General features: G+C 47.0%; 2 protein-coding genes across 6 annotated transcripts in view; one reads left to right on the top strand and one right to left on the bottom strand.

Annotated features, from left to right (window-relative positions):
- Positions 1-812: 812 nt before the first annotated feature.
- TRPM4 (transient receptor potential cation channel subfamily M member 4) lies at positions 813-44,070 on the top strand. 5 transcript variants are annotated; one of them, XM_043436722.1, is made up of 25 exons: positions 813-955; positions 1,262-1,329; positions 6,482-6,656; positions 7,263-7,443; positions 7,624-7,787; positions 7,951-8,134; positions 16,429-16,490; positions 16,625-16,816; positions 17,152-17,251; positions 20,353-20,465; positions 20,760-21,092; positions 21,273-21,404; positions 26,410-26,539; positions 26,715-26,860; positions 28,403-28,515; positions 28,868-28,945; positions 33,174-33,605; positions 38,907-39,039; positions 39,217-39,391; positions 39,614-39,791; positions 42,380-42,573; positions 42,859-42,991; positions 43,208-43,280; positions 43,373-43,478; positions 43,713-44,070. In XM_043436722.1, exons 1-25 carry the CDS (start codon positions 932-934, stop codon positions 43,715-43,717), a joined length of 3,624 nt encoding a protein of 1,207 aa, XP_043292657.1. In that variant the 5' UTR covers positions 813-931; the 3' UTR covers positions 43,718-44,070. The 5 variants fall into 5 exon arrangements, 4 of the variants coding, with proteins under 4 accessions (XP_043292657.1, XP_043292658.1, XP_043292660.1 ...); XR_006263426.1 differs by lacking the exon at positions 43,713-44,070 and having other exon boundaries at positions 42,380-42,640; positions 43,373-43,440; XM_043436723.1 differs by lacking the exons at positions 7,263-7,443; positions 7,624-7,787.
- Positions 44,071-61,661: 17,591 nt separating this feature from the next.
- The window catches only part of LOC122421260 (orphan sodium- and chloride-dependent neurotransmitter transporter NTT5-like), an 8,930-nt gene continuing 50 nt past the window's right edge, over positions 61,662-70,541 (bottom strand). Inside the window, exons 1-11 of the mRNA XM_043437131.1 lie at positions 70,369-70,541; positions 70,056-70,213; positions 69,822-69,948; positions 69,495-69,673; positions 67,983-68,093; positions 67,545-67,783; positions 63,931-64,117; positions 63,322-63,523; positions 63,019-63,178; positions 62,367-62,532; positions 61,662-62,159 (exon numbers count right to left, since the gene is read on the bottom strand). The exon at positions 70,369-70,541 is cut by the window's right edge and continues 50 nt beyond it. Of these exons, the coding sequence (XP_043293066.1) occupies positions 61,662-62,159; positions 62,367-62,532; positions 63,019-63,178; positions 63,322-63,523; positions 63,931-64,117; positions 67,545-67,783; positions 67,983-68,093; positions 69,495-69,673; positions 69,822-69,948; positions 70,056-70,213; positions 70,369-70,541 (2,200 nt within the window). The remainder of the gene's footprint in view (positions 62,160-62,366; positions 62,533-63,018; positions 63,179-63,321; positions 63,524-63,930; positions 64,118-67,544; positions 67,784-67,982; positions 68,094-69,494; positions 69,674-69,821; positions 69,949-70,055; positions 70,214-70,368) is intronic.

A 70,541-nucleotide genomic window follows, 5' to 3' on the forward strand; every position in this document is an offset into this window, starting at 1 on the left:
TGCTCATCCCAGCACTGCCGCTCCAGCTCTTTGGGGTCCCATCCTTCTTCACGGGTCTCCCTCTCTCCACCGTTGTTTCTTCACCTGCTCTCTCAGGATCCCTGTCCCCCATCCTGAGGGTTCTGTCCCCTTCTGCTCACTCTTGAGTGTGTCTGCGTGCCCCCACCCTATCCAAGCCTTTCTCACTGTCTCTGTGGGTCATGTAGCCCGCCACCCATCCAATTCTCTGCCCCCACCTAAGTCTTTGTGTCCCCCCAACACTTTGTCAGTGTTGTCAGCGGACCCTCTGCCTCATCGCTGCCATTTCCTCTCTGGGTCTTCATCCTCCCTCTCTCTGGACTCTGTCTCTCACTCTCTGGTCCCCGTCCCCCTCTCCCTGGTCCCCGTCCCCTTCTCTGGGTCCCCGTCCCCCTCTCCCTGGGTCCCCGTCCCCCTCTCCCTGGGTCTCTGTCCCCCTCTCCCTGGGTCTCCGTCCCCTTCTCTCTGGGTCTCCGTCCCCCTCTCTCTGGGTCCCTGTCCCCCTCTCCCTGGGTCTCTGTCCCCCTCTCCCTGGGTCCCCGTCCCCCTCTCCCTGGATCTCCGTCCCCTTCTCTCTGGGTCCCTGTCCCCCTCTCTCTGGGTCCCTGTCCCCCTCTCCCTGGGTCTCTGTCCCCCTCTCTCGGGTCCCCGTCCCCCTCTCTCTGGGTCCCCGTCCCCTTCTCTGGGTCCCCGTCCCCCTCTCTCTGGTCCCTGACCCCTTTTCCCGAGTTCTGTTCCATCCTCCGCCCCGCCTCTCGCTCTACGCATCTCCTTTGCTCCCCGCCCCACAGACCTGGTCCCGCCCCGGGCTGGGCGGGGAGGCGGCGGATCCGGTGTGTCCCGGGCACTTCTGGAGCTCCGGGTTGGTGGAGGGGGTGCTTGATGTCAGATAGGTCGCTGTGGCCGCGGCAGCATGGTGGGTGCGGAGAAGGAGCAGGTACAGCGCCGGACCCGGGTCTGAGGAAACAGGGAGCCTGGGCCGGGCCTCCTTGCTCGCAGGGAGGAGGGCGCTTGAGACCTAGATTCTCGGGTCAGACAAAGGAGGGGGGTTGCTGGAGGCCGGGACTCCTGGGTCCCTGGGGACGGATAGAAGGGGGGAGGCTGGGGTGGGGTCGAGTCTCCGGAGTCCGGGAGACGATGACGCTGGGGTCTCGGACCCGGATCTCCCGCTAGGGCGCGGGCGGGGCACTCCGTGTCCGCAGGACTGAGCTGGATCCCCTAACCCCTTGTTCCTGCCCCCCAGAGCTGGATTCCCAAGATCTTCAAGAAGAAGACGTGCACGACTTTCGTCGCTGACCCCACAGATTCGGGGTGAGGAGCTCGCCCAGGGGACAGACCCTCGAGCGTCCGGGGCCCGCTGACCCCCGCACACCGCAGACCCCGCCCTTCGGGTCCTTTCAGTCCCGGGTCCTGTCACTGCGGACACTCCCAAGGGCGTTCCCCGGTGGCTCTGTATCTTGGGGAGGCCTTGGGTCAGTCTACAAACACTTGCAGTGTTAAAGCCCCAGGGCAGGCTTCTGTTTCTTTCCTTCCTGGTATCCCTTCTGGGTGTCTGCCTCCTGGTGTCACTTTCTCTTGTCTTTCTTTCTTGGCTGTCCCTGTCTCATTCATTCATCCCTTCCTTCATTCCTACAAGAAACTCTCACTCAGCACTTCCAAGGGGGAGCATTGTGTTCAAGAGTACAGGCCCCGGCCAGGGTTCACATTTCAACTGAGACACAAATTTTAACTGAGGCGCTAGGTGGCTTCTGGCAAATCATTTTACTTTTCTGGGCATTGTACTCATCTATTCTCTGGGCATAAAAACAGGCTCTATTTCCTGAAGCTATTGTGAGAGTTAAACAAGTTAATGCTTGCGGTATTTTGAAACAGCACCCAGCGCTTAATAAGCCCTGGCAAGTATGTCTGACTCCTACCGGAAGGTCGCAGTTATTAACTAGTGTGCGTAGACCCTGTGCTTGCGCAGGGTGACCTGGGGTGCAGAGTGGCCGCTCTTAGGAGCTCCCGGTCTTCAGTGATGGTCTCTCAAGGGGGCTCTGGCTTTCTGGTGTCCGTAAGACCATCCTTGGGGTATGGGAAATGTCAGTGTTCCTAATTTAGTGTGTGTTCTGTTATGAATATATTATATCAGTGCAGGATGGCTTGAATGATGTGTAAATATAAATACTATTTGGGGGTGAGTGCTCAGAAACTTTTACTGACGGGAAGGGTGGTCAAGGAGGTTTAGAAACCTTTGGTCTGGTGGGAAGAAGATGATTCTAAGGCAAGGAAGTGAGAGTTGCAGAGGACACACCGCTGGTCCCCGGGGGAGCATCTGGTTAAGGCTGGGAGGGGACACAGGAAGAGGGACCAGTGAGGGGGCATTTGAAGGTGATGGAGTTTGACAGCTGAAGGTGGGCTGGATTCCAGGAGTGGGAGCAGCAAGTATGAATCACCCCCTGTTGACATTGTGCATTGAAGAGAGGGCAGAGTTCAGGATGCCAGGGCCATCGGAGAGAGGAGACCAAGGAAGAGGGTGGGACCAGAAGTCACTGGGCCTCAAATGCCACCCTGAGGGGCTGGGGGCCGGGTCTGGGTGTTCCAGGGAGCCCTGGGAGGGGCGGGTCAGCTCTGGGTGTGGAACTCCCTGGGGGCCACGTGAGGATGACTGGGAGTTTGGGAAGCTGGCGAAAAGGCTGGGCAAGGGTCAAGTGGGAGGAGAAGAGGCCTGAGGCGGGCCAGGGCTGTGAGAAGGAGAGGAGGGGTCAGGGCAAAGATTCACGGAGCAGGAGCTTGGGGGCCGATGGATTTGTGGAATGAGGGGCAAGGGGAGGATGGGTCCAGACATCTGGTCTGGGGCTTAGGAACCCCAGAGATGGGAACCCAGGAGCAGGAGTAGGTTTGGGAAAAGATACCAAACTCAGAGTGGGGCTTCATGAGTGGAAGGGACCTGGGGGAACCAAAGGCATGGCAGACCTGGGTCAGGGACTCAGGACAGCTCTGCGACTTCCATCTTAGATTTGAGAAGGGTTTGAGAAGTCCTAGCTGTAGATGGTAATGGCACTGTGGAAGTAGGATGGGGGTGGGAAGAAAGCATAAAATCAGAGGCTGTTGCAAATGGGTAATTCTGTGGCCCACCCCTCCACCTCCCACCCACTGCCATGGAAGAGGGTTCCTTAAAAACTTGTCTCTGAAAGCTTCAAGATAGACACGCTACCTCAAGTCAGGACAGTGTCCAGCACACCCACTTATAATCTTCCACCTGATGCTTCTTTCTCTTCCCTGCCTGGCCCTCGGGAACACTGAGCTTGAGACCCATGTCGGGCAAGGGTCAAGTGGGAGGAGAAGAGGCCTGAGGCGGGCCGGGGCTGTGGGACGCAGAGAGGAGGGGTCAGGGCAAAGATTCACGGGGCAGGAGCCTGGGGGCTGATGGATTTGTGGAATGAGGGGCAAGGGGAGGATGGGCCCAGATGTCTGGTCTGGGGCTTGGGAGCCCCGGACATGGGAACCCAGGAGCAAGAGTAGGTTTGGGAAAAGGCATCAAGCTCAGAATGGGGCTTCACGAGTGGAAGGGACCTGGGGGAACCAAAGGCATGGCAGACCTGGGTCAGGGACTCAGGACAGGTCTGCGACTCCCATCCTAGATTTGAGAAGTCCTAGCTGTAGATGGTCGGGGAAGGCAATGGCACCCCACTCCAGTACTCTTGCCTGGAAAATCCCATGGACGGAGGAGCCTGGTAGGCTGCAGTCCATGGGGTCTCTAAGAGTCGGACACGACTGAGCGACTTCCCTTTCACTTTTCACTTTCATGCATTGGAGAAGGAAATGGCGACCCACTCCAGTGTTCTTGCCTGGAGGATCCCAGGGACGGGGGAACCTGGTGGGCTTCTGTCTATGGGGTCGCACAGAGTCGGACACGACTGAAGCGACTTAGCAGCAGCAGCTGTAGATGGTAATGGACACTGTGGAAGTAGGATGGGGGTGGGAAGAAAGCGTAAAATTGGAGGATGTTGCGAATGGTTAATTCTGCGGCCCATCTCTCCACCCCTCCACCTCCCACCCACTGCCATGGAAGAGAGTTTCTTAAAAACTTGTCTCTGAAAGCTTCAAGACAGACATGCTACCTCAAGTCAGGACAGTATTTGGCACACCCACTTATAATCTTCCACCTGATGCTTCTTTCTCTTCCCTGCCTGGCCCTCGGGGACACGGAGCTTCAGGCCCATGTTGGGAAGGCACGTGGCCCTGGCTCTGGGGAACACCTAGACTCAGGGGAGGCACAGAGGAAGGGAAGGCCGCAGATGAGGCCGGACGGGGCAGTCAGGGGAACGGGTGTGCTCTGCCAAGGAAAAGGTTTTCTAAAATCAGAGCCTTTTAGCCATGACTGGTGCTGTTTCGTCAGTCAGATGAGACCTGAATAGAAACCATTGTATTTGGGGACGTGCAGGTAACGGCTGATTTTATCGCGGACAATTTCGGTTTCGGTGGCCACGCAGAGAAAGGGGTGGGTAGGAGATGAGACAGGCAGACGGGGTGTCCTGGTCCACCAGAGTTTTCTGCAATGATGAAAATGTTCTATAGTCACATCCAATATGGCACCCACTGGCCATACATGTGTGGCTCCTGATTACTTGAAATGTGACCAGAGCAACTGTGGAACTGAATTTTTAATTGTATTTAATTTTATTTGACTACAAGGAGCACTGATTAGAGGCTATTGTACTGGATAGTTCAGGTTCTGGAACGTTCCTTGACGAAATTTTGCCAGGAAGGGCTCACGGGAAGTAGATGGACAGGAACGAGTGATGGGGGGCCCAGGGACAGGGTTGAGATGGGTGAAAGGGTCAGGTGGGTAAACTGAGGCATGCCAAGACCTTGAACGTTGACTCAGAAAGGAGGAGGGATATGTCCTATAGTTCTCACTCTGCCAGGAGCTGGTGTATTCAGTGTGGTTGCTTGATTCTTTTTATTGTCTTTGCGTGTGTGCGCGTGTGCTAAGTTGCTTCAAGCGTATCTGACTCTTTGCAGCCCTGTGGACTGTAGCCCGCTAGGTTCCTCTGTCCATGGGATTCTCCAGGCAAGTATACTGGAACAGGTTGCCATGCTCTCCTTCAGGGGATCTTCCCGACCCAGGGATTGAACCCTAGTCTCAATTTTTGTCTCCTCCCTTGGCTAGCAAGTTCTTTACCACTAGCACCACCTGGGAAGCCCCTATTGTCTTTACAACTTTTGCTAAATCCATGGACCACTTGTGCTATTCCTTTTAGAAAATTAGTCTAAGTTGTAGCTTACTCTGTTTATACTCCAGTATTCCTGCCTGGAGAATTCCGTAGACAGAAAAGCCTGGCAGGCTACAGTCCCTGGGGTAGCAAAGAGTCGGACACGACTGAGCGACTATCACTCACTCACTGTTTACATAAATGCCAGTCTCCCCTGATATCTGAATCCCTTCTGGCATTAGGGACCAAAGAAGTTTTGGTCCAAAACAAATCCCTCATCTCTCAACCCTCGGTGTTTGCTCTTTTAAAACTCGGGTGCCAATCCCATTAAGTCACTATGGATAATTGTATATTTATTTAGGGGGAAAATGACTTATATATGATCACCATAAATGGAAAATCCATTCCACTTGCCACAAAGAGAAAGAAACAAGCCATAAAAGACAATTACAATAAAAACTAAGCTGAAGTATTTACCTTCTAAATGGACGCTGTTGCCAGCCTTTTTCTAAGCCCGAGGCCAACTTTTCTCTGTTATAAAAAAAGTAATACAGAGTTAGGCATGACAAGTATTCTAGCACTCAGCTGAGCCTCTCTTCTTGACAGTAATCAGGAGAGCTCAAAAAGGAATGACTTTCTCACTGTGCTATTTAAGGTTATTTAAAGCTCTGTGTGGAGTTCACAGAGACTGGATCTGGTATGCAGCCCCCACTGGAGGAAATGTTGTTATTCCACTGGCTCCTCACAGCTCTCTGAAGTAGGCTGTGCTATTATTGTCTTTTCATTTGAGGGGGAAATTGAGGCTGAGAGGTGAAGCTACTTGGTCAAAGTCACACGGCTGCCTTGGCCTCTAGAACGCGCATGCTCTCTGAATCACTCTCTTGGTTTCCCTTTTCATGTGAATATCATCTTTCTGGACTGGGGGCAGCAAGCCCCCCCCCCGCCATGACCGGCCCCCCTGCACTTTACTTTCTCACTTCAGGCCCTGAAGGCAACAGTGAGGATGGGGCCCTGTACACAGACCTCCCTGCCCAGGCTTGCTTAGCCACCGTGGCTTCCTGCTGGTGGGCAAGGTGACTGCGGCTGTTCTGCCCCAATCTCTCCCTCAGACTGGTCAGAACCAAGGAGGGGCAGTGCCAGGGTCAGCATGGACTGTGAGCGCCTCTGGGGGGGACACACAGAAGTAGGGACATTTCTGCAGGCTGCTTGGGGTTGGTCGGACACTCCTGGGGTTCATCCTCTTCTTTCCTCCTCCCCCCACCCAGGGGGACTTTGTGCCAGTGTGGGCATCCCCGGGGCGCCCACCCCTCTGTGGCTGTGGAGGATGCATTCGGGGCAGCCGTGGTGACCGTATGGGACAGTGACTTGCACACCACGGAGAAGCCCACAGATGCCTTCGGGGACCTGGACTTCCTGGGCGCCGGCCGCAAGATCAGCAATGTGAGGCCAGCATGTCTGGGCAAAGCCGGTGGGACTGCATGCCTCAGCGTCCCAGCTGAACACTGCGTCTCCCCATTTGCCCATCCTTGTCTTCACCTCTCCTGGGTCTCTGTCCCCTCCACCCCTCTGTCTTTTGTAAGTCTTTCCTTCTCTCTCTGAGTCTCTGTCCCAATCTCTGGGTCGCTGTCCCCCCTCTTGGGGTCTCTGTCCCCCCTCTCTGGGTCTCTGTCCCCCTCTCAGGGTCTCTGTCCCCCCTCTCTGGATCTCTGTCCCCCTCTCAGGGTCTCTGTCCCCTGTCTTTGGGTCTCTGGGTCTCTGTCCTCCTCTCTCTGGGTCTCTGTCCCCCCTCTTGGGGTCTCTGTCCCCCCCCTCTGGGTCTCTGTCCCCCTCTCTGGGTCTCTGTCCCCCCTCTCTGGGTCTCTGTCCCCCTCTCAGGGTCTCTGTCCCCCCTCAGGGTCTCTGTCCCCTGTCTTTGGGTTTCTGGGTCTCTGTCCCCCTCTCGGGGTCTCTGTCCTCCTCTCTCTGGGTCTCTGTCCCCCATCTCTGTGTCCTCTCTCTGCATCTCTGTCCCCTCTCCCCGTGTCCCTTCCTCTCGTGTGTCCACAGTTCCTCCGGCTCTCGGACCGCACGGACCCAGCTACAGTTTACACTCTGGTCACCAAAGTGTGGGGCTTCCGGGCCCCGAACCTGGTGGTGTCAGTTCTGGGGGGGTCAGGGGGCCCCACCCTCCAGACCTGGCTGCAGGACCTGCTGCGACGCGGGCTGGTGCGGGCTGCCCAGAGCACAGGTGACTGAGGTGGGGGGGCTGTGCCTCCTGGCCCCCCATCTCCCCCCACTTCCCTGGAATGCCTGTCTTCTCCCCTGCCGTCTCTGTGTGGCTTTTGTCTCACTCTCCGGTCTCTTTCTGTGTCTCTGCACCAGCCTGCGTTGTCTCTGGACCTCACCACTACTCTGTGTCCCTGTGTAGGGGCCTGGATTGTCACTGGGGGGCTGCACAAAGGCATCGGCCGGCACGTCGGTGCGGCCGTGCGGGACCACCAGACGGCCAGCACTGGGGGCAGCAAGGTGGTGGCCATGGGCGTGGCCCCCTGGGGCGTGGTGCGGAATAGATACACTCTCACCAACCCCAAGGTGGGATTTGGGGTCTTGGAAGAGGGGGGCGCTGGGGGCCTGGAGTCCTGGGTCTGAGTGGGGAGGGGTCTGGGGCTTAGGGCTAGGGGAAGGGTGAGCGCCTAGTGTCTGTCCCCTTGGCCCTGATGGAAAGACCCCCTGGTCTGGCCATTTGTCCCCCCAGGGCTCGTTCCCTGCAAGGTACCGGTGGCGCGGAGACCCGGAGGATGGGGTCCAGTTCCCTCTCGACTACAACTACTCGGCCTTCTTCCTGGTGGACGACGGCACACACGGCCGCCTGGGCGGCGAGAACCGCTTCCGCCTGGGCTTCGAGTCCTACCTGGCCCAACAGAAGACGGGCGTGGGAGGTGAGTGCCTTCCTCCACTGCGGATTCACTTCCCGAGGCTCAGGATCCCAGTGGTCCCCTCTGGTTGGAATTTGGGGACTGCAGCCAGGGGGAGTTTCTTATGGTCAAGGGCCTTCCCCCATCACTTGCTGTGTTTAAAAAAGTCCTTTATCTTGAAATCTACAATACACAAAGGTGGACAGCTTGATAAGTTTTTAACAAACTGAACCCACTTAGGCAACCAGGACCCAGATCAAGAAACACAATAATACCAGCCCTCAGAAGCCTTCTCCTAACCACACTCAAAGGCCACCTCATCGTGTCGGTCGCAGGGTCAAGTAGTTCTGAACCTGTTTCTTATGACTGGAATCATAGCATCCTCATGTCTTAAATTCCGGCTTCTCATAGTCAATGTTACTTCTGTGAGATTCATCCATATCATTGCATGAATTGCAGTTTGTGATTAACCCATGGATCAAAGAAGGGAAAAAAAAGAAGCTAGGTAATATTTTGAAGTGAGTGATGGTTATGTCATGACATACCAACATGTTTGGGGGTGCAGCTAATGCTTGGGTTTCCCTGGTAGCTCAGCTGGTAAAGAATCCACCTGCGATGCAGGAGACCCAGATTCGATTCCTGGGTCGGGAAGATCCCCTGGAGAAGGGATAGGCTACCCACACCAGTATTGTTGGGCTTCCCCGGTGGCTCAGACCGCAGAGACCTCCTGCAATGCGGGAGACCTGGGTTCGATCCCTGGGTCGGGAAGATACCCTGGAGGAGGGCATGGCAACCCACTCCAGTATTCTTGCCTGGAGAATCCCCACGGACAGAGGAGCCTGGCGGGCTAACAGTCCACTGGGTCACAGAGAGTCGGACACGACTGAGCGACCTAGCACAGCACAGCACAATGCAGTACCTAGGGGGAAATCTGTAGACTTAAATGCGCATATAATAAAGAAAAGGAAAGGAAGGTCGAAAATCAATGATTTCTCTCCAATTTAAAAAAATCCTAAACAGAAGAGCAAGACAAATCTAGAGGAAGTAGAAGCAATGAAATCATACAGACAAGAGCATAATCACTAAAACAGGAACAAATGTCCAACGTACAAAATCAACTGAACAGAAAGCTGCTTCTTTATAAATGTTCCTTATATTTTAAAAGGTGTCCACCTAATTCTTGAAATTTAATTAGTTTCGGGGGCAATTTTAATCTTATTTTTATCATTTTATTTTTGGTTAATAAGCCATTTTATTTTTCTTCCCACTCATAGAACACACCCTCCCAGAAGAGACAACTCAAAGCTCCTTCCAGCCACTACTCCTTGATCAAAGTCAAAGTATCCAGGGCATACACACTAGTCTATCGGGCCCAGTGGTTCCAGAGTCCGACTCACACATGCAGAGATTTTTTTTTTATATATAATTAATTTTTACTGGAATATAGTTGATTTACGATGTGTTACTTCCTGCTGTACACCAAGGTGACTCAGATATCCATGATTTTTTATATTCTATTCCCATATAGGTCATTACAGAGTGTTGAGTAGAGTTCTTATTAGTTATCTACTTTATACATAGTGGGCTTTATACATAATGGGCTTTGCTGGTGCCTCAGATGGCAAAGAATCTGCCTGCAATGCAGGAGACCTGGTTCAACCCCTGGGTTGGGAAGAGCCCTCTGGAGAGGGGAATGGCTACCTATTCCAGTATTCTTGCCTGGAGAATTCCATGGACAGAGAAGCCTGGCAGGCTACAGTCTATGGGGTCTCAAAGAGTCGGCTATGCTGAGCGACTAACACTTTCACTCTTTGTACCTAATGTGACATGTCAATCCCAGTCTCCCAACTTATTCCTCCTGCCCTGCTTTCCCCCTTGGTAACCATAAGTGTGTTTTCCACATCTGTGACTCTGTTTTATAAACAGTTTCTTTCTTTTTTTATAAACAGTTTCATTTGTACCATTTTTAAAAATTCCACATACAAGCAATTATCATATGGTATTTGTCTTTTTCTGTCTGATGTCACTCAGGATGACAATCTCAAGGTCCATCCATGTTGCTGCAAATCACATTATTTCATTCTTTCTTATGGCTGAGTAATGTTCCATTATATATAATATATTATATATATAATTATAATTATATATACACACACATCACATCTTATATACGTATACACATATATTTATACATATGTGCTGTGCTTAGTCACTCAGTCGTGTCTGATTCTTTGCAGCCCCATTGACTGCAGCCCGCCAGGCTCCTCTGTCCATGGGGATTCTCCAGGCAAGAACACTGGAGTGGGTTGCCATGCCCTCCTCCAGGGTATTGTCCGAACCCAGGGATCGAACCCTGGTCTCTGGCATCGCAAGTGGAGTCTTTGCCACTGAGCCACCAGCGAAGCCCATTTATTCATATACACGTATATAAACATATACACATCACATCTTCTTTATCAGTTCTCCATCGACAAACATTGAGGATGTTTCCATGTCTTGGCTATTGTAAATAGTGCGCAATAGACATTGGGGAACATGTATCTTTTCGCATCATGGTTTTCTCCAAATATATGCCCAGGAGTGGGATTGTTGGATCATATGGTAGCTCTATTTTTAGTTTTTTAAGGGACCTCCTTACTGTTCTCCATAGTGGCTACACCAACAGTGTAGAAGGTTTCCCTTAATCTTATTTTTAAAATTATCTTTTTGGGGTGTAAACTGACTTTTTGGGGTATATAATTCGTGAGTTTAGGCATATGTACAGAGATTCATGTGGCAATTCCCACAATCAGGATACACCAGTTCTGTTCCCATGAAGGCATTTCTTTGGTACCCAGCCCTTGGCAGTCACTGATCTGTTTACTATCATGCTGGGCCTCTCTCTTCCAGAAGATATATAAATGGAATATAATATATGACCTTTTGAAATTGCCTCCTTTCACTGAACATAATATTTTAATGTTAATTTAATATTTTAACTAATTTTTAAAAAATCAATATGTGTTTAATATGTGGCAACTTTAATATGTGTTTATTGGAGCTAATCAAACCATGCGAAGGTATGTAAGGAAATTCTTATCATTGCCGTGAGTTGTAGTTTGTAAATAATCCACAGGTCAAAGATGAAGAAGAAAAAAAACGAAGTTAGAAAATTCCCTTCCCAGCTCCAGCCCCCTCTATTGGGGTAATCAGTGTAATATGGTTTGGGATTTATCCTTTTATACCTTCCTCTACATTTATAAAATCTTATGCAGTTATATTTCCACCTCTATGGTCTTTCTTTCTTTTTTACTATACATATACATATCACTTTCTTATAACCATCCTTTTAGGTCTAAACTTCACTATCTTGCATCTCCTTTTAATGGTTGCATGACATTCCTTTATAATGTTTGTTTCATCTGTTATTTAAGTTTTTCTCAGTTGGTGGATACTTAACCTGCTATCAGTGTTTGGCACTACAAACAATGCTGAAAAAATATCTTTGTATAAATGTCCATAATTACATCCCAGTGTTTTATTTTAATTTTTTTAATTAAAAATTTATTTTTCCTGGCTGTGCACCACCACTTGTGGGATCTTAGTTCCCCGACCAGCGAGGCAATGCAGGGCTAATCACTGGACCGCCAGGGAACTCCCAACATCCAGGTGTTTAAAATTCTATACAGTAGATCTTGAAAGTGAGATTGCTGTGTGTGTACTAATAGTACTAGGGCACTTTCTCAAAATGTGTAGCAGTTTTCACTCACTCTCTCATCAAGAATATGTGAGTTTCCTTTTCCATTCAGTCTTAACCAACTCTGGATATTCTTGCTTTAATTTTTCTCTTTTTTTGCCAACTTGATGGGCAGAGAGTGATGTATCACTTTAAAAAATTTTTAAATTTATTTTATTTTTGGCTGTTGCTGGGTCTTCATTGCTGCGCTTGACCTTTCTCCGGTTGCTGCGAGTGGGGTCTACTCTCCAGTTGCAATGTGTAGGCTTCTCATTGCAGTGGCTTCTCTCGTTGCAAAGCTTGGGCTCTAGAACTCAGGTTCAGTAGTTATGGCACATGGACTTAGTTGCCCGCAGCATGTGGAATCTTCCTAGACCAGGGATTGAACCCGTGTCTCCTGCATTGGCAAGCAGATTCTTAACCACTGGACCACCAGGGAAGTCCTGATTTCGCACTTTTAATCTATCTAACCATTGTTAAAAGATATAAACATATTTTGTTGGCTGATCAGATTTCTATTCAATATGAATTGAATATGAGAAGTCTATTCATATTCTTTGCTCTTTTTGAATTAGATTCTTTTTTAATCTTTTTATAAGAATTCTTTGTATCCTGTTGATAGGAAAGCTTCAACTGTTAGATGTATTGTAAAATTTTTAAAAGATACTTTAATTCTGATGTCTGCTTTCATAAAAATTTGATCATTTTAATGTGGTTAGGTATATTTGCTGTTCCTTTCATAGCCCCTTGGTTTCCCTTGGTTTTTTAGAAAAGTCCATTCCACTCCAATGCTATACAAATATTCTAAGTTTTCTTTTTTAATATCTTATACTTCTATATTTAAATCTTAATCCATCTGGAAATGATTTTTACATATTTTGAGGTAAAGTCTACATTTCTTTCTTCCAAATGGGAAGCTGTATTTTCTTCATGACCATTTAATAAATAAACTATCTTTTCCTAGCTAAATTGAAATGCCACTTCAGTTATATATTCAGTTCCTTTATTTTTTTATTTATTTATTTATTTTTTTTTATTGAGAATTGAGCATATCTGACATGTTTATTTTTGCTTCTGAATCTGTTACAGGTGATAGAGGAAATGACATTGAACATGGAGTCAGGGACCCCATATTCTAATCACAGTTCTACCATTGATTTCCTATAAGACCTTTAGCAAGTCACTCAACTTTTCTGCATTTTGGTTTAATTCTTTTTTTTTTTTTTAATTTTTTTATTAGTTGGAGGCTAATTACTTCACAACATTTCAGTGGGTTTTGTCATACATTGATATGAATCAGCCATAGATTTACACTTATTCCCCATCCCGATCCCCCCTCCCATCTCCCTCTCCACCCGATTCCTCTGGGTCTTCCCAGTGCACCAGGCCGGAGCACTTGTCTCATGCATCCCACCTGGACTGGTGATCTGTTTCACCATAGATAGTATACATGCTGTTCTTTTGAAACATCCCACCCTCACCTTCTCCCACAGAGTTCAAAAGTCTGTTCTGTACTTCTGTGTCTATTTTTCTGTTTTGCATATAGGGTTATCGTTACCATCTTTCTAAATTCCATATATATGTGTTAGTATGCTGTAATGTTCTTTATCTTTCTGGCTTACTTCACTCTGTATAAGGGGCTCCAGTTTCATCCATCTCATTAGGACTGGTTCAAATGAATTATTTTTGACGGCTGAGTAATATTCCATGGTGTATATGTACCACAGCTTCCTTATCCATTCATCTGCTGATGGGCATCTAGGTTGCTTCCATGTCCTGGCTATTATAAACAGTGCTGCGATGAACATTGGGGTGCACGTGTCTCTTTCAGATCTGGTTTCCTCAGTGTGTATGTCCAGAAGTGGGATTGCTGGGTCATATGGCAGTTCTATTTCCAGTTTTTTAAGAAATCTCCACACTGTTTTCCATAGCGGCTGTACTAATTTGCATTCCCACCAACAGTGTAAGAGGGTTCCCTTTTCTCCACACCCTCTCCAGCATTTATTGCTTGTAGACTTTTGGATAGCAGCCATCCTGACTGGCGTGTAATGGTACCTCATTGTGGTTTTGATTTGCATTTCTCTAATAATGAGTGATGTTGAGCACATTTTCATGTGTTTGTTAGCCATCTGTATGTCTTCTTTGGAGAAATGTCTGTTTAGTTCTTTGGCCCATTTTTTGATTGGGTCATTTATTTTTCTGAAATTGAGCTGCAGGAGTTGCTTGTATATTTTTGAGATTAATCCTTTGTCTGTTGCTTCATTTGCTATTATTTTCTCCCAATCTGAGGGCTGTCTTTTCACCTTACTTATAGTTTCCTTTGTAGTGCAAAAGCTTTTAAGTTTCATTAGGTCCCATTTGTTTAGTTTTGCTTTTATTTCCAATATTCTGGGAGGTGGGTCATAGAGAATCTTGCTGTGATTTATGTCGGAGAGTGTTTTGCCTATGTTCTCCTCTAGGAGTTTTATAGTTTCTGGTCTTACATTTAGATCTTTAATCCATTTTGAGTTTATTTTTGTGTATGGTGTTAGAAAGTGTTCTAGTTTCATTCTTTTACAAGTGGTTGACCAGTTTTCCCAGCACCACTTGTTAAAGAGGTTGTCTTTTTTCCATTGTATATCCTTGCCTCCTTTGTCGAAGATAAGGTGTCCATAGGTGCGTGGATTTATCTCTGGGCTTTCTCTTCTGTTCCATTGATCTATATTTCTGTCTTTGTGCCAGTACCATACTGTCTTGATGACTGTGGCTTTGTAGTATAGTCTGAAGTCAGGCAGGTTGATTCCTCTAGTTCCATTCTTCTTTCTCAAGATTACTTTGGCTATTCGAGGTTTTTTTGTATTTCCATACAAATTGTGAAATTATTTGTTCTAGTTCTGTGAAAAATACCATTGGTAGCTTGATAGGGATTGCATTGAATCTATAGATTGCTTTGGGTAGAATAGCCATTTTGACAATATTGATTCTTCCAATCCATGAACACGGTATGTTTCTCCATCTGTTTGTGTCCTCTTTGATTTCTTTCATCAGTGTTTTATAGTTTTCTATGTATAGGTCTTTTGTTTCTTTAGGTAGATATATTCCTAAGTATTTTATTCTTTTTGTTGCAATGGTGAATGGTATTGTTTCCTTAATTTCTCTTTCTGTTTTTTCATTGTTAGTATATAGGAATGCAAGGGATTTCTGTGTGTTAATTTTATATCCTGCAACTTTACTATATTCATTGATTAGTTCTAGTAATTTTCTGGTAGAGTCTTTAGGGTTTTCTATGTAGAGGATCATGTCATCTGCAAACAGTGAGAGTTTCACTTCTTCTTTTCCTATCTGGATTCCTTTTACTTCTTTTTCTGCTCTGATTGCTGTGGCCAAAACTTCCAACACTATGTTGAACAGTAGTGGTGAGAGTGGGCACCCTTGTCTTGTTCCTGATTTCAGGGGAAATGCTTTCAATTTTTCTATTCAGTTCCTTTATACACCAAACTATTTCTGAACCTTTTCCTCTTCTACTTCTCTATGTATTTATTCCTGTGCCAAAAATACATTTTGTTTACAGCAATTTAAAGATGTTTAAATATATATACCAGAGAAAGTTCCTCCTCACTGTCCTCTTTCAACAATTTTTTAACTCTTCAATATTTATTCTTTCATATTAATTTTAAAATTATTTTGTTCCATTAAAAAAGAAAAGAGGAAAAACATTGCCAACCTCCTTCAACTTCCCTCATTCCCCAAACTGCACTGAATTTATGTTACATTGTGACAGGTTAACATGGTATTTACTTTTCCATTTATTCATACCTTGTCCTTAAATAAGGTTTTATCAATCTTATAAAAATATTACACCTTTCTATACAAATTAATCTCTGGGTATTTTATCATTTTTGTGGAAATGTGGATAAGATACATATTCTTACTAGCTGGAAAAAAAGTTTTTGATTCTTGTGTATTTTTCTTGTATTAATCCACTTAACCAAATTATCTTATTAGTATTTAGTTATTTTGAGTGGAGTCTCTCCAATTTTCTGAGAACGTAAATCATCTTTTCTTCAAATAAATCTTTGTCTCTTCCAGCTTAAAAAAAATACAAGTTTTCACTCCAGTTATTTCATTTTCTTGCATTATTGCATTAGTTCAAGACACCCAGATAAGTGTGACTGGTAGTAATGTTGTCTCATTCCTTATTTTAATGAGACTAGAGTTAATAGAAAACTTTTATGAGTTTGCTATTGGGCTTTGATAAATATCTTTATTGTATTTGAATAGTCCTTTCTATTCTTTATTTCCTTCATTTTCTGTTTGAACTTTCATCCTCTCCTGGCTCCAGGTCAGTTAATCAGTCACAGGATTGACTCATGCCTCATTCGGGAACCCAGGAGTCCAGGTTCCCAGCCCTGTCCTCCCTTGAGAAGTTCAACACTACTGTCTTCGAGTTCCGGCCCCTCCCAACATCATCAAAGGCATGACAGTTTCCATGATGAGCCTCAGAACTGAGGATTAAGCAGAAGCCAGTGTTTGCCCCAGGGACTCCTGGGAAATGTGATTCTCTGCCATTCCCAGCAGAGGCTGATGGGAGCTGACCAAGCCTTCTGCTCCGTTTTCCCTGCAGGGACTGGCATTGACATCCCTGTCCTCCTCCTCCTGATTGACGGTGATGAGAAGATGTTGAAGGTATAGGAGCCCGGGAGGCCTGGGGGCTGTACTCCTGGGTCCCAAGTCCTGGAGGAGAAGAGGGCTGGGAATCTAGGCTCCAGGAAGGGTGGATGCTTTCCTTCCCTAACCTGCCTCCCCCTTTTATTCTGTAGCGGATAGAGAACGCCACCCAGGCTCAGCTCCCCTGCCTCCTGGTGGCCGGATCTGGGGGAGCTGCAGACTGCCTGGCAGAGATCCTGGAAGACACTCTGGCTCCAGGGAGTGGAGGGGGCAGGCGACGTGAACCCCTAGATCTGATTAAGCGTTTCTTCCCCAAAGGGGACCCTGAGGTCCTGCAGGCCCAGGTAGGACACTGAGGGACCAACTCTGGAACCTGAGATGGGCGAGAGCTGGGGACCTGGATTCCTGGGTCTTGAGATGTGAGGATGCTGAAGATTTGGAGTCCTGGATCCAAGGGAAGGGGAATGGGGGCCCAGTCTCCTGGAGATGAGGAAAGCCTGGGAACCTGGACTCTTGGGTCTGAGGGAGAAGAAACCTGGGGGCCTGGACACCCCTAGGTTCTGGGAGTAAAGGGTCCTGGGCACCTAGACTATGGGGTCCTGCAGGGGAATGTTCTCTTTTGTCTCTGTGGCCAGGACCAGGGAATTGGGTGGGGGTGGCAGAATTTGGTATTCTACAGGTGGAGAGGATCATGACTCGGAAGGAGCTGCTGACAGTCTATTCAACTGATGATGGCCCTGAGGAATTTGAGACCATCGTTTTAAGGGCCCTTGTCAAGGGTAAGACTTGGAATCCCCCAACCTCTGCTTCTGTCAGCTCAACTTCGGACACCTCTCAGTCTTTGGCACTTTACCTATCCTCTCTAATCTACATTGTGCCCCTTTTATCTCTTTCCTTTTGTCAGTACCTTTTGGGGCTTTGCATTGTGCTATTCGACAGTTTTCCCAAGATACTTTCATTATGTTCCAACATTGCTTTCTTTCTGTTGCATCCATCCACCCATCCTTTCATCCATCTAGCCAGCCATATGTACACTGATCTATCTACCCATTATTCCCTTCATCCTTCCATTCCACCATCTGTTCAACCATTCATCCATCTTGCCATTCACCCATTCTTCTATCAATCTATTCACTCATCTGTTAACAATTCCATCCACTCATCATTCTTCCATCCATTCAGCTTTCATTTACCCATCCATGTTTTCATCCATCCATCCATCTTTCATCTATCCGTCCTTTCATCCATCCATCCTTTCATCCATCTATCCATCCATCCTTTCATCCATCTATCCATCCATCCTTTCATCCATCCATCTTTTCATCCATCCATCTTTTCATCCATCCATCTTATCCATCCATCCATCTTATCCATCCATTCTTCCATCTATCCACCCAGGCTCACCCTTTCTACCTTTCCTACATGCCTCCAATATGTTTTTAGCCCTGAGGCATGGTGGCGTCAGAGAGGAACCAGAGTGCCATCTCCCTGTGAGGGACTTCTGATATTTCACTAGGGGAATGAATGATGAAAACCAAGATAGGGAGCGCAATGGCCACGTGGTAGAGGCTGATGTTGGAGCTCATTATTCATTCAGCCAAGACTATCTTAGGCTTCAGAGATAAAAGCAGTTCCTACCTGGGCTATTTGGACACATCTTAAGTAAAACTCAAGACAAAAACATGGGTGAGGAATTGCTGTCAGAAAGGCGAGAAAAATTCATTTGGGAGGTGGTATTTGAGTTGGGCCTTGAAGAGCCAGTAGAACCTGGAGTTAGTAAGATGGGGTGGTGGGATAAATAAAGGTGGATCCCCAGGGCTCTGTGGGGATGTGGGTGAGGAGGGTCATTTTTGGTGTCAGAAGAGTTTTACATGGGAAGTAGTCACCTAGATAAAAAGAACTCCCAAGAGGCATACTGTCAATTTTTAATGTGTTCTGAGCCCCAGGTCCCCACCCCAATTGCATGTACCATATTCTGCGATGAGGTAGTTATTTTTGACTTTGGAATCAGATAAAACTAAAATTTGAATACCAGTGTGGCCCCCCCTCTCTGCTGTGTGACTTTGAGGAAGAGACCTTCCCTCTCTGAGCTCTAGTTTCTGTCTTTGAGAAAATTGAGATAATACCTGGCAGGAGTGTTTTGAGCCTCAGCAGTTCCTGCCCCAGGGGAAGTCTGATAAATGGGATCTCTCCTTAATATGATTCCATTTCTTGTGGGGACACATCCTTTAATAGAGGATGGCAATCAGTGAGCAAATGTGATTCATTTCACAGAAGTTAACTCACCAGCCTCCTGGGAGAAAACAAAGCCGCTCTCTAAGATGTGGTTTGAGGGGGTGGTGGTATAAGTCCGTGGCTTGCAGAAGGGCAAGTGATCACACTCTGCTGGGGAAACTGGAGATGGCTGGACAGGCTCAGCATTGGCAGAGTTGAAGGGATGGAGTTTCAGCAGGTGAGGAAGGAATGGGGGAAGGGGATGAATGCTTCTTAGAGTCTAGGAACACCCAGGCCCTGTGCTGAGTGGGTAGCACACGTCATTGCCCTGATCCTCCACCCCTGCCTAGAAGGATCATCTCCCCAGTTTGCAGATGAAGAAACTGATGCTCAGAGAGGGGGATAGTGACTTGCCCAAGGTCACACGAGATTGACTGCACACTTTTGGATCAAAGTTTTAAAGGCCACTTGTTCTTCCTTGTTCTTTTGAATGGCCTCAGGGTCTCCTGAAGCCCTGCTAAAGTTTGGATTTTTTTCCTGCTACAGTCTCCTCCTCCTCACAAATACTCCCAAGTTGCAGGAAGCCAGAGTGACTCACGTTTGCTGTCATATCCTGTGCTTTCCTGCACCCAGGCTTTTGCTTGGGCTGCCCCTGCTGCCTCAGAGATTCCTCATTTTAGACGCATACTTACAAATCCTGCTAGTCTTTCAAAAGCCCTTCCTCATTGTCTACCCTCTAGGAGGCTCCCTTGGGTGTCTCCATACCTCTGTGACTGTAGCCTCCTCTGGCCTTGATCACATTCTACACCCACCTCCAAGGGGACTGATCACTCTGAGGGTGTTTATGTGATTCTGGGACACATTCTGGGATTTCCCTGGAATGAGGTTCCTTCAGGGCAGAGACTGTTTCCACTTTCTCTCTCCATCTCTCTCACTGCCTGGCCCATTGTTGTTGCTGTTGAGTCGCTAAGTCGTGTCCGACTCTTTGCGACCCCGTGGACTATAGCCCACCAGGCTTCTCCATCCATGGAATTCCCCATATACCGGAGTGGGTAGCCATTCCCTTCTCCAGGGGATCTTCCCGGCCCTGGGATTGAACCCGGGTCTCCTACATCACAGGCGGATTCTTTACAGTCTGAGCTACCAGGGAAGCCCACCTGGCCCATAGCATACCTCAATAAATGTAAGTGAGTGAAAAAAAAAGTGAAGTCAGTCATGTCTGACTCTTTGTGACCCCATGGACCGTGGCTACCAGGCTCCTCCGTCCATGAGATTTTCCAGGCAAGAGTACCAGAGTGGGTTGCCATTTCCTTCTCCAGGGGATCTTTCCAACTCAGGGATCAAACCTAGGTCTCCTGCATTGCAGGCAGATGCTTTACCCTCTGAACCACCAGGGAAGCCCCAATAAATGTAAAGTGAATATAAATGATTCCTTTTCCTCTTCTTGGGGCCTCTAAACCACTGGTCTGTGTTCTGTCCCTGAGCTGAGTGACTTTATGCTTTTAATAGCCTGGCTTCTTAAAGGCCCCAGACTCTGCCCAACAACACTAACTTTATACGGAGGTTAAATGTCAGGCATCTCAAGAAGAAGCAACACAGATGCTCATCTTGTTCCCAGTCCCGCCCCACCCGGACTTCATGCCCTCTCTCCCTGTCACCCTTTCAGCCTGTGGGAGCTCTGAAGCCTCAGCTTACCTGGACGAGTTGCGTTTGGCTGTGGCTTGGAACCGTGTGGACATTGCCCAGAGTGAACTCTTCCGGGGGGACATCCAATGGCGGGTGAGGGTTGGGGCTGGGAGGTGGGGATCCTGACAAAAGGGATGCATTTTCCCCGCTCCAACTCCTTTGACATCTGGCTCTGTCTTCCATTATGGCCTGTCCAGCCTTCTCTTAATTGTCCATCCGTCTCTGGCTGTCCGTCTGTCCCCATCTTGTTTCCTCTCTCCCCATCCATCCATCTGTCCCTCATTCATGGTTCTGGACTCCCTTCTCCTGTCCTTAACCTCTGACCTCGCCTGGCCTTCTGCCCGCCTCAGTGCTCAACTCTTCCCCCATTCATTCCGCCCCCACCAGTCCTTCCACCTGGAGGCCTCCCTCATGGACGCCCTCCTGAACGACCGACCGGAGTTCGTGCGCTTGCTCATCTCGCATGGCCTCAGCTTGGGCCACTTCCTGACCCCGGTGCGCCTGGCCCAGCTCTACAACGCAGCGCCCCCCAACTCACTTATCCGCAACCTTCTGGACCAAGTGTCACACGGCGCAAGCGCCAAAGCCCCAGCCCTTAAACCCTCTGCGGAGCCACAACTTCCGAAGGTGGGGCAGGTGCTGCGGATGCTCCTGGGGAAGACGTGCGCGCCGACGTTCCCCGCCGGGGGCACCCACCGCAGCGACGGCAGCAGAGAGAACGTAAGAAAGGAGGGTGGGAGTAGGGTAGCCCCAAAGGGGCCTGGGGGCGGGGCTCTGCCGGGGGGAGGTGTGATCAGCGAGCGGGCTGTGCCACTGAACTAAGTGTGGGGTTGATGGTTGGGGCGGAGTCAGGAAGGGGCTGGGGCGGAGCCAACCTCAGCGCGCCTTTCCCGCCCGCAGTCGTTTGTGCTGTCAGACAAGGCTGCCTCGGAACTGATGGAAGCTGTCGCCGGGCAGGCCCCCTGGAGCGACCTGCTGCTCTGGGCGCTGCTGCTCAACAGGGCTCAGATGGCCTTGTACTTCTGGGAGATGGTGAGTGCTGGCTTGACCTATGATTCTACTCTCTCCTACATCCCTGGCCTTTATTTCTACCGGACTCCGGTGCCTGAGCAGGAAGGTTCTGGCACCCCCCACTCCCCTCTCCATTCTTTTTTTTTTTTAAACAAGTTTTACTGATTTATTTTTAATTTTGCCCATACTCTGCTGCACGTGAGATCCTAGTTCCCGGACCGGGGATCGAACCTTTATCCCCGCCCACCCCCGCCTTGGAAGAAGGAATCTTAACCACTGGACTGCTGGGGAGGTCCCCCTCTGTTCTTGATATATGACTCTGAGTGCTGCTTCTTTCTCCTGCCTCTCCCATCATGCATTTCTTGTAACTCGACTTTTCCATTCACCATATATGCTGGGCATTTACCCCGTTCATGCATATGCATCGGGGCTTCTCCCAGGTGGCTTGGTAGTAAAGAATCTGCCTGAAATGCAGGAGATTGTGGGTTGGATACCTGGGTAGGGAAGATCCCCAGGAGAAGAAAATGGCAACCCACTCCAGTATTCTTGTTTGGGAAATCCCATGGACGGAGGAGCCTGGCAGGCTACAGCCCACAGGTTCGCAAAAAATTGGACATGTCTTAGCGACTAAACAACAACAAGAGCAACAACAGTATACATGCCTCAATCTCATCCTTTCAAATAGTTGCCTCTGTGAGGAAGTTAGGTGTTATCTGAAGATGATGGGATTCATTTCATCTCCATTGTGCATTGTTGTGCATTACCGTAGTTGCAATGCAGAAGGAGACGGAACTAGAGGCAAGGACACTGCGTGGGAAAGTAAAGCTGGGATCCTTCAGGCAGCCAAGATGGGGGCCTGGACTGAAGCTGAAATGTTGGGGCACATTTGAGAAGTTTAAAAAGAAAGTCATGGTATTCAAGTAGGATCAGATATAGACCTTATTTTTGTGTCAAAGAAGAACCTTGCCAGGAGTTCTTCAGCTTTGGATTATTATATGGTCATCAGCCAAATATAGATTTTTTAAAAAATTGAGATAAAGGTTCATCAGTGTTATAGCATGTATTAGAATATCCTTCCTTTTAAAGGTTCAATACTATTCCATTACATGAATATACTATATTTTCTTTATCTGTTTATCTGTTGCTGGACATGTGGATTGTTTTGACCTTGTGACTATCGTGGAAAATACTGCTATGATTAGTGCATGAACATCTGTTTGCTTCTTTGCTTTCAATTATTTTGAGTACATGTCTAAGAGTGGAATTGCTGGACCATCTAGGTTTCATTTTTTGAGAAACTGCCGTACTGTTTTCCACAGTGGTGTTACCATTTAAATTTCTACCAGCAATGAACAGTTGTTCTAATTTCTCCACATCTTCACCATCACTTGTTACTTTCTTTTCTCTTCCCCTTTTTTCCTTCCTTCCTTCTTCTCTCTGTCTCTTTCTTTTTTATAATTGTCATTCTAATGGGTGTGAAATGGTACCTCACTGTGGTTTTGATTTGCATTTTCTTAACAACTGATGATGTTGAGCATCTTTTCATGTGATTCTCGGCGATCTATATATTTTTGGAGAAATGTCTATTCAAGTCTTTGCCCATTTTTAAATTGGATTATCAGTCTTTTTTGTTGATGAGTTTAAAGAATTCTTTATATGTTCTGGGTATTAATCCCTTATTAGATACATGATTTGCAAATACATTCTCCCTTTCTGTGGGCAGTCTTTTTCTTCTATTGATAGTGTCCTTTGATGCACAAAAGTTTTACATTTTGATGAAGTCCTATTTGTCTTTTTTTTTTCTTCTTTATTTCTTGTGCTTTAGGTGGCATATCTAAGTAACCATTGCCAAATACAAGGTCATAAAGTTTTATCCCTATGTTTCTAAGAGTTTTATGGTTTTGTAACTATCATATATAATTATTTGATCTTATATGAGTCACTTCTGTCTTGCTGATTTTAAAATTCTCTCTTTGTGTTTGGCTTTCAGCAATTTAGTTATAATGTTTCTTAGTGTGAATCTCTTTGAACTTATCCTACTTGGATTTCTTCATCTTCTTGGATGTATAGATTCATGTATTTCATCAGATGTGGGAAGTTTCAGTCTGTTATATCTTCAGATATCCTTTCTGTCTCTTTCTCTCTGTCCTCTCCTTTTGGGGTTCCCATTATGGCTATGTTAGTCTGATTAATGGTGTCCCACAGATCTCTTAGGGTCTGTTTATTTTTCTTCATTCTTTTTCCTTTCTACACCTCAAACTGGATAATCACAGAGGACCTGTCTTCAAGTTTACAAACTCTTTCTTCTGGCTCCTCAATGCTGCTATTAAGCCCTTTAAAAGAGTTTTTCATTTCAGTTACTGCACTTTTCAGCTCCAGAATTTATACTTGGTTCCTTTTTGTTACCTCTATATCTTTCTTTCTTTTAAAAAAAATCTATTTATTTATTTGGCTGTGAGAGGTCTTAGTTGCAGCAGGCATGATTTTCAGTTGTGGCCTATGGGATCTAGTTCCCTAAAGGGATTGATTGAACTTGGACCCCCTGCATTGGGAGTTCGGAGTCTTAGCCACTGGACCACCAGGGAAGTCCCTATATCTTTATTTCTATTCTCTTATTTGCTGAGACATCATTCTCCTGGGTTCCTTTAGCTCTTTGTTCATAATTTCTTTTAGCTTTTTGAGCATATTTAAGACAGTTGATTTAAAGTCTTTTTCTAGTAATTCCAGTGACTCAGCTTCCTAATATCTTTTGTCCTGTGAATGGGTCATACTTTCTTGGTTCTTTGCAACCCTCATAATTTTTTGTTGTTGAAAACAGGACATTTTGACTATTATAATATGGCAGCTCTGGAAATCAGCTTAGCTCCTCCCTGCAGGGCTTGTTGCTGCTGCTTGTGGGTTGTTGTTGTTGTTTGGTGACTTTTCTATTTTTGAAAAGTCTGTATTCTTGATATGTATGACCACTGAAATCCGGTTCTGTTAGCTTAGTGGTCAGATAATGACTTGACAGAGATTTCCTTAGATGCATGCAGGTGGGGGAATAAAACTCTCCCACTGTGCAAACTGGCTGTTTGTGGAGCTGTCTTTCAAAACTTGCATAGGCTGTTTACAATTCTGCTTTAGCTTCAGCTTCCTGCTTTGGCTGAGCCTAAAGGTCAGCCAGAGGTGAAAGCTTAGGAGTTTCCTTAGTCTTTTCTGAGCACGAATCCAGTCTCAGTCATGTTTGCAATTTTCTAGATTTCCTGGTATATATAGCAGCTTTTTTAAAAAAAAATTATTTATATTTGGCTGCACTGAGTCTTTATTAACTGTATTCCTGGTGGCTCAGTGGTAAAGAATCTGCCTGTCAATGCAGGAGACGCAGGAGACTTGGGAGACGCGGGAGACCTGGGAGATGTGGGTTTGATCCCTGGTTTGGGAAGATCCCCTGGAGTAGGAAATGGCAACCCACTCCAGTATTCTTGCCTGGAAAATTCCGTGGACAGAGAAGCCTGGCAGGCTACAGTTGATGGGGTTGCAAAGAGACATGAGTGAGCACGCACACATGTCCCAGTTCATTGCTGCACGGCCTTTTCCCTAGCTGCAGTGAGTGGGGGCCACATTCTCGTTGTGGTGCATGGGCTTCTTATTACCATGGCTTCTCTTGTTGTGGAACACAGGCTCTCGGTGTGCAGGCTTCAGTAGCTGTGGTTCCCTGGCTCTAGAGTAGATGTTCAATAGTTGTGACACATGGGCTTAGTTGCTCTGCAGCATGTGGGATCTTCCCGGACCAGGGATTGAACCTGTTTCTCCTGCATTGGCAGGTGGATTCTTTACCACTGAGCCGCCAGAGAGAAGCCCCATGTAGGAGCTTTTTAAACCCCTCACTCCCCCAAGCATCCCATTTCCCAGCTGTTTCCCTTTGCCCTCCCAGGTTGTTCAGAGTATCTCTCGCTTGCCTTGACCGTTATTATTTGCATCAAGGAGCCAAGGCTAATATGTTTGTCTTTAATATTTTCAAACACCACCTGGGAAGCCATGTCTGCTCTGGGGGAAGCTGCAAGAACAGTGAAACAACAGCCAGCCCTTGAGCCGTCCCTTCAGAGAGCCACCAGCTAGGTTGATACACACAACCACAGTTATTTAAGAGTAAGATCTGGGGCTTCTCTGGTGGCTCAGTGATAAGGAATCTGCCTGCTAGTGCAAGACTCATGGATCAACCACAGTTGATCCTGACAGTTTTTTCTTTTTTAGCCAGCTTATTTGTTGCCGTTGTGGAGGGACCAAGTTTTGAGGTTCTCTCTGACTGAGGTGACTTAGCATGCATGCATGCATTGGAGAAGGAAATGGCAACCCACTCCAGTATTCTTGGCTGGAGAATCCCAGGGATGGAGGAGCCTGGTGGGCTGCCGTTATTGGGGTTGCATGGGGTTGGACACGACTGAAGTGACTTAGCAGCAGCAGCAGCCTCTGCCATCTCTCTCAACTTACTAGGTGGGTCAGTGGTAAAGAATCTGCTGCAATGCAGGAGACTCTGGTTCGATCCCTGGGTCGGAAAGATCCCCTGGAGAAGGGAATGGCAACCTACTCCAGTATTCTTGCCTGGAGAATCTCCTGGACAGAAGAGCCTGGTGGGCTACAGTTCACGTGGTCGCAAAGAGTTGGACACTACCTAGCATGTAGCTGTGTTTCAGCAGGTCTGGCCAAGATATGAGATGCTGTCTTCCTTCTGTCCTTCCTCTGCCATTTTAGGTGACACCTCTGACCACTTCCCGGTCTGTCCGTAATCTCTGATGTCATTTTAATTCTGGCCCAGCCCTGGCAGTTCTGAACCATCTGACTTCTGACATGTTCCCTTGATGTTCAGTTTCTTCCAGATCCATCTGCAAACATCCTTGGCTTCTGATTCCCTTGGTTAATTTCTGGTGACCTCTGGCCTCTGTCCCTTCCCTTGATCACAAGCGTTCCTCCCATCTTCTTCACCGCCTCTGTGCATCTCACTTCAAACTCTGTCCCTATCCATGACCCCCTGTCTCTGTCTCTCCAGGGTTCCAATTCCGTGGCCTCAGCTCTTGGGGCCTCTTTGTTGCTGCGAGTGCTGGGGCGCCTGGAGACTGAGGCCGAGGAGGCAGCACGGAGGAAGGATCTGGCGGCCAAGTTCGAGGGGCTGGGTGTTGGTGCGTGGGGCCCGGGTGCCTGGGGGCACTGCAGGGAGCAGCAGGGAAGGGGGTTGTAGGTCTCCCCTTTCCATCTCTAGTAACCCTGCCCCTTCCCCTGCAATCCCCTCATCTCTTCCCTCCCACTGTCTTCCCACGACTCTTCCTCCCTCTCACACGAATGTCCCACACCCAGACCTCTTTGGAGAGTGCTACCGCAGCAGCGAGGAACGGTCCGCCCGCCTGCTGCTTCGGCGCTGCCCACTCTGGGGTGATGCCACTTGCCTGCAGCTCGCCACACAGGCAGATGCCCGTGCCTTCTTTGCCCAGGATGGGGTGCAGGTGAGCATCTGAGACACCCACACAGTCCTCAGCTGGACTCTGGGAAGTCTGGAGGACGAGCCCCTGCCATGGTGGCAGTCCGTGGTCTTGACCCCCTTCCTGGAGACCACCCCTCCTTCAGAACGTCTCAGTCCTCTCCCGGAAAGTTTGCTCTTCCCCAAAGAAGCCCCACCCCCTGCCACAGGAAAGCCAACCTTCCCACAGCAAAGCACACCCTCCTAGAAAGTTCTATTCCAGGACTTCCTGGTGCTTCAATGCCTAGGACCCTGCGTTCCTAATGCAGGGGGCCTGGCTTTGATCCCTGGTCAGGGAGTCAGATCCTACATGCCACAACTAAAACATCCCAACGTGCCACAGCTAAGACTCGACACAGCCAAATAAATAAAATAAACAAATATTTTTTTTAAAAGTTCTATTCCAGGGAATTCCCTGGCAGTTCAGTGACTAGGATTCTGTGCTCCCACTGCATGGGGTACAAGCTTGAGGGCTGATCAGGGAACTAAGATCCTGCATGCCTGAGCAATGTGGCCAAAAAAAAAAAAAATTCTATTCCAGAGACAGGAGTACTGGTGACTTTAGTAGGAAGTCCCGCCTCTCACACAAGAAGTCCTTTCCACTTCCCTGAGAGGTCCCCGTTTCCAGGTTTCAACAATTGAACGGCGTCACTGGACAATTACCTAGTGTTCTAGGTGTAGACAAACTCTGGCTTAGAAAATCCTACCCTTCCTTTGGGAAGCCCAGTATGGCCCCGCTGTCTCTCCCATTCTGCTAATCCTGACATTAAAAAAAATAATACTTATTTCTGATAATTGGGAGTAAATTTCGTACCTCATTATTTGTAGTCAGCCCTGCATTTTTGCATTCTGGTTGTCAGTTTCTATTTTCTTTCTTTTTTGCGAGGGCACACAGTGGCATGTGGAACTTCCCTGACCAGGGATCGAACCACGCCCCCTGAAGTGGAAACGTGGAATCTTAACCACTGGACTACCCACCAGGGAAGTCCTTAGTCCTGACATTTTGAAACTTCTCTCGGTTTCCTTAGTCTAAATCTGACAGGGGTTCAGTGAGTCCCACGCCAAGTATGAGGTTCGCCTACCCAGCAGGGAGTCCCACCTTCATTGTTGGAATGACTTGTTGGCACTTCAAGAACTTTCCCAGAGTCCTTTGCTCTGAATGATGGTTAAACTCAGGGATTCCAGTGTTCACCCCTTCCGTCACCTCCCTGTGCTCCATCTGTGGAAAAGGAGAAAATAATAGTGCCTGTCCTCCTGGGGGAGAGGTGAAGGTGAAGTGAGCTGATCTGTGCACAGTACTTAGCCCAGTATGTGGTGTATTGTGTTAACAAATGTTGGCTGTTTAACTCCACTAAAATCTGAGACAGGTGGTCCTTGTCTTTGACCCCTTTCCCCCCAGCCCCACCCCCAGCCCCACCCCTGCAGTGAGCATTTGCCCTGGGCTGGGGAGCAGGGTGCATTCTTCCCCGGGGTCTTTGGGAGGGGGTGCGGGGGAGATTCAGGCTCCTAATCCTCCCCGTCCCCGCAGGCTCTGCTGACACAGAAGTGGTGGGGGGAGATGGACAGTGCCACGCCGATCTGGGCCCTGGTTCTTGCCTTCTTTTGCCCCCCGCTCATCTACACCGACCTCATCACCTTCAGGTCAGTCCCTGGGGCTAGACTGGCAGGTGGCGGGATTGGGCTGGGGCGGGTGATCAGCCTCTCCTTCCTGCTCAATTCTGGCCGCTTTCCACGTGGTCTGTCCAGTGCTTCCTCTAACCATGTTCATTCCTTCCCTCCCCCAGCCAGGGGACACGTTGCGGGAGGGGAGCTTTCGGGGGACTCTATACAATGCCTCTGCTCTCTGGCCAGGGCTCTGGGGGCAGGTCCCTCTGGTGTAATCCCTCTCCTTCCTGCATGTCTCTGGGTGAGTGAGTTTGGGTCTCTCTGGAGAACTCCTCTCCTATCCTCCCTCCGTCCCCTGTTCCTCACTCTGGGCATCCCTCCATGCCAGGAAGTCAGATGAGGAGCCCACGCAGAAGGACCTGATGCTTGACGAGGATGGCGACATCAGTGGGGAAGGGCCTGCCGAGTGAGTGAAGCACCAGCCCCGCGCGGGAGGTGGGGGCACCCAGGGCAGCCCCAGGAGCGCCAGACGCTGGGAACACGGCCAGAGGGGAGGAGTGGGGCTTCAGGAGATAGGCGTTTCTTGAAGCCGCTGAAAACACTTGAGGAGGTTTCCCAGATGCCAAGCTGAAGGCTTGGTTCTAGGTTTGGTTCTGCTGCCAAGGAATTCCTCACTGGCAGTCAGTTTGCTTCATGCTACATGTATTTCTGTCTCAACAGAGCAAGTAGAATTGGGTGGATTTGGTTCATTTAGGGATCTTTTGCCTCTTTTATTTTTCTGTCTCCAAGAACTTTGCTCTTAATCTCTGTGCTGCGGTACCCATGAAGGTGTTTTCAAAATCAGAGCCCTAAGCAAATGGAATAGACTACTTACCAATCTTCTGGTAATTCTGCAGAACAGAACCGTGAAGAACTTGGTTCTGAGTCGAGCAGATCTGGGTTTAAATCCTGACTTTGACTTTGTAAGTGGCTCCACCCATGAGCCTCCACTTTCTTTCCTATAAAAAGAAGATTGTATGGTATTTGTCAGCTTAGATTGGGTAATGCTGCATTGACAAAGCATCCCAAACTCTCAGTGGCTGGCAACAGTGAGGATTTCATTGTCATTCATGCTCCGTTTTGGGGTTGTTTGTGGCTCTGCTCTACATGGTCTCCACTTTGGGATAAGCAAGCACCTTCTAGCTGAGATGTTGCTGGTCTCATGGTAGCTGGGAAAGAGACCAGAACCAAATGTGTCCGTCTCTCAGTCATGTCTGACTCCCTCCAGGCTCCTCTGTCCATGGAACTCTCCAGGCAAGAATACTGAAGTGGGTAGCCATTCCCTTCTCCAGGGGATCTTCCTGACCCAGAGGTCAAACCTGGGTCTCCAGCATGGCAGGCAGATTCTTTACTGTCTAAGCCACCGGGGAAGCCCCAGTGGCAACCAGGGAGGTATTGACCTTAAAGCCTCCACTTGGAAGTGACACATGTCACTTTTGCCCACATTTCATGGGCAAAAGGTAGTCATATGGTAATTCCTTAGCTCCTAATTCTCCCACTGGGAGGGAACCAAAATATTTGGTCCATAGTAATACAGTGTATTCACTCGCAGTTGAGAAGATCCCCTGGAGGAGGAAATGGCAACAGACTCCAGTATTCTTGCCTAGGAAATCCCATGGAGAGAGGAGCTTGGCGGACTACAGTCCATGGGGTCACAAAGAGTCAGACACGACTGAGCGACTAACATGCGCGCGCGCACACACACACACACACACATCTCTACTTTAACCACTTGAATGGGAAAAGGGAGGAACCTCAGCCCCAATATTCTAGAAGAAGAAAATGTTCCTGGTAACTGTCAGAAACATAGTCAGACTGCCAAAAATCTGTAAAACACACCACCAACCGAGAAATAAGTCAAATTTAAATATATTATGTATACATTTTTTTTCTGAGGTAATGCACAAAGAATATAAAATATTTGTCAAGGTAGAAGAGGAAACTAAAAAAAAAAAATCGGACCTCTGAAATAAATTAGATAGAAGGTCCCAGCGTCAGGATCCATAATGGTGTCCTTGCCCGGTGAGTTCCCAACATTTGTACCATATGATAATGATAACAAGAGATGATGGGGACTTCCTGGGTGGTCCAGAGGCTGGGACTCTGTGCTTCCAATGCAGGAGGCCTGGGTTCCATCCCTGGTCAGGGAACTGGATCCCACAAGCCACAAGTAGGACTTTGCATGCCACAACTGAAGATCACAGTGAAAATCGAAGATCCCGCATCCTGCAACTAAGACCAGGCCCAGCCAAATAAATAAGTAAAAATAAATAGAAAAAATAGATGATGTCATAGCACAATTACAGTGGGCAGCCAGTGTACTAAATCATTTTGAAATCAGGTCATTTAATTCTCTCAACAACCGTATGCTATTGTGTCTATTGTTATCCCCATTTTACAGATGAAATAACTGAGGCATTAAGTCACCCACCTCAGATCATGTGATTGACAGGTCAGTGGTGGGAGGTGGGATTTGAACCCAGACCTTCTTGTTCCTGAATCTGTGCTCTTAGCCACTGGGGAGAGCCACCTTCCCGGAGAGCTTTCTTAAAGGACAGATTCCTGGCGCTCCCTCAGTGAAGCATCCAGGAATCCCTGTGTGTGTCTTGTTTGGATTTCAGATGGCAGACTTTGGGGAGCATTCTTACCCACCACATATTTTTGTTACCAGGCCTATTTTTTCCTGTTATTGGGGAGCTAATTCTCCTTTCCTTTTTTATCTTTATTTTTTAAAAACTCTTTATTTATTTTTGGCTGCACTGGGTCTTCTTTGCTGCGCGAGGGCTTTCTTTATTTGCCATGAGTGGGGGCTACTCTCTAGTTGTGGGCTTCTCATTCCAGTGGCTTCTCTTGTTCTGGGGCACCGGCTCTAGGAGCCTGTATTCCCCGCATTGGCAGACAGAGTCTTAACCACTGGACCACCAGGAAAGTCACTAGTTCTTTCTGCATCTCACTTTCTTTAACTTTTACTATTCTTTCTGCTTATTTGTTTTAGAGCAGCTTTATTGAGATATAGTTCCCAAACATTCAGTTCACCCATTTACGGTGTGCAATTCTGTCGTTCTCAGTATATTCACAGAGTTGTGAAATCATCACAAAATTAATTTTAAAATATTTTCATCACTGCAGCAAGAAATCTTGTGTCTATTAACAGTCTCACTCTCCACTCCTCCCTTCCCCAGCCTCAGGCAACCACTAATTTACTTTCTGTCTCTATGGATTTGCCTGTTCTGGATATTTCATGTAAATGGAGGCATATACTATGTGGCATTTTATGACTGGTTTCATTAACTTAGCATCATGTTTTCAAGATTTATCCACTGTGTAACATGTATCAGTGCTTCATTCCTTTTTCATTGCTGAATAATATTCCATTGTGTGAATCTACTACCTTTTATCTATCTGTTCATCAGTTCATGGACATTTGGGTTCTTTCCACTTTGGGGTTTCCTTTCTGCTTGTTTTTTTTTTTTTTAAGACAGGATGCCTTTCCAAGCCAGTTTATTTTTCCTGTTAGCTTTCTGAATTTATTATTAGTAATAGTATTCATTTTGTTGTTTCTGATTTGAGATCAGAATTAAGAATTAGGATATAACTGGGAAGAGTATCAGAACTCAGGTGAAAAGGGTCAGAGATATGAGTGGACCAAGAAGGTTATAATTCAGGTAAGGCTATACAGTGAGAGATCAGATATTGGGAAGGAAGAATTAACTGAGAAAACTCAGCTGGATAATATACTATTGGGTGTGGGTCAGAAGTTAACATTCAGATATGGAGTTCCATGAAGGAATTTGGTGCTTTTCTAAATATGAGGAGATGCAAGAATTGGGTTCATAAGATCACCTGAAAATATCTATCTGAAAACCTGTTCTGCCAGTTTTCCCCGGAGCACAGAGTGCCTCATTCCGGCTCTCCACCCTGAATTCCCTTCAAGGGGTGTTAAATGAAGGTCAGCAGCTGCAGCAGCACCTGATTTAATCCTTGTAGAGGCAGATGCGTGCTAAGTCACTCCAGTGTCCGCCTCTTTGCGACCCTATGGACTGTAGGCCACCAGGCTACTCTGTCTGTGGAATTTTCCAGGCAAGAATACTGGAGTGGGTTGCCATTTCCTTCTCCAGGGGATCTTCCTGACCCAGGGATCAAACCCCCATCTCTTACCACTAGTGCCACCTGGGAAGCCCTGTAGAGGTAGATGGCAAGTGCCAACCGTAGTTAACAGAGTTGTCAAACCTGGGGAACTGAGGTCATGAAATGAGGAGGTCAGAGGTTATATTTGAGGGCCAGAGGTCAGGTAAATGGTCCAAGGTCAGACAGAGAGTCAGAGATTGTGAGGGTGAAAGAAGAGGGACTTGGAGCCAAAAGCCAGACAAGAGTCAGAGGTCAGTCCAGAGGCCAGAGATCAGAACGGTGGGGAAAGTCAGGGGTGGAAGCTCAGTAGTGTTGAAGGTAGATTTCAGAGGTCAGAGGTTAGATCAGGGGTCAAAGCTCAAGGAGATGGAGGGCGTCAGACTTCGTTTCAGGTCGGGCAGGAAGGTGGGGACTGACTGGAAAGCAGGGTGAGGAGGGTAGGACAGCTCAGAGTCTTGATGATGGTGAAGGTCAGGTGCAGAGATCAGGTTGAGCCCTCCTCTCTTCCCCCCCTCTCTCCCGCACAGGCCCACAGACCCCCCTGAGAAGATGCCCTTGGGGGTATTGAGGCCGCCCAGACACAGGGACTGCTGTGGGGGGTGCCCACCGCGCCTGCGCCGCTGGCCGCAGTTCTGGGGGGCGCCGGTGACGGCCTTCATGGGCAACGTGATCAGCTACCTCCTCTTCCTGCTGCTCTTCGCGAGAGTGCTGCTCATCGACTTCGGGCCCGAGAGGCCCGGCGTCCTGGAGCTGCTGCTCTACTTCTGGGCCTTCACCCTGCTCTGTGAGGAGTTCCGCCAGGGCCTGGGCAGCGGCCTGGGCAGCCTGGCCATGGGGGGACCCGGGACAGACTCCCACCAGGCCCCACTGCGCCGCCGCCTGCATCTCTACCTCTCCGACGCCTGGAACCAGTGCGACCTGGTGGCCCTCACCTGCTTTCTCCTGGGCGTGGGCTGCAGGTGAGTGCCCTGCCCAGGACCTCTGACCCTCCTTCCTGGGGGTGGGCCGGTGGGGATGGGAGGTGAGGGGTGGGGTTAGGGGCCTCAACTCTTGGCTTCTCTGCAGCAGGCAGCAGCTAAATCCAATTCTGCTGCTGCTTTTCTTTTTTTTCCATTGACGTATAATTGAGGTACAATATTATATCAGTTGTAGGCATACAATATTGTTATTGTTTAGTTGCTAAGTTGTGTCTGACTCTGCGACTCATGGATTGTAGCCCCCTAGGCGCCTCTGTCTATGGGATTTCCCAGGCAAGAACACTGGAATGAATTGCCGTTTCCTTTTTTAGGGGATCTTCCTGACCCAGGGATCAAACCTGCCTCTCCTGCATTGGCAGGTGGATTCTTTACCACTGAGCCACCTGTGATATCTGTTGCAGATGTACAGTATGGTGGTTCACAATTTTAAAACAACTCTGCTTTTTTTTTCTTAAAAAAAAACAAGTTTAAAGAACATATGAAAGTGAAAAGACAAGTTGCAGACTGTAAGATGATATTTAGAGCAAAACCACCAAGGATTGGGATCCAGAGTATAAGAAGAGCGCCTACCAAAAAATATATACACGCACGAAATCAGTGAACACAATAAATTAAAAACTGGGACAGAGAATATGAAAAGACAGGTGATAAAGTACATGTGCCATTAGATATGAAAGGTGCCTAACTTTTTTTCTTAAAAAAAAAAAAAGGCTCAGATCCCACTTTGATTGAACATACTGGCTAAAGATATTCTATAAGTCGTTTGCTCACACGTGGATATCTGGCTTTGGGGCTGATGGGGCAGAAGGAGCTCTTTGTTGTATTAATAGATCTGGACTTCAAAAGATGTCTCTCTAGTCCTCAACCTGGCCCTGCAGCTGCACCTCTGTCCTGGCCCCCAGACACCAGGCCACACACCGAGTGCCACCCTCACTTTCTCCCTCTTCTTCCTCTACAGTCCTTGGTCCCAGGCCCCATCCTCCTGTCCCCTGACCTCCTCTGTCCCATCCCCAACTCATCTCCATGGCTGCCTGTCCCACCTGGACCCTTGCCCAGCTTCCTGGACCCCGCTCTCTTCCCTGCCTAGTCCATCCTCTACAGGGTCTACAAGGGGCCTTCTATGCCCAGGGCTGGCCTGTCCTCCCTAGCTTCTCGGGGCTCCCCAGCACCACGCCACAGTCCCTGGACCTGGTCTGGGTCTGCCCTTCTCTGCTGGGCTGCCTCTGGTTCCTTTCTCTGTTCTTCATCTACACTCCAACCTCTCTGAGAACTACTACAATTCCTTCTTCACAAGGCCAGTGGCTTTGACCTTGATCCTCAGTATTTTGAATCTGCATGATTATAAAATGGTAATCAGAATTCTACTGACAGATTCTTACCAATGAAGTATTTTCTAGTTACTTTAAACTGCCTTGATCAATTTTATATTGCAGGGCAGTGAAAGTAGCTTCAATTATTTTCTTTTTCAGTTTCTGAAATTATTTCAGTTTGATTACTATTCGAGTAAAGTTTTACAAGTATTTGGTTCAATGTTCGTGTTTTTAATCCATCTCAGATTTTGCTAAAATCTGCTCAAACTTTGTGACTTTAATTCTGTCATGTCTGATTTTCCTGGGTCAAATTTCATCAGGGAAGCCTGAGTGTTTTATCAACTTTTTACTCTCTGATCAATCAGGGTTTCCCTGATAGCTCAGTTGGTAAACAATCCGCCTGCAATGCAGGAGACCCCAGTTCGATTCCTGGGTTGGGAAGATCCCCTGGAGAAGGGAAAGGCTACCCACTCCAGTATTCTGGCCTGGAGAATTCCATGGACTATACAGTCCGTGGGGTCTCAAAGAGTCAGACACACTGAGCGACTTTCACTTACTCCATAAAAATCTTGACTTTCTGCTTATTTCTTAGCTAATTAATAAAACAAATTGTGGGGAATTACCCTGAAGTATTTTCTGTTGCCCAGGTTGGGATATATGTATATATAATGTTAGTTCATTTCTTCTATAGTTTCTAGATCATGTTGTGTGGTGCCCAGAGAGAGGGCAAAGGGAAAATCGAAATATTCTTGGGAATACATTATGTTGTCTTTGGGTCTTGGCACATGCTGTTCCCCTACCCTGAAACGCTTTTCCCTCCTCTCCTTGGCCAGGCCAGTCTTCTGTACTTCCTTTCTGCCTCAGCTTTACTGTCGTGTCTCTGAAAGTCTTCCTTTTTCCTTCCTGGACTCTGGGTTTCTCCTTTGTGTTCCCCTAACATCCTGAGAGCTCCCCGTCATAGTGCTTAGATCATGGCTTTTGTGTCTCTCTTCTCAATGCAAGATTATAAACTCCTCAAGCCATGTCTGTCTCATCTCCCAGCAACTTAAAACATCTCTGAGTATAGTCTATTCCCAAAGAAATGCAGAAGTACATCATTATTGAACAAGATTATGTCCCAGTGTAGAAGAGAATAAAACACAAACCAGTTATCTTCCTCAGCCATTGCAAGATTCCTCCTTTTTTTTTTCTTTTTCCAAGCTTCCTCCTTTTCTCTGTAATTGCCTCCATCAACAGTTTCGTGAACATCCTGCCTGTTCTTTCTCTATGCATTTACATACTTCTTCTATACACAGATATTATACACAGAAGATACTATATGTTTTTTAAAATTCATTCTTTTATTGAAGGATAATTGCTTTACAGAATTTTGTTGTTTTCTGTCAAAGATACTGTATGTTATGTATTCTTTTTTATGTTATGTATTCTTTTGCAACTTCTTCTTTTTCTCCATAATATGTCCCTGACATTCTTTCCATGTTAATATTTGCAGATATTCCTTATTCTTTAAAAATGCTGCAGCCGATTCCTGAAGAAGAGGTTTTAGCCAGTCATTGCCGGCTAAAGCAGCCAGGAAAGACTTCTCCTTGCCAGATTTAATGAATGAATGAATTCTTTTCATGAGGCAGTGGGACAAAAATTCTGAACTCCAAGAGAGAGAATCAGACCAAATACTTCTCTCTAAAGTGTCTTTCATTTTCTACTTGAGATAACATGAAGTTTTAATCAGATATTAGCTGCTCTGAGTCCAGTACTCTGATGGTTTTTTAAAAAAATAAAGTATCAGCTGTTAAAACACTGCTGCTTTTGAAGAGAGCAAAGAACTTTTTGGTCACAACCTGGTGAATATTTATAGGGGATGAAGGATCCTGACACCCCCTTTGATAATCCGGACAGTTGACAGCAATGACCCTCTATTCTTTTCAATATTCTATTTGACACTCTGAGAGGCATGGTTCCTCTGTGCTGTGTTAAAAATGGTACAAAGTAACTTGACATGAATAATTTTTTCAAACAGCAAGATAAGAAAGTTTTGTAGAACATTGTGCTTCTGTTTATTCCTTGTATTTTGTATCAAGTATCTTCTGAGAGGAAAGGACTAAGGCCATGTGCTAACATTCTTTAGCAATACCACTGATATTTTAGATATTTTTGTCAGGCTCATCATTTTCTAGATGGGGGAAGAATTGCATGGGGAAAAAAAAGTCCAAAAATCTCAGTTTACACAGGACAAATTTCCAGCGTTCTCCAGAACTGAATGGATGAACTGTTTTATTTTGCCAGTCCCTTCTGGATGGACATTTCAGTTGTTTCTAATTTTTTATTATTTCAAAGTTATAAAAGTTTACATCCCGGACATACACTTTGTGAGTCAAAGGGTATAGGTATTTTTTGGGGGGGGGGGTAATAGGTATTTTTGAGGTTCATTGCTTTTCCTTGTAAAAATAGCTTCTTCCAGCTACACACCCACCATCTGGGTAAGACACTGCCCCCTTGAGGACATGCTTGATGATACCTGGTATTTTCAATCTAAGACTGTAGCTCTCCAATTATTAACCTTTACATGTTTTGCCAATCTGATGGCTAAAAATGACCTCTCCTTGTTCTAATTTATGCATCCAAGACTCCTAGTTGGGTGAGTTGGGCACCTTTCATGTCTAATGGCACGTGTACTTTATCGCCTGTCTTTTCATATTCTCTGTCCCAGTTTTTAATTTATTGTGTTCACTGATCTCGTGCATGTATATATTTTTTGGTAGGTGCTCTTCTTATACTCTGCATCCCAATCCTTGGTGGTTTTGTTCTAAATATCATCTCACAGTCTGCAACTTGTCTTTTCACTTTCATATGTTCTTTAAACACTTTTTATTCTTTAACTTTTCATTTTGAAAAACCCTTAGACTTATAAAAAATGTTGCAGAAACAGCACAAAGAAGTCTCATACACCATTCATCCAGATCCCCCAAATGTTAACATCTTACATTATCAAAACCAGGAGATTTTATTTAAATTTTATCAATTGTCCACTGATGTCCTTTTTCTGGATCAGGAGCCAATCCAGGATTCCATGTTGCCTTTAGTTGTCACATCTCCTTGATTGTCTCTAATCTGGGACAGGTTTTCAGTCCATCTTCAACTTTTACGATAAGTTCAGACTAGTTATTTTGTAGAATTTGCCTCCATTGGAGTTTGTCTAGTACTCCCTCAGGATCAAATTTAGGCTATACATTTTTTGGCAGAAAATTCTGCCTTTCTCTGTCCATCATATTTATGTTATCTCTCAATATGCATATGTTTTATATTTCAAAGTAGTTAATTTTTCAGCATTTTCTTTTGTCATGATTTTGTGTCTTGTATATAGGACTCTTTTTCTTATATGACAGTTATCTTATTTCAAGTTCATGAAGAAATTATTCTATATTTTCTTATTAAGATTTGATGTCTTACCTTTAACTTTAGGTTTTTAATCCCTTCAAAGTTTAAGTACAGGATGATGCAAAATAGGGATATAATTTTCATTTTCCCCTTAGAGATTGCTGACATTATTCACTGTTTGACCTTCTTCTGTGAATTGTGTGTCCTTAGCCTTTATCCATTTTCCTGTTAGGTCCATTGTCTTCTGCTTATTGGTTTACTGGAACGCTCCCTATCTTGCCATTTATAGGTTGGGCAAATATACCTGCCATTTTCCCAACTTGATGTTATAGGGACCTCCCTCCCAGCTTTTTGCTAAGGCCGTTTTTCATACAGCCATTATTTAATGGGTACCAGCGCCCTGCGAGGCCCAGCTTGGCAATGTCACGGTGCCAAATTTTGAGTAAACCCCAGGTGAACCGGAGTGGGGAGTGTCCCAGTTCTGGCCCTGGAGAGGCCACATCCTCGCCTTCAGTCTGGTGTTGGGAAGTCTGGTGTTGGGCTTTCTTTGCACCTTGTAACCCTTGAGTGACGTCTGCCGCGTCTCCCCACACCCCAGGCTGACCCCGGGCCTGTATGACCTGGGCCGCACTGTCCTCTGCCTTGACTTCATGATCTTCACGCTGAGGCTGCTGCACATCTTCACAGTCAACAAACAGCTGGGGCCCAAGATCGTCATCGTGAGCAAGATGGTGAGGGGTGGGGTCGCGCTGGTGTGGGCGGGGCCTGAGGATGAAAGGGGCGGAGCCAAGAAGCTGTCATGGATTCGCGGTAACTGAGCGTCTGGTGAGGAGGAGGGGCTTCGGGCACTGGGGCGGGGCCATAGGGAAGGGCGGGGCCAGGCTTGGTCTCATCTTCCTCCTCTGCAGGTGAAGGATGTGTTCTTCTTCCTCTTCTTCCTCGGCGTGTGGCTGGTTGCCTACGGGGTGGCCACTGAGGGGCTCCTTAGGCCCCAGGACCGTAGTCTCCCGAATATCCTGCGCCGCGTCTTCTACCGGCCCTACCTGCAGATCTTTGGGCAGATCCCTCAGGGGGAGATGGATGGTAAGGAGGATGAGAGGACCTGACCTCCAAGTGAGCCCCCCTCCTCCTCCCTTATCTCTCGGTCTCTGACCCTGCCCTCTTTTTCTTTGCGTGTCTGTTCCCCTCTCTTTCTGGGACTCTGTCGCCCTCTCTCCGGGTCTTTGCTCTCCTCCGCCCTCTGGATTTCTGTCTTCCTTGGGTCCCTGTCCCTCTGGCTCCATCTCTGACTGTCTCCCTTCACAGTGGCCCTCATGGAGCACGGCAACTGTTCACTGGAGCAAGGCTCATGGGGGCACCCCGAAGGGAACCTCTCAGGCAAATGCGTCTCGCTTTATGCCAACTGGCTGGTGGTGCTCCTCCTTGTTGTCTTCCTGCTGGTGGCCAACATCCTGCTTCTCAATCTGCTCATTGCGATGTTCAGGTGAGTCCCTACCGCCCTGGTGGCCCAGACGGTGGAGAGTCTGCCTGCAATGCGGGAGACCTGTGTTTGATCCCTGGGTGGGGAATATCCCCAGGAGAAGAAAATGGCAATCCACTCCAGTATTCTTGCCTGGAAAATCCCATGGACGGAGGAACCTGGCAGGCTACAGTCCATGGGGTCCCAAACAGTTGGACACAACCGAGAGACTTCACTACTGCTCTCTGATGATCTGGCCTCACCCAGCATGACCCTTGACCCCAGAGTGACTCTTGATCCCAGCTTAACCCTTGACCCCAGCATCATTTTTGATCCCAGCCTAAGTAATGCTAGTTTTAGTTTCTGAACTCTGATTAAAATCTAATGCTGGCAGAGAAGGAAATGGCAACCCACTCCAATATTCTTGCATGGAAAAATCCATGGACAGAGGAGTCTGGCGGGCTGAAGTCCATGGGGTTACATGACTGAGCATGTGTGCATGAGGGTGGAGGGAGATGGGTTGGTAGCAATAAACTGGTCGAACTAAAAAAAAAAAAAATCTAATGCTGGCTTGTTCCCAAATCCAGCCAGAGTGTGCTCTTGACCTGGACTTTGGAATCTGATCCACTCTCTGAGTCCAGGCTGAAGATTAAAATTTTTTAAATTGTGGCTATATATATACATATATAACATAAAAACTGCCACCTTCTCCATTTTAAAGTGTATAATGCAGTGGCATTAATTACATTTATAACGTTATACAGCCACCACCACTGTCTATTTCCTAAACATTTTCATCACTCCAAACAGAGTGTGTAACCATTAAGCAAGGGATAACTTCTCGTTTTCCCCTCCCCGCCAGTCCCTGGTAACCTCTACTTTACTTTCTGTCTCTATGACTCTGCTTCTTGGAGGTAAGTAGAGTCATACAGTATTTGTTCTTTTGTGTCTGGCATAATGTTTTCATGTACCACTACTCCATTCTTTTTTATGGCTGAACAATACTGATGTACTGATAAAAGGCATCCATTAGTTGATCCATTCATCTAATGAGACTTGGGTTGTTCCATCTTTTGGCTGTTGGGGCTAATGCTGCAATGAACATTGGTGTTTACGTATCTGTTTGAATCTCTGTTTTTATTTCTTTTGGTTATATTTCTAGAATAGAATGCTGGGTCATGTGTTAATTCGGTGTTTAGCTTTTCCACATACTTACTAATAGGTGCTTTCCTTATTGAGAGGTTATAGCCATCCTAGTGGGCATGAACTAGTTATTTCATTGTGGTTTTGATTTGCATTTTCCTACTGACTAGTATTCTTGACTGGAGAATCCCATGGACAGAGGAGCCTGGCAGGCGATAGTCCATAGTGTTGCAAAGAGTCGGACATGACTGAGCAACTTAACATGCACACATCCCTCCTATAATCCTTTCAATATGTGGTTGGATTAGGTTTCTAGTATTTTGTTGAGGATTTTTTCATGTATATTCATAAAGGATATTGGTCTGTAATTGTGATAGTTTTATCTGACTTTGATTTCCCTGGTGGCTCAGATGGTAAAGCATTTGCCTATAATGTGGGAGACCCAGGTTCGATCCCTGGGTTGGGAAGATCCCCTGGAGAAGGAAATGGCAACCCATTCCAGTATTCTTGCCTGGAAAATCCCATGGACAGAGCCTGGTGGGCTATAGTCCATGGGGTCACAAAGAGTCGGACACGACTGAGCAACTTTGCTTTCACTTTCACCTTGATATCATCATGGTGATGCTGGCCTCATAGAATGAGTTGGGAAGTGTTCTCTTCTCTTCAATGTTTTGGAAGAGTCTGAGAAAGATTGGTGTTAATACTCTTTTAAATGTTTGGTAAAATTCAAGCCATCTGGTCCTGGGCTTATTTTGTTGGGACATTTCTGATTAGTGATTCAATCTCTTTACTTGTTATAGGTCTTTTGAGATTGTCTATTTCTTCTTGAGTCAGTTTAGGTAATTTGTGTGTTTCTAGTAATTCTTCCATTTCATCTAGGTTGTTTAAATTTTGGCATACAATTATTAACAGCATTCTCTTAAAATGGTTTTTGGCTTCCCAGGTGGTGCTAGTGGTAAAGAATCCACCTGCCAATGCAGGAGACCTAAGAGACACTGGTCCCATCCCTGGTTGGGGAAGATCCCCTGGAGAAGGAAATGGCAATCCACTCCAGTATCCTTGCCTGGAGAATCCCATGGACAGAGATGCCTGGTAGGCTACACATTAGGGTTGAAAAGAGTTGGACACGACCTAAGCGACTTAGCACATACATAATGGTTTTTAGTAGGATTCTATAAGGTTGATAGTAATGTCCCCATTTTCATTTTTGATTTTAGTTACTTGTGTCCAGGCTGACTTGTGAACCTGACTCCAATCTCTACCTAATTTGTGATAGCTTTCCCAACTTGATCTCTGACATCCGACTCTGGAGCCTCCTAACCCAGCTACCAAATGCCTCTGACTTTATTGATCCTGACATCTGCCTTCTGCCTTGGGTTTCAAACAGATATTGACTGACAGGTAATCTTGATCCACTTTTCCAAGCGGCACCTCTACCTCTAGTGACTCTTGATCTCTGGTCCCTACAGCTATACCTTCGGCAAAGTGCAGGGCAACAGCGACCTCTACTGGAAGGCGCAGCGCTACAGCCTCATCCGGGAATTTCACTCTCGGCCCGCACTGGCCCCGCCTCTCATCTTCATATCGCACGTGCGGTCCCTCATCAATCGATTTCGCAGGCGCCGGGCGCGCTTGCCACCATCCCCAGTCATCGAGCATTTTCGTGAGAGCCCGGCTTGGCCCAAAAGAGAGAAACTCAGGGGGCGGAACCTGGAGAGAAAGAAGAGCATGTATATGCAGGAGGAGGACGCTTAGGAGCACTAGTGGGCAGGGCTTTGTCTGTCAGGGGGCCGGGCGTGGGGTATTAGTGGAAGGCCAAGAACGGTGAGGAGGTGCGGTCTGGGATATCACTGAAGCTCGAGGTTTTGGGTGGGGAAGCTGGGTCTAGGAGCGGGCGTGGCCCAAAGATGGGCAGTCCCTTTGACTCTATTCTTGCCCCACTGTCCAGGGGTCCACCTCTCGAAGGAAGCGGAGCGGAGGCTGTTGACATGGGAGTCTGTGCAAAAGGAGAATTTCTTGCTGGCGCGTGCTCGGGACAAACGGGAGAGCAACTCTGAACGTCTGAAGCGCACGTCGCAGAAGTGAGGGCGGGGCCTGGCCCTGGGCGGGGCTTCTGGCCTCCGTATGGATCTTGATCTCGTGACTTAATTCCTGCAAAGGCCCAGGCTAGAGGCGGAGCCTATGGGGGCAGGGTCCTAGAATGCCAGGGAGGAAAGCTGAGCTCCGGGGGGGTGGGTCTTTCAAGGTGGGCGGGGCTGGTAGGCTGCTGGCACCCACCTAAAACCCTGGATCCCCAGGGTGGACACAGCATTGAAGCAGCTGAGACAGATCCGCGAGTACGAGCAGCGTCTGAAAGGGCTGGAACAGGAGGTGAGGACCCCGGGCCAGGCTGGAGGAGGATGGCTAGGGTGAGGGGCAGCAGATTCCGGTCAGGTCCCCTGATGTCTTCCGCTGCTCCCCAGGTCCAGCACTGTACCCGTGTCCTGGGCTGGGTAGCTGAGGCCCTGAGCCGTTCTGCATTGCTTCCCCCAGGGGGACCGCCTCCCCCAATCCCACCTGGGCCCAAAGGTCAGTGTTTACCGTCTACTTGTGTGTATGTCTGGCGTCTGTCACCACCTACGTCTATGTCCTTGCTTTCTGGGTCTCTGCCCATATCTCAGTTTTTCTCTCTTTCACTGGCCTTCCTTTGTCCCTGGTTCATTCTTGGTCTCCTTTGCTTTTTGTGCATCTTTCTTTTTGCCAGTCTCTTATTTTTTCTGCCCTCCTGTCTATACCCATCGCTTCTTTTCTCTCTTCTCCCAGACTGAGCCCTGCTGGTGGACGTCAAGGAGTAGCTGCCAGGGGGAGTTTTGCTCCCAGAGTAAGGCCTAGCAGGTCCTTGACTCCTGCACCTGGCGACCTTGTCTTTGAGGTGAACCGGATACCCATGGACTATCACCTTGGATGCTGCCAGGGTCACTCAGGGAGTGTCATCCATGCAAACCACGGCAGGCCTGGCTCCGCCCAGAACCAGCCCTACTCTGGGAGGATGAGCCTCTGGAGCCCAGGCGTTCCCTCTCTGAGCCCGCTGGACTGGAGAAGGCTACCGGGTCCTTCTGGTACAGGGACCAGAGTCCGCTCACAGCTCCCCAGACTGGGGAAATAAAGCCGTTTGAGAGGAGTAGGGTCTGAATGCTGGATTCTTTGGGGAATTGGTGGGTGGCTAGATCCTTTTGGGATGGCAGCTGAAGCTGGGGGTGTGTTTGGGGTCCTTGGTCCATTTGCTACTACTGCATTTCAGGTCTCACCGGGGCTGTTTCTTCCTCTCAGCCCCACTGTTCCTGTCTGACTCAGGCCCAGCACCTCTTGTCTGCACTGCGTGATGACTGTCACTTCAGTGGGACAAGAACCCCATCCATCTGTACCCCCCAACACCCGTTCCTGCCTACCAGTGCAAAAAGAACTTGGAGATAAAAAGCAAATTATTTCCTGGAGGAGGGGTGGGTGGGCACTGTGTACATCTGCTTTGGCAATAGGGGAACAGATGATGCAAATTTGAGTAGATAACTGCATATGTGTCTTTAAAAAGTCTAATTAGTGGAAAATTGCAGGCCATGCACGCACAGAATTGAGGCAAATATGCATCATTATACATGCCATTTAACTAAACAACCCGTAACAAACTAAACTGGTAATGACAAGGCTGAACCGACAGCAATTATTAGTAAAATAGCAAGAAAGCCACCAACAACACACATCCAGAAATGAAAACCAAAACATCCTTTTTCCAAATTGGAGGAATTCCAACTGTCTGCCACTTTGGGTGCAGAGTAGCTTTGAAATATTGCCAAGTGTTTTGTGGCAACCAGCTATCTCTGGAAGATAACCGAATCAATTTGCAGTAACCCAAGTAGTAATATCATCAGTAATGACGATGGTGGCAACAACAGCAGCTAACAAGAGTGCTATGTGCCTGGCATTGTGTTTAGGTGCTTCCCAGGTGCTAAGTCAAGGAATTCTCATGGAAACCATATAAGGTAAGTGCCGATGTCTCCATTTTGCAGATTAGAAAACTAAGGCACAGTAAAAATTAAGTGACTCACACAAAGCCACAGAGCTAGAAAATGGTCCCCTAGAGAAGGGAATGGCGACCCACTCCAGTATTGTTGCCTGGAGAAGGTGGGTTACAGTCCATAGTGTTGTGAAGAGCACTTGCTATGATGTGCTTACGCGCTCAGTCGTGTCGGACTCTTTGTGACCCAGGTCTCCTGCATTGCTGGAGAATTCTTTACCATCTGAGCCACCAGGGAAGCCCAAGAATACTGAAGAATACTGAAGTGGGTAGCCTATCCCTTGTCCAGGAATAGAACCAGGGTCTCTTGCATTGCAGGCCGATTCTTTACCAGCTGAGCTACCTGGGAGGCTCTTTGCAGGGCCCCAGGATCACAGAACTTAGTATCTAGAAAGGCTGATTTGAAGCAGCATAGCACACAACACAAAGGGGACATTAGAGGGAGAAGTGAAAGGCAAAGGAGAAAAGGAAAGATACACCCATCTGAATGCAGAGTTCCAAAGAATGGCAAGGAGAGATAAAGCCTTCTTAAGTGAACAATGCAAAGAAATAGAGGAAAACAATAGAATGGGAAAGGCTCGGGATCTCTTCAAGAAAATTAGAGATACTAAGGGAACATTTCATGCAAAGATGGGTACAATAAAGGACAGAAATGGTATGGACCTAACAGAAGCAGAACAGATTAAGAAGGGGCGGCAAGAATACACAGAACTGTACAAAAAAGATCTTAATGACCCAGATAACCATGAAGGTGTGATCACTCACCTAGAGCCAGATATCTTGGAGTGCAAAGTCAAGTGGGCGTTAGGAAGCTTCACTGCGAACAAAGCTAGTGGAGGTGATGGAATTTCAGCTGAGCTTTTTCAAATCCTAAAAGATGATGCTGTGAAAGTGCTGCACTCATTATGCCAGCAAATTTGAAAAACTCAGCAGTGGCCACAGGACTGGAAAGATCAAGGAAAGGCAATGCCAAAGAATGTTCAAACACACAATTGCACTCATATCACACACTAGCAAAGTAATGCTCAAAATTCTCCAAGCCAGGCTTCAGCAACACATGAACTGTGAACTTCCAGATGTTCAAGCTGGATTTAGAAAAGGCAGAGGAAGCAGAGATCAAATTGCCAACATCCACTGGATCATCGAAAAAGCAAGAGTTCCAGAAAAACATCTAATTTTGCTTTATTGACTAAGCCAAAGCCTTTGACTGTATGGATCACAACAAACTGTGGACAATTCTTGAAGAGATGGGAATACGAGACCACCTGACCTGCCTCCTGAGAAACCTATATGCAAGTCAAGAAGCAACAGTTAGAACTGGACATGGAACAACAGACTGTTTCCAAATTGGGAAAGGAGTAGGTCAAGGCTGTATATTATCACCCTGCTTATTTAACTTATGTGCAGAGTACATCATGAGAAATGCTTGGCTGGAAGAAGCACAAGCTGGAATCAAGATTGCTGGGAGAAAGATCAATAACCTCAGATATGCAGATGACACCACCCTTAATGGCAGAATGTGAAGAGGAACTAAAGTGCCTCTTGATGAAGGTGAAAAAGGAGAGTGAAAAGGCTGGCTTAAAACTCCACATTCAGAAAACTAAGATCACGGCATCCAGTCCCATCACTTCACAGCAAGTAGATGGGGAAACAATGGAAACAGTGAGACTTTATTTTTTGGGGCTCCGAAATCACTGCAGATGGTGACTACAGCCTTGAAATTAAAAGACGCTTGCTCCGTGGAAGAAAAGCCATGACCAACCTAGACAGCATATTATAAAGCAGAGACATTACTCTGCCGACAAAGGTCTGTATAGTCAAAGCTCTGGTTTTTCCAGTAGTCATGTATGGATGTGAGAGTTGGACCATAAAGAAGACTGAACACCGAAGAACTGATGCTTTTGAACTGGAGAAGACTCTTGAGAGTCCCTTAGACTGCAAGAAGATCCAACCAGTCAATCCTAAAGGAAATCAGTCCTGAATATTCATTGGAAGGACTCATGCTGAAACTGAAACTCCAACACTTTGGCCACCTGATGCGAAGAGCTGACTCTTTAGATCCTGATGCTGGGAAAGAATGAAGGCAGGAGGAGAAGGGGATGACAGGGAACCAGATGGTTGGATGGCATCACTGACCCAAAGGACATGAGTTTGAGCAAGCTCCGGGAGATGGTGAAGGACAGGGAAGCCTGGCATGCTGCAGTCCATGGGGTCACAAAGGGTCGAACATGACTGAGTGAACAACAGCAGAGGGAGAATGGCAGCTGGAGGAGGAAGAAGGGATGGGCTGCTTCCTATTTGCTTCTGGTTCCTGAGCACAGCCTCATAGCACTGCTTTCTCTGATTACAGTTTCCATCTCCCCTCCAGCACTCCCCCGACACGTTCCATGTATGCCCTCAGTCACACCCACTCAGTCACACCAGGCAGCCCCCTTTTCTAGAGTGGGTTTCAGCTCCCAGAAGCACTTCTCCAACAGTTTAGGTTCTGATAACTCTATTCTCTTCCCTTTGTCTCTCCAGTCCTGGGGGTGATAACTACTTCCTGCAGTTTACTATTTCTGTACTAACTGTGCTTCTATTTCTTTCCCAGTTTTCTGAGACACGTTTAATATACCCAGTTCAGTTGAGTCGCTCAGTCGTGTCCGACTCCCTGCCACCCCATGGGCTGCAGCACGCCAGGCTTCTGTGTCCATCATCAACTCCCTGAGTCTACTCAAACACATGTCCATCAAGGTGGTGATGCCATCCGACCATCTCATCCTCTTTCATCTCCTTCTCCTCCCACCTTCAATCTTTCCCAGCATCAGGACCTTTTCCAATGAATTGGTTCTTCACATCAGGTGGCCAAAGTATTGGAGTTTCAGCTTCAGCATCAGTCCTTCCAATGAATATTCAGGACCGATTTCCTTTAGGATGGACTGGTTGGATCTTCTTGCATAGCTTTGACTATACAGACCTTTGTTGGCAAAGTGATGTCTCTGCTTTTTAATATGCTGTCTAGGTTGGTCATGGCTTTTCTTCCAAGGAGCAAGCGTCTTTTAATTTCATGGCTGCAGGCACCATCTGCAGTGATTTTGGAGCCCCCCAAAATAAAGTCTCACTGTTTCCATTGTTTCCCCATCTATTTGCTGTGAAGTGGGACTGGATGCCATGATCTTAGTTTTCTGAATGTTGAGTTTTAAGCCAAATTTTTCACTCTCCTCTTTCACTTTCATCAAGAGGCTTTTTAGTTCTTCGCTTTCTGCCATAAGGGTGATGTCATCTGCGTATCTGAGGTTATTGATATTTCTCCTGGAAATCTTGATTCAAGCTTGTGCTTCATCCAGCCCAGCATTTCTCATGATGTCCTCTGCATATAAGATAAATAAACAGAGTGACAATATACAGCCTTGACAAACTCCTTTCCCAATTTGGAACCAGTCTGTTGTTCCATGTCTGGTTCTAACTGTTGCTTCTTGACCTGCATACAGGTTTCTCAAGAGGCAGGTCAGGTGGTCTGGTATTCTCATCTCTTCAAGAATTTTCCACAGTTTGTTGTGATCCACACAGTCAAAGGCTTTGACTTAGTCAATAAAGCAGAAACAGGTGTTTTTTTGGAACTCTCTTGCTTTTTCGATGATCCAGCAAATGTTGGCAATTTGATTTCTGGTTCGTCTGCCTTTTCTAAATCCAGCTTGAACATCTGGAAGTTCACAGTTCATGTACTGTTGAAGCCTGGCTTGGAGAATTTTGAACATTACTTTGCTAGCATGTGAGGTGAGTGCAATTGTGCGGTAGTTTGAACATTCTTTGGAGGAGGAAATGGCACCCCACTCCAGTATTCTTGCCTGGAAAATCCCATGGACGGAGGAGCCTGATGGACTGTAGCCCATGGAGTCGCAAAGAGTCGGACACGACTGAGCGACTTCACTTTCACTTTGAACATTCTTTTGGCGTTGCCTTCTTTGGGATTGGAATGAAAACTGATCTTTCCAGTCTTGTGGCCACTGCTGAGTTTTCCAGATTTGTTGGCATATTGAGTGCAACACTTTCACAGCACCATCTTTTAAGATTTGAAATAGCTCAACTGGAATTCCATCACCTCCACTAGCTTTGTTCCTAGTGATGCTTCCTAAGGCCTACTAGACTTTGCATTCCAGGATGTCTGGCTCTAGTCCAGTGATCACACCATCGTGGTTATCTGGGTCATTAAGATCTTTTTTGTACAGTTCTGTGTATTCTTGCCACCTCTTAATCTCTTCTGCTTCTGTTAGGTCCATACCATTTCTGTCCTTTATTGTGCCCACCTTTGCATGAAATGTTCCCTTGGTATCTGTAATTTTTTTGAAGAGATCTCTAGTCTTTCCCATTCTATTGTTTTCTTCTATTTCTTTGCATTGATCACCGAGGAAGGCTTTCTTATCTCTCCTTGCTATTCTTTGGAACTCTGCATTCAAATGGGTATATCTTTCCTTTTCTCCTTTGCCTTTTGCTTCTTTTCTCAGCTATTTGTAAGGCCTCCTCAGAGAACCATTTTGCCTTTTTGCATTTCTTTTTCTCGGGGATGGTCTTGATCCTTGTCTCCTGTACAATGTCATGAACCTTCATCCATAGTTCTTCAGGCACTCTATCAGATCTAGTCCCTTGAATCTATTTGTCATTTCCACCATATAATCATAAGGGATTTGATTTAGGGCATAACTGAATGGTCTGGTGGTTTTCCCTACTTTCTTCAGTTTAAGTCTGAATTTGGCAATAAGGAGTTTGTGATCTGAGCCAGTCAGCTCCCAGTCTTGTTTTTGCTGACTGTATAGAGCTTCTCCCATCTTTGGCTGCAAAGAATATAATCAATCTGATTTCGGTATTGACCCTCTGGTGATGTCCATGTGTAGAGTCTTCTCTTGTGTTGTTGGAAGACGGTGTTTGCTATGACCAGTGCATTCTCTTGGCAAAACTGTTAGCCTTTGACCTGCTTTTTGTACTCCAAGGCCAAATTTTCCTGTTACTCCTGGTAGTTCTTAACTTCCTACTTTTGCATATACTGGAAGACCCCTATTTATTTATGTTGAAATATCTCTATGACAGGAAAACTCCAGGTCTTGCAGGTAGAAATCTGAACATGAGTCATCAGATGGAGAGATATAATCTCTATGTCATTTCCACACATAAATCAATTTTGGAAACCAAATGTCCTGGAATTGAAGAGGAGGCTAGGTGTTCTTGAGGAATTATAAAATACTACAAATTTATATTTGAATCTTTCTTACTTGTATATTTTCCCACAAAGCACCCATTTTACTTCTCCATTGCACAGCCTTAGTGTGGTGGGTATCCTGACCCTTTGCATGACCACTGGTGACCACAAAGCACTTATCTTGGTGCTGCTTTTGAAAGCCACAAAGAGTTTACCTGGACCATTATGAAGGTGGAAGATATCCCCTCTTAGGAGTGATGGTAGGTCACTAGCAAGGCCAGTAAGTGACTGGCTATCCATCAACCAAGATTGAGCAGCATAGCCATGATCTGCTAGTCTAGGGTCCTCTGGAGGGGCTTCTGAGTACATGGAACCGCTGCGGCATTCACTAGCCTGTGATGCAAGAGAACCATATCCCTGAGATATCTGCTCTGGGGACTTCCCTGGTGGTCCAGTGGTTAAGACTCCAAGCTCCCAGTGCAGGGGGCTTGGGTTCAACCCCTGGTTGGAGAACTAGGTTCCACATGCCTCAACTAAAGATCCCGCATGTCACAACAAAGACCGAAGATTCCGCCTGCCACAACTGAGACCAGGCTTGGCCTAAATAAATAAATATGTTCTCGGTTGTGTCTGACTCTTTGCAATACCGTGGACTGCAGATGACCTGCCCAAGGACCGACCAGGCTTCTCTGTCTGTGGGATTTTCCAGGGAAGAAAACTGGAATTTCCTATTCTAGGGGATCTTCCTGACCCAGGGATTGAACCCTGGGTTCGGTTTCTCACATCTCCTGAATTGGCAGGTGGATTCTTTACCACTAGCACCACCTGGGAAACCCAAATAAATAAATAATAAAAACAAACAAAAAAATTATATCTGCTCCAGTCTCAGATATGGGAGGAGGGAGAGTGGCCATCCGTAGAATAGGCAAGCCACTAAAATCCTAAACAAGCAGATCATTTGAACAAGAGGTTTATTTTATACAGAAAAGAAAACTCCAGATAAGAGACTGCAGGTCATCAGAGAAAAGGAGGGGCAGGGTGCAGTGAGGACTCCTGAATGCATGTGCTTGGTGACTGGAGGCTGAGGACCTGCTATGTGAAAGGGACGAGTTGGGCTAGAGAGGACAGATGTGAAGGCTGTGCAGAGCTGCAGCCAAAAACTGGAATGGTTTGGTAGCTGCTGTGGAGCAAAGACTTAAGACAAACCAAGGGGCTGATACGCAAACCTAGACTGAACTAGAGAAAAACTGGGTATCAGAGATGTTTTTGTCTCTTTTGGGTGAATACCTAAGATGGGGGGGGGGGGTCTGGATCATATAATAAGTGGAATCTTAGTTTCCTGACCGGGGATCGAACCCGGGCCCCAGCAGTGAAAGCTCCGAGTCCTAACCACTGGGCTGCCAGGAAATTCCCCCTGTATAACTTTATCTGAAGTGGCTCAACTCTTTTCCTAAGTGGTTGTACCTTTTGCATTTCCACCAACAATGTATGAGAGAATTTCAGCTTCTCTGCATTCTCACTAGTATGTATAAAAACATACTAGTTATCAGTATTTTTTAATGAGCCATTAATAGGTTTGTAATGGAGTCTCATTGTGGCTTTACTTTGCCTTTCCCAAATGATTAATGATCTTGAGCATCTTCACATGTGCTTATTGCCATCCATATAGCTTTTTTGGTGAAGTGCCAGTTGAAATCTTTCACCCATTTAAAAAAATAGGTTGTTTTCTTATCAATAAATTGTAAGATTTAATGTATTGTGGATACACCTATATCAGATATGTACTTTACAAATGTTTTCCCTCAGTAGGGAGCTTTCTTTTTCATTTTCTTAATAGTGCCTTTTGGAGAGTGGAGTTGTTAAATTAACAATGAAATTTTATCAGCATTTTCTTTTACAGTTGATGCCTTTCTGTCCTGAGAGATCTTTGACAAACCCAAGTCACAAAGATTTTCTCTTTGAATTTTATAGTTTTAGGCTTTACATTTAGGTCTGCAATCTATTTTGGTTTGGTTTTGTGGCCGTGCAGTGAAGCTTGTGGGATCTTAGTTCCCGGACCTGTGCCCTTGGCAGTGAAAGTGCAGAATACTAACCATTGGACCACCAGGGAATTCCCTGCAATGTCTTTTGAGTTCATTTTTATACATAGGTTAAATACGTAGGTTTTATACATACATATACTCAAGGTTGTGTATTTTTGCACATGGGTAACTTAATTGTTTAGCATCATTGGTTAAAAAGACTCTTCTTTTCACTATTATCCTGGCACATTTGTTGAAGATCAGCTGGCAGTAGATGATGTATATAGGCCTATTTCTTTTTTCTTTTTTTGGCCACACCACAAGGCATGCGGGATCCTAGTCCACCCACCAATCTTTTAACCCATGCCCCCTGCAGTGGAAGTGTCGAGTCTTAACCCCTGGACCACCACAGAAGTCCCTGTGTGGGTCTGTTTCTGAGCTCTCTATTCTGTTCAGTACATCTATATCAATCTTTTCACCAATACCATACTGTTTCGATTACTGTAGCTTTATACCACAACAAGTCTGAAATCGGGTAGTGTGAGTCCTCCAGCTTTGCCTTGCCTTTTCAAAATTGTTTTAGTTATCCTAATTCCTTTGATTTTTTTTAAAAATATAAACTTTGGAATCTGGTTGTCAATTTCTCTAAACCACCTGTTGGGATTTTGTTTGGATTTGTGTTGAATCAACAGGTCAATTCAAAGTGATTGACATCTTAATTGTATTGTATCATCTAATCAATGAATATTGCATCTATCTTAACTTAGGGCTTTGATTCTGTCATGAATGTCTGTGGTTTTCAGCACACAAATCTTGCACATACTTTGTTACATGTATTCCTAGACAAAATGATGTTGTATATGATATTGTTTTTTTAGAATTTCTAATTGCTTATTGCTAGTATACAGAAATACTGCTTTTTTTTGGTATATTGACCTTGTATTCTATGACCTTGCTGAACTCACTTTACTAGTTCTAGTATTATTTTTTCAGATTGTTTAGGATTTTCTATGTCATGTTGCCTGTAAGTAGAGGCAGTTTTATTTTATTCTTTCCAAGTTGCATTTTTTGTGTGTGTGGTAAAATACATATAATGTAAGATTTACCATTTTAACCTTTTTAAATGTATAAATCAGTGGCATTTAGACCATTCACGACATTGTACAATCGTTACCACTGTTGAGTTCCGTGTTTTCATCACCCTAACCTTGTATCCAGTAAGAACTCACTTATTCCCCTCTGTCTCCAGTCCCTTAGCAACCAGCAATCTGCTCTTATCTCTATGGATTTGCCTATTCTGTATATTTCATATAAACGGAATATGTGGTCTTCTGTGCCTGACTTTCACTAACCACACTGGTTCATCGATGCTGTAGTATAACTTCATCCTTTCCATAGCTGAATAATATCCATAGTATGGATATATAACTTCAAAAAATCCGTCAGTCCACTGATGAACTTTTGGGTTGTTTGTATTTTTTAGATATTGTGACCAACGCTGCTGTGAATGTGCAGGTACAGCTTTTTGTTTGAACGGTTGTTTTCAGTGTTTTTGGGGGCATATAACTAGGAGTGGAACTGCTGGCAATTCTACATTAAAGTTTTTGAAGACCTGCCAAATTGATTTTCACAGTGGCTGCTCCATTTCACATTCCCACCAGCAGTGTATGAGGTTCCAAATTCTTCAAATCCACACCAATACTTGTTCTGTTCTTTTTTTTTTTTCGGTTTTGGTCTCCTGGTGGGTGGGCTTCCCAGGTGGTGCTAATGATTAAGAACCACCCCCCCACCCCCGCAAATGTACGTTAGACATAATAGACGCTGGTTTGATCCCTAGATTGGGAAGATCCCCTGGAGGAGGGCATGGCAACCCACTCAAGTATTCTTGCCTGGAGAATCTCATAGAAGTACCTCCATAGCCATTAAGCCAGCCCATTGAAACTGTGATTTCTCTTTCCTATTCACGGCTTCTACATGGTTTCTGTAGCCTGCCATGAAGAGGACATGCTAAAGTCCCTGGATAGGAGAATCCCCTGACACATAGGAGGTGATCAGGCTACAGTCCATGTGGTTGCACGGAGTCTGATATGACCAAAGCGAATTCATACACCCTGTGTGATATTTCACGGTGAGTTTGATTTGTATTTCCATAATGACAAATGACACTGAACTTTTTATGTGCTTTTTAGCATTTGTATATCTTTGGAAGAAATGGCTTTTTAGTAATGACCTCCACTGCTTCTATAGCACTCCTCACCACCCAATCACAGTTAACTAAGGATGGATGGGTCTTGAAAGAAGACAAAAACAGACCCTACTGTCCAAGTCATCATCTTAAGGACTATCTAGGCTTAGACATGTCATAGCTTAGAAAAGACAAACTGTTGGTCCTGCACTCCCTGACTTCAAAGGATGTTCAACAAGGATCAGTCTTTGTGGAGTTTGCAGACAGTACATCCTCCAGGTGGAAATTTCACTAAAGTTGATGCTGTAGTCCCTGACTAATGCATGTTCCTCAAGGAGGAAAGAGCACTTGAATTCGACTGGTAAGGGTCACCGTGAGGGAAGGGAAGCTGAAGTGACCTTGCAGAGTAGGGGCATTTGGGCCAATTTAGTGTGCTGCTGTGTCTTCCTTTATTGAATATATAATTGGTACTGATTGGAGTCCCAGGTGGCTCATCGGTAAAGAACCTGCCTGCCAATGCAGGAGACACAAGAGATGCAGGTTCGATCCCTGGGTCGAGAAGATCCCCTGGAGTAGGAAATGGCAACCCACTCCAATATTCTTGCCTGGAAAATTCCATGGACAGAGGAGCCTGGCGGGCTTCAGTGCATGGAGTCTTGAAAAGTCCGACACGACTGGGCGAGTGAGCGACTGATGTTTTACTTGTTCATCCTGTGATCGCCCCATAAGTGTCAGGGTATTGTCTCATCCAGGGATTGTACCATGTGTCGTCCTCTTTATGGCAGGATACAGAAACCACGTGGAAGCCCAGAAGAAGAAAGGGAAATCCCAGTTTTAACTGCTTAATGGCTATGGAGGCACTAAGAAGCCATTTCCCAATACCAGGGCGCCACCTGCCGGACGCACCTGCTGCATACACCCCTTTCAAGAAAAGTGCAAGTGAAGTCGCTCAGTCGTGTCCTACTCTTTGCGACCCCACGGACTGTAGCCCACCAGGCTCCTCCATCCATGGAATTTTCCAGGCAAGAGGACTGGAATGGGTTGCCATCTCCTCCAGGGGATCTTCCTGACCCAGGGATGGAACCCGGGACTCCCACATTGCAGACAGACGCTTTACCGTCTGAACCACCACTATTAATTGCTGTTTTGTCAAAGAATGTTCAAACTACTGCACAAGTGCATTCATCTCACACGCTAGCAAAGTGATGCTCAAAATTCTCCAACCCAGGCTCCAACAGTACGTGAACCGTGAACTTCCGGATGTTCAAGCTGGATTTAGAAAAGGCAGACGAACCAGAAATCAAATTGCCAACATCTGCTGGATCATCAAAAAAGCAAGAGAGTTCCTGAAAAACATCTACTTTTGCTTTATTGACTAAGCCAAAGTCTTTGACTGTGTGGACCACAACAAACTGTGGAAAATTCTTCAAGAGGTGGGAATACCAGACCACCTGACCTGCCTCCTGAGAAACCTGTATGCCAGTCAAGAAGCAACAGTTAGAACTGGACATGGAACAACAGACTGTTTCCAAATCGGGAAAGGAGTACGTCAAGGCTGTATATTGTCATCATGCTTATTTAACTTATATGCAGAGTACCTCATAAGAAATGCTGGGCTGATTCTTTTTAGAAGCTATATAATTTTTAAATAATATGCAAAGTCCAATATTATGGCAAGAAAGACTGTTACTAGCTCATTTTTATTGTTCTTGAACCTGGGTAGAATTTTTTAGTTGTTTTCTAAGAAATCAGTGTAAATGAATTTTTATTATCAGATTTACAGGAAATTTAAAACTACCAAAGCTTTGAGATGTTCCCAAGCATTAGATTGTGTATCAAACATGAAGAGAGAGTAGAGAATGGAAAAATCTTACTGAAAATCAAGAAACACTAGTCAAGACCACAAAAAACTTACACTCTTTGAAGCCCAAATCCCCTGACTTATTTATTTATTAGTACTGAATTTCAGTCTGTTTTCCCAAGGGGATTGCTTGACTCTGTAGTTGAGATCAAAGGAATATTGACACTTACTTTAGGTAACAACATTTTGTTATCAAATTTAGTTGAATTCAAAGCACTCTTGAAAATGTGCTGTTTCTGCTTCAGTAAATATAAATGCATTTATATGTGATAATCCTGCAATCATAATAATTATAATTTTGATTAAGCAAAAAAAAAAAAAAAAGAAGAAATGCTAGGCTGGATGAAGCACAAGCTGGAATCAAGATTGCCAGGAGAAATATCAATAACCTCAGATATGCAGATGACACCACTCTTATGGCAGAAAGTGAAGAAGAACTAAAGAGCCTCTTGATGAAAGTGAAAGAGGAGAGTGAAAAAGTTGGCTTAAAACTCAACATTCAGAAAACCAAGATCATGGCATCTGGTCACATCACTTCATGGCAAATAGATGGGGAAACAATGGAAACAGTGAGAGACTTTATTTTGGGGGGCTCCAAAATCACTGCAGATGATGACTGCAGCCATGAAATTAAAAGACGCTTGCTCCTTGGAAGAAAAGCTATGACCAACCTAGGCAGCATATTAAAAAGCAGAGACATTACTTTGTCAGCAAAGGTCTGTATAGTCAAAGCTCTGGTTTTTCCAGTAGTCATGTATGGATGTGAAAAGTGGACTATAAAGAAAAGTGAGCACCAAAGAATTGATGCTTTTGAACTGTGGTGTTGGAGAAGACTCTTGAGAGTCCCTTGGACTGCAAGGAGATCCAACCAGTCAATCCTAAAGGAGATCAGTCCTGAATATTCATTGGAAGGACTGATGCTGAAGTTGAAACTCCAATACTTTGGCCACCTAATGTGAAGAACCGACTCATTGGAAAAGAGCCTGATGCTGGGAAAGATTGAAGGTGGAAGAAAGGAATGACAGAGGATGAGATGGTTGGATGGCATCACCACCTTGATGGACATGAGTTTGAGCAAGCTGCAGGAGGTGATGATGGACCGAGAAGCCTGGCGTGCTGCAGCCCATGGGGTTGCAAAGCGTCGGACACGACTGAGCGACTGAACTGAACTGAACTGAAGCTCCATTGAAAGGGACTGCCTGACCCGTGGAGACCTTATGACTGTCTGACTTCATTCCTCCATTTTGGGGTAGGTCAACTATTAAGGTATTAAATGGTTAAATGTAAATGGCATGTTCAAGGACACAGCTAGGCTGATCCTCAGGTCATCTCAGTTTTGCAATTGAAAAGTAGGGGCTTCCTCTTTGGAGAAAACTTAACCTTCACCCCCCACCCCGCCCAAACACACACACATTGCCTGAAGCAAAGCTGCTGGTTTCGTGAGTTCTTGAAAGTGACTAGGCCTGGGTCACTGCTTGTTGGACTGAGTTAAAAGCCAGTGGTTGGTGGTCCGGTGGTTAAGAATCTGCCTGCCAATGCAGGGGATATGGGTTCCATCTTGGGTCTGGAAAGCTCCTACATGCCATGGGCAACGAAGCCCGTGCACCCCAAGTGCTGAGCCCATACCCTAGAGCCTGTGTTCCATGACGAGAGAAGCCGTCATGATGAGGCCTGCCAATGCAGGGGACATGGGTTCCATCTTGGGTCTGGAAAGCTCCTACATGCCATGGGCAACAAAGCCCATGCACCACAAGTGCTGAGCCCATACCCTAGAGCCTGTGCTCCAGGACAAGAGAAGCCGACGTGATGAGGAGCCTGCGCACCTCGGGGAAGCGTAGCCCCTGCTCGCCACAACTAGAGGAAGCCTGCCTGCAGCAGTGAACACCCGAGGGAGCCAAGAATTTTTTAAATTTATAAGAAGTGGAAGAGGATTCACAGCAGTCATCCAACCCCAGAGCCAAATTTGGAAGACACTGCAGTCAAGGATAAGGTGGGACTTTCTATTCTCCCTCCTGTCCACATGCATCTGGTATTAATGGTTGTTGGACCCATCTCCTAAATAATCAACTCAGAAAGATTTCTGACTTTACCTTCTTCCTCTCCTGGTCCACACGGCTTAGTCGGGAAGGTTGGGCACTGAATGTGGTCCTCCCAGTGAGGTTGCCTCTCTTCTTGGCTGCCTCCTGATAATTAATCTCCTGAGATCTAAGGGGTGGGGGAGTTATATAGACCATTTTGAGAATTTAGGATTCTGCCCCCTGACCATTCTTGGGTCACCTTTCTTTCTGCTGGACGGCCTGGTGGTCATACCCTCCAGGTGGCTGCCTGGTACAAAGTGAACCAACTAGAGAGTTCAAAGTGATTCCTGGTTTAGTCACCAGCATTCTTTTGTCGGCATCATGTGGCCCTAGATCAGGGGTTGGCACACTACACGCGTAGTGTGTGGGATAAATCTGGCCTGTGAGCTAAGAGTGGTTTTTACATTTTTTAAGAGTTGTAAAAATCAAATAAAGAGAATACAGTTGGCCCCCTTTGCATCCACGGGTTCAACCACATGTGATCGAAAACATGTGAAAAAATTTTTAGAAGGCAAAACTTCCCACACTGGGTATTATTTACATAGCATTTATGTTATATTAGGTATTAAGTAATCTAGAGATGATTTAAAACATACAGGAGGATGTGTGTAGGTTATATGCAAATACTACATCATTTTATATAAGGGGCTTGAGCATCTGAAAATGTTGGTATCTGGGGAGTGGGGGAGGGGGGTCCTGCAAGCAATCCTGAGGGACAGGTTTGTATGTCATAGAGACCATGTCCTGAAAAACCAAAACTATCATCTGGCCCTTTATAGGAAAAGCTTGCAGAACTGTCTTAGCAGAAACTACTTGCTGAAGTTCCTCACGTGGCTTCCCCAAGCCAATGTCATGGTCATTCAGATCACAGTTAACAAAACTCACCCCTCCATATACACACTGCAGGACCGTCCTAGCCAAGACACGTCTTCCACAGCCCACTGCAGAGAGGCCTGAGGCCCCCACCCCACATTCCCCAAAATCACCAATCTCCCCCAACACAGAGGCCACCTCGAATGTCCTCAATTCCCTCCCAAGCTTGTGGGAGCCCCTCAGACCAGGGAATGTAAGTTGCATGCCGGTATCCTAGACGCAAGGATCAAGAAGCACTTAACCCCCTGGTGGGGAAATGAAAAATGATAGGATCCCAGACTGGGAGCCAGACCACCTCGCTTCTCTCTCCACCTGGGTCGCTGACTGGTTGATTTGACCACAGTGCTGTCCTTTCTTTTCTCTGAGCCTCCTGCAATATCCACTTCCTGAAAGGAGAGGTGGGAGAGGGAGACTGGCCACAGGCCTGTCTGTTAATGTCTTGTTCAAGTATTAATAGGGGCAGGGGGCTTCTCATAGCATCTGGGAAGGTGTCCTCCATGCCGGGACTTCTCACTCACCCTCAGCCTCACATAAAGCCACCTTCTGACTACCGCTCTGCATGCAGGACTCATTGTCTACACTGGCCTTTCTCTTACCCTACCCGATGCTTGGCAATACTGATTCATGGTGGCCCTTCCTGACTCTGAGAGGGGAGGAGAGACACAGAGGGGAAGGTGAGGGTGGAAGGGGGACCAGACCCACTCCACTCACCTCCAGCTCCCGGAGCTGGGTCATCCTAGACCCAGGGTCCACGGAGAGTAAGGGAGGAGGCAGGAGGCCATGAGGGGAGTCTCGGGGCAGGTAGGGCCTGGGGGCCTCTGCCTCTTTCAGGGCTCTCCAAACGGGGTTGGAGAAGCCATTACATTGGGAATGCAGGAAGAAAAATTTAGAATTTCTACTTACATTTACTTTTTTTTAACCAGTGAGCAAAACAAATGAAACTTAACTGACATCAGGTATATAGAATAATGGGAGTTCACAGGTAAATTTTCTACCTAGGTTGGGGATGTTTTTTCAGAAAGTGGGCGCTGATAAAGAAGTGTCATAAAAGATGTTTAGACATGTTTCAGATAAATAAGAGGTGCACATGAAGATTTGAGAAGTGATTGGGAACCAGAGTTGGGGATGATGGAAGCCGGCATTGATTCTCAAGGTCATGACCTTTGGGGGGTAGGCAGTGGGAAAGAAGGGTTTTTGCCCAGGAAGTCACTAAGGGGTGTGGCTTCCAGAAAGGGCCTAGGTCCTCCACCCCTGCCCCCCAGTGCCTTAACTCCATGTGACATTCAGAGAGGCTTGCTGTGCTTAGATGCTCAGTCATGTCCCACTCTTTGCAACCCCATGGACTGTAGCCCGCCAAGCTCCAATGTCCATGCGGATTCTCCAGGCAAGAATACTGGAGTGGGTTGCCGTGCCCTTTTCCAGGGGATCTTCCCAACCCAGGGATTGAACCCAGGTCTCCCGCATTGCAGGTGGATTCTTTACCGTCTGAGCCACCAGAGAAGCCCATTCAGGAGGCAGGGTGGTGTTATCTAGCTCCCACAGAAAACCCTAATAAGGTCCAAGTTCTTTATGATTCCCTGTTCCTGATCTCACGGAAACCAGGGGACCCACCTCCTACGGGTGAGGGCCTCTATCCCAAGTAAGAATGAAGCATAACAGCCAGCTCGTGAGGATCAGAATGTTCTAGGCATCCTTCCCTCTTGGTAGGAGTAGTGAGAGGAGAGTTACGGGATAGAATCAGTACGGCCGCCAATTACCAAGTTAGCTTTAGGGATTAGCACACGCTCTGGGTTGAGTGACACTGATCACTGCAAAGTTCCCCACACAGTTCGGCTCAAACAGGACACAGAAGGGTCTCAAAGGCAGGGGGAGCTGGGGTCACCAGACTGGATGCTGTTTGCCAGAGGTTGGCAGTTTGGAGGGTGTGTTTGCAGGCGGAGGCTGACATCTGGGCTGTTCACCCAAAGAACACTATGCCCGAGGCCTGTGCGTGGAGGGGTGGGGTCCCAGTGGACCCATTTATTAACTCACAGCATTGTTGTCTCAGCCTCATTCTGAGAGAGCAGCCCCCGAGAGGTCAGCCACCCCACCAGTCTAGTCTGGTGGCAGAGGTGGGGGCGTTGGAGAGAACGTTGTCTGTCTCCATGGTAAATGGAAGTTGGGTCCTGGGAAGCGCTGTGATGCCCATGCCATCATGGTGCCCCCACTTCGCAGGGGGGAAGGGGCACCAGGTCCAGTCCTGGTAGCAATGGAGGTGACTTCTGAGTTCCCCAAGCCCAGAGCAGAGTGTTCCACTTAGCAGAAGTGGGGGAGGGGAGGAAAGAGCTTCTGGGTTGTCCGTTTCCTTCCAAGGTCAAATGAGTGATGTCACCGATTGCTAGGCAAGTTTTCCATGTGCCCCTTCCCCTCCTTTTTGGCAGAACCAACTATTTCTGTAGCAAAATGTTCACAAATGCCACCAGTCATTGGACAGATTTGCTGCCTTGGAAAAGGTGGGTGGTGTCGCAAGTTACTGAACAGATTTCTTTTTTGGGCTTTCTTCCTGGGTCTCACTGCCCTTGTTGCTGTTGTCTGCAGTTACCGAGGCTGGGCTCACCTGCCTTGAGACACGGAGGCTGGCACTCCTTATGGTCAAGGAAGACGACAGGGAGGTCAGTAGTGGCAGGCTGAACCAGGAAGAGCTCTCATACTTGACTGGGTCCTGGCTGAGGCACTCTGGCTCAGGTTTCGGGGACCTGAGTAAAGACATACTTAACCCTCTGGTTGAGGTGTTGCTGGTTCTCTCCTGGGACTTCATTGAGTGATGCTTCGGCCTCTGTGAGGACATGGAGGACACCATGGGTGTCTTTTTAGACATTAGTTTTTCAAAGGGATCTGGGGCAACGTACTCCTGGAGGGACCACCACTGGTGGAGTGGGTGGACTGGAATCGGCAGGAAGGTGAGGACGCTGAGGAAGATGACCCAGCCCAGGCTGTTCTGCGGGTAGAGATGTTTTACTTCCTTGTTCTGGGGGCAGAGAGAGAGGAGACCAGGGTGGGAGGAAGAGGCAGCGGTGGTGGGGTCTCAGTCCACATGATGCTGGGGATCAGGGGCTGGCAAGCTGGTCAAAGGGTCCCTGGGGACCATACAAGCCCAGACTTGGGGTCCTGCGGGGCGTCCTCTGACAAGGAGTACCCAAGGTGGGAGTGGGAGGCCAGGGTGGGGCAGTCTTACCCCACTGGTGTTCCAGGCAGTGTAGTAGAGGTGTGTCCCCTGGAAGAGCTGCATGAAGCAGATGGTGAGGAGGGCCAGCAGCCCCGGCAAGGTCACGTAGCACCACAGGAATGAGGAGAAGGGCCACAGAGGGCGGCCCATCTCACTGAACATTTCTTCCCTGAACCTGGGGTGGGGGCAACGGTCAGGGACGTCTGGAAGGGAGCCCTCCTCTGGCTGCCGGGGCCTGGGGTCCTTAGGAGGGTGGGCTTTCCAGGCGTCTGGTTCTCGCACAAGTTCTCAACATTTAAGAGCTGCCAAGTCCTGCCAGGCCCTCCTTGGGGTTGGCTCTTCCATCTAGTCTCCCCATGGGAAACACCCCCCACCCCCAATCCTGGGGGAAAGCATCGCTCCCAGCCTTTTGTCTTCAGCGTAGCCCATGTGGCCAATGGCAGGGTCCCTGAGTCCCCTGGATCCTGACTGCTTGTCCCATTAGGGCCCCCCAGCCCCAGATTCCCTCAGGTCACTCCCTCCTGTACCCCTGCACCCTCAGCCAGACCTCCCTGCTGTGGGAAGGACTGAGGGACCAGACCAGGCCCCCAACTCTCCTCAGAGACCCAGGGTGGGGGGAGGGTTCCCTGGCTGGGCAGACCCCGGGGGCTTGGGCATTCACCTCCCAGCTCCGTAGATCCAGGCCAGGGCCACGTTCTGGAAGACCACGGTGATGACGAGGGACAGTGGGACCACGAGGTCATCAAACAAGTACATTATGTAGCTGCCAGCACGACTGGTGAAGATGAGGCTGCCCAGAAAACCTCCCAAGCAGACGATCGCTAAGGCAGGGGCAGGTTTGGCCACACTTGAGGTCTATGTGCAGGGCTGGGTTCAGGGGTCAAAGTGAGCCCTGGAGACTGGGGGTGGCTGGATAAGGAGGGGCCAAAGGCAAGGCTGTCACTGGGGTGAGAATCCACAGTACCTGTGAGTATCCTGGGATAATCCCTGAAGATGGAGATGGAGTTCTGGAGGGGAAAGACAATGCCTTCCAAGAGCCTCATCAAGTTGCTCAAGCCTGTGATGAGCAGGGCCATGAAGAAGAGGATGGCCCAGAAAGAGGAGCCAGGGAACAACGAGACGACTTGGGAGAAGGCTGCGAGTGCCAGGCCGGGGCCCTGCATGAACTGTGGGGGAGAAGGGCTCTGAGGCAGTGGTGGGTCTGGATGCAGGGACGGAAATGGTGCAGTGATCGATTAGCAATGTCTGCCTTGGGTGGAAGAAAGAGGCCAGAGTGGTGATGAATGGTTCGAGTGCCCTTCTTGGTTTCAGGAGCCATTTGAGCTAAACCTCTTGAGGCCTCGGTTTCCATCTCTAATACATGGGGATCCTGAGGTCAATGTGAGAATTAGAGGGACAGTTTCCCCAGAGGCCTGGGCACATATGAAATGGTGGTGGAAAAGTGATCATAATGGTTACCTAGAAGATGATTGAGTGGCCCCCCACCCCGGCCAAGGACCCTAAGAAATGCAGCTCTCTAGGTCCTCTGGGGCTGTTAAGGACTCCAACTCCCTTCCTGTTCCCAAACACGCACCATTTCCTTCTGCACCTTGATGCTGCAGGATGGGGATAAGTGGACGACCTGTTGCCGGAGACGGCCCGGGAGACTGTTGATCCATTTTATGTAGTCCAGGGTGGGCAGCAGCAGGATGTCTTTTGGGGGCTTGGCATTCTGAGGCAGCACCCCCTCGTCTATCAGCTGCGTCAGCTTTGAGATGCTCCTGAAGCGGGGAGAGAGGAAAGGAAAGGTGGTGGAGAGCTGACTGCAGACCAGGGATGTCAAGGACTGAAGAGGAAAGTAAGCAGCCCAAGATGAGTGCAGCTGAGTAACAAGGGCAGGGACCAGAAGCTAACCACATGGACTTGGGGCCAGTTGGCCTGGGGATCCCACCTAAGAGGCAGGAGATGTTGTATTTGCAGTAGCTAATTCCTCAGTGTTATGAATTGTGTGTCCCCGCCTCCCAGATTCATCCAGTGGAAGTCCTAACCCCCGACTACCTCAGAAAGGGACCTTATTTAGAAATAAGACTGTCGTGGAGGTAATTAAAGATGAGGTTGTATTGTAGTGGCGGGGGTCTCTAATCCATTGTGACTGGTATCTTTCTGTAACAAGAGGTAATTTGCACACACACACACACACACAAAACACACACAACATGGAGAAGAACACCATGTGAGAATGCCAGTGAGATCTACAAGACAAGAACACCAGAGATTGCCGGCAAATCCCCAGAAGAGGCATGGGACAAATTCTTCCTTACAGCCTGAGGGAGGACACAGCCCTGCCAACGCATGGAGCTCAGACTTCTGGCCTCCAAAGCTGTGAGACATTTCTGTTGTTTTAGCCACCCAGTTTGTGGAACTTTGTTATGGCAGCCCCAGAAAATGAATACACTCAGGATTTTCTCTCTTTGGATCTTAGTTTGGAGTGCTGGGTTCATCAGGCCCGTTCACAATACATTTTCCTCAACCAGCAGAGCAGAGTGTGTTTGATCTTTTTTCTCCTTCATTTTTAAAAAAAAAAAACTATTTATTTTATTGGCTGTGTCAAGTCTTAGTTGCAGTACATGGACCCTTCCATTGGGGCCCATAGGCTTAGCTGCCCCGTAGCCTGGGATCAAACCTGAGTCCCCTGCATTGGAAGGCAAACTCTCAACCACTGAACCACCAGAGTGGACCACCACTGGACCTCCTTCATTTTTGAACTTCACTCTTTTCTCTGTTTCTATAGTGGCTCACGTTCATGTGTTTCAAATATGGATTTTACTTTGTGGAAAAAATATGTTGTTTTGTGTGTCATTACTGAAGTGTTGTTGTGCTATAAACAGCATTCTGTTCCTTTTTCTTTTTTTTTTTTTTTGCTGATAGCTATACGTTGCTGAATGTACATCAAGTTTATTGCTCCTGACTGCTGAATTGTACTGCATAATACTTATTTACATTCCAAGTAGTATGTCTCCAACTTCTTGTTTTTCTTTTCAAGATTGTTTTGACTAATATACATCCTGTGCATTTCCATATACATTTTAAAGTGATCTTGTCGGTTCTATGGTAAAGTTTGCTGGGATGTGAACTGCCATTTCACTTGGCAGTTTGGGGAGAACTTATATCCTAACATCAATGATTCTTCAAATCCATGAACATAACATAGCTCTTCACTTATTTAGGTCTTTCTCTCAGCAATGCCTTGTAATTTTCAGTATGGAGATCTTGCACATCCTCTGTTAAGTTTAGCCTTAGTATTTGATGGGTTTCGATGCTAATGTAAATGGTTTTGCTTTTTTAAATTCTAATTTAACTGCTGTTTGCTGTTAGCGTGTAGAAAAATTTGTTTTTGTATGGTGACTTTTGTCCTTGTGACTTTCCTAAATGCACTTATTTATTTTAGTTTTTTTTTTTTTTTTTTGGAGATTCTTTTAGGTTTTCTAAATACACACTTATGCCACTTGTGAATAAAGACAGTTTTAGTTCTTTCTATGCTCTACTCTTTTTATATTCCTTTTTTGCCTTCTTTCACTGCTAGGAAATTCACTATAATATTGAAGAGATGTGATGAAAAGAGATACCCTTGTCTTGTTTTTAATATTAGAGGAAAATGTTCAATAATTAACCATTAAGAATGACATTGGACTTCCCTGGCAGTGGTTGAGTTTCCGCCTGTCAATGCGGGGGGCGTGGGTTGGATCCCTGGCCCGGGAGGAATCCACATGCCGCAGGACAGCTGAGCCCGTGCGCCGCGACTACTGAGCCTGTGCTCTAGAGCCCGCGAACCTCCACTCCTGAGCCCAGGCGCCCTGGAGCCTGCGCTCCGCAACAGGAGAAGCCACTGCAATGAGAAGCCCAGCGCAGCTGGAGAGTAGCTCCTGCTCGCTACAACCAAAGAAGTGTGCAGCAGAGAAGACCCAGTGCAGTCATAAATGAAACAAAACAAATGTTTTAAAGAAAGGATGATGGTAACTGTTTTTCTGTTGTTGATATCCTTGACACAATGGTTTTCAGTGGAGGGTGATAACCCCATCTTTTTCCCCAGGGACATTTAACAACGTCTGGAGACAGTTTTGGTTGTCACAACTGAAGCAGGGGAGGGCACTGATATTTGGAATCTAGTGGGTTTGACGTATATCTCTTATTATTTTGTTTTTGATGATTACGCTAGAGCTGTGCTGTCTACAGTGGCCACTAACGAGATGTGGCTTGAGTACTTGAAATATGGCTAATACAACTGAGAAACTGAATTTTAAATTTTATTTAATTTTAATTAATTTAAACTAAAGAAGCTAGGTTATTCAGTTATTGGAAAACCAGCAATTATGTTCAGAACAGCTTAGATAGGTGAAATTACTTTTTCATCTGTGTACTTTTATGAAATCTAAATACAAACTGGGTATTTCCCTTCAGCCTCAAGAATTTCCTTTAGTATTCTCTTGGTATAGATTTAGTTCTTTAAATCTTCTTGGGTCCACTGCACTTCAATAACTGTATAGCAAAGTATGACTTTTATTTTATCCACTAAAAAAATGCTGCTACTGTACAAATATGGACTTTTGCATCCTTCAATATCTTAACTGGAAGAAAAATTCCACTTTGAGGCTTTAAAAAATCCCAGTGCCTGAATGCACTCCAGACCAAGTAAATGAGAATTTCTGCAGGGGGGTGGGGGCACACAGACACAAGTATTTTCTAAGGCTTCCCAAATGATTCCAATGCACAGCCTGGGCCACAACCACTGACTGTGGCTCAGAATGCTCTACCGGTCCTCTCTGTGAGTTAAACAATTGATTCTGAAAACTTCTTTACACCATTTGCCGGTTATAGAAACCTTTGGACAGTCATGGAATCTACCTGACCCAGGGGTTGAACCTGGGTCTCCTGCATGGCAGACGGATTCTTTACCGTCCAAGCCACCAGGGAAGCCCAATCTTTGGACAGTCATGTATCTGAGACTCTTTTCTTGCCTACAAAGTGATGGATATTAGACTATTTTACTATTTCCTTCTAGCTGTTTTTCTGTGAGAGTAATGTGATACTATTTTTGTTGTTGTTGTTGTTATTGGAGAGGTTTGAGTTTGAAGGTCCATGAGGCTGGGGGACTGCTGAAGTAGAGGAAGGGGGACCTCTTTTTGAATCTGCAAGGCTGCGACTACTCACTGCTTGACACAGGCGTGTCCACTGGTGGTGGTCCAGAAACCCAGCACTATAAAGATGATGGACGTAGTCAGCAATGAAGTCCCCAGGTTGATCAGGGTCACCAAAGAGGCCACCTGGGCATAGTTGTCACCTCCAGCCTTGTAGGAGAATAAGATGATGGTGCCCATGCCCAGGCCCAGGGAATAGAGCACGTGGCCTCCTGCTTGACGCCACAGGTCCAGCGAGGCCCAGGCAGAGAACTGTCGATCGGGGTGGTGGGCGAGAGGAGTTTGGGAATGGGTTCAGAGTGCAGAACCACCAGTGGGCTGGCGGAGGGGGCAGGCTGGGGTGGAAACAGGAGGGACAAGAGGTATGCAGGAGACAGAAGGAGAGAAGATGCAGGGGAAGAAAACTCAGAGAAGGAGAGGGAGGGTGAAGGTTTGGAGTGCCCAGCCTCACCTCTGTGGTCACCATACGTCTGAGGCTGGTGGTTGCACCTTCCAAGAAGAGACCTCGGATGAGGAAGCAGAGGAGGATGACGTAGGGAAGGAATACTGAGAAAATCAGCATCTGGTCAGAGAGGTCAGGACAGAGAGCTGAAGTCAGGAGATGTGGGCAGGAGGGGAGCATAGGACAGAGAGGCAAGCATTAGCCAGCAGGAGCAGAGAGTGAGGCGAGCAGCGTTAATGTGGCCAGGATGTGACAAGAGGGAGCTACAGGAGGATTATTCTAAGGAGACAACAATGTTGTTTGGGGGAAAAAAAAAATCCACCAATCAGGTGGAGGCCCCAGGCAAAGACAGCTTTTAAATGGTAGTGCAGTTGTTGTTTAGTTGCAACGTCTTGTCCAGCTCTTTTGTGACCCCATGGACTGTAATCCTCCAGGCTCCTCTGTCCATGGGATTTCCCAGGCAAAAATACTGGAGTGGGTTGCCATTTCATCCTCCAGGGGATCTTCCTGACCCAGGGATGCACTGCAAGTAGATTCTTTACCACACTGGGGAAGCCCTGTGGTGCAGTTGGATACTATCAATTCATGGGCTTTGGTTTTTCTGGCCTATTTTTGAGTTTAGGGACAAGAACTGCAAAGGGGAGAGGAGCCAGTGAGGCTGAAGACTGGATGTAACACCTTCACAGCTGAAGGGGAAAAGAAGAAATGGAGAAGAGACTTTGTGAGAAAATGATATGCTTAATAATTTTTTTTTTTTTTTGCTCAGAGATTGATGAGGGAAACTCACCTCCCTGCCACCGTGTGCTCTACTAAGCCTTTAGTAAAACCCACTTTTGTGTGACTGGCTTATTTTGAAGGCTGTAAAGACATGGTGAGCTGGGCTTCCAGGGATGCCTGGCATGAAAGTTGATTGCTTGCATAGATACAGCGGTTAGAAGGTACAGGTAATGTTAACCAAGATAATCTGCCATTACTTTTCCACAGAAGGAGAATATCCAGGTGCCAAGGGGGTGGGTTGGAAATAAGGATTGGAATAAAGTAATCTAAATGAGAAACTTTGAAGTCAGTGCCGATCGGCTCCTTTAGGGGTTAACGGGCACTGTCGAGACTCAGGAAGGTGGGCTCAGGGGCGGCCAGGCTCAGGGCGTGAGGGCGTGGTCTGATCTACAAGGCTGTCTGCAGGTCCCCACATGCAGTGACATGCAGATGAGAGATGAAGAGGGAGTTGGGTCAGTCTGAGGTGCTCTTCTGTGCCACGGATGGGAGATGAGCGGTTGTCTTTGAGAGGAGCAGCGACAACTGCTGAGGGCAAGTACAGTGTCTTCCTTAGGACCCCTGATAGAGTGGCTGCGTGGTCACCTCTGAGCTTACCCTCTGGGCGGGTGGCGGGGGGCGGGTCATGAGGATTGGAAAAGAGAAGTCAGCAGGAAGGAGTTGGATGGTGTGGGGGCAGGGAGCCTGAGGACCTTTGGACCTGGCAAAAGTGAAGGGGTAGTGAGATCGGCGATCAGAGCGGCTTACCTGCACTGAAATCTTTAGCCCCACCATCATGATTAAGAAGAGGAGGAACCAGACTGTGAAGATGCCCAGAGTGAGGTTCAGGACGAGGGTCTCGACCTCTTCTCCCATGTGGTTTGAGGCATTCAGGGTGGTGTGGTACCAGAAGTACTGGTGGGCTACAGTCTGAAGGCAAGAAAGGTCTGGGGGAAGCCAGTCACTCAGGCACCACCTCACCTGGTGGCTGCCCCTGCTTGTCACTGCCTCCCTCTGGCTCTCACTCCCTGCCTCCTGCTCCCCAGTGCCCCTGCCTCCCTGGGCTCTGCGGGCCCCCTCTCTCCCCCTCCTCACCGGTGACGTTGATGTTCCTCACCAGCGGGCGCTCGTCCCATGGCAGGGGATAACTGAAGGAGTTGCTGAGATAGGAGAGGCTCCAGGTGATGATAATGCTGTTGTACAAGCTCACCAAGACGCACACCTGGGGGTGGACACAGTGGGCCTGAAGGGGGGCGGGCTGGGTGGACATAGGGAACCTGGAGACCGTAAGGGGGCTGCTGGGATGCCCCTGGCTGGGCCCTCACTCACCAGTACGCTGGCGTAGCCAATGCCGCCCAGCCAGGGGACAAGCTGCTTCCAAACCTGGATGCTGTCCATGCGCAGACATTTCCCCATGATCATCTCCATGTACATGAGGGGAACCCCGAAAAAGAGGAGCATGAAGAAGTACATCAGGATAAAGTTGCCTGAAGAAGAGAGCCAGGAGCTGGGCTCAGACAGCCAGGAGTCCTGGCCCCCCTCCTCTTAATCTCCAGTCATCTCCTCCCCCAAATCCTCGGCGCCTGGGTGCCCAGTCCTAAAACTCCTTCTTTAAACTCAGGATCCAGGTCCCTGACCTTACCTCCTCCATTCAGATGACACAGGTAAGGGAACCGCCATATGCTGCTTAGACCAATGGAGAAGGCAACCTGGATCAAGATGTTCTCAGCTCTTTTAGTCTGAGCAAAGTAGTTTTGGGTCTTGGTTGCCAGGATCTCCTTGGCTGTGAGCTTCCAGGATGGTGTTGAGGAAGTG

This window comes from Cervus canadensis, chromosome 18 (genome assembly GCF_019320065.1).
Source record: "Cervus canadensis isolate Bull #8, Minnesota chromosome 18, ASM1932006v1, whole genome shotgun sequence".
Lineage (NCBI taxonomy): Eukaryota > Metazoa > Chordata > Mammalia > Artiodactyla > Cervidae > Cervus > Cervus canadensis.

Coding starts and splice junctions, on each gene's coding strand:
- TRPM4 (XM_043436722.1), top strand. CDS start 932: ATGGTGGGTGCGGAGAAGGAGCAG. Junction 21,405..26,409: donor CCTTGTACTTCTGGGAGATG/GTGAGTGCTGGC, acceptor CTGTCTCTCCAG/GGTTCCAATTCCGTGGCCTC. Junction 43,281..43,372: donor TGAAAGGGCTGGAACAGGAG/GTGAGGACCCCG, acceptor GCTGCTCCCCAG/GTCCAGCACTGTACCCGTGT.